The 57,369-nt window shown below is 35.3% G+C and overlaps 2 protein-coding genes and 4 pseudogenes across 2 annotated transcripts; all 6 read right to left on the bottom strand.

Moving 5' to 3' along the window:
• Positions 1–3,400: 3,400 nt before the first annotated feature.
• LOC116136445 (pentatricopeptide repeat-containing protein At1g08610-like) lies at positions 3,401–5,771 on the bottom strand. Its single transcript, XM_031422150.1, has one exon. It carries the CDS (start codon positions 5,568–5,570, stop codon positions 3,795–3,797), a length of 1,776 nt encoding a protein of 591 aa, XP_031278010.1. The 5' UTR covers positions 5,571–5,771; the 3' UTR covers positions 3,401–3,794.
• A 7,757-nt stretch (positions 5,772–13,528) lies between these two features.
• LOC116136431 lies at positions 13,529–15,418 on the bottom strand (annotated as a pseudogene).
• A 5,146-nt stretch (positions 15,419–20,564) lies between these two features.
• Positions 20,565–23,050, bottom strand: LOC116136430 (annotated as a pseudogene).
• Positions 23,051–24,720: 1,670 nt separating this feature from the next.
• On the bottom strand, positions 24,721–27,658 carry LOC116136429 (pentatricopeptide repeat-containing protein At1g08610-like; the record flags this gene model as incomplete). The annotated part of the gene is made up of 3 exons (XM_031422138.1): positions 24,721–24,896; positions 25,386–25,533; positions 25,646–27,658. A coding segment is annotated over one exon (1,008 nt), but the record flags the coding sequence as incomplete, so codon positions are not given.
• A 6,254-nt stretch (positions 27,659–33,912) lies between these two features.
• Positions 33,913–35,473, bottom strand: LOC116136428 (annotated as a pseudogene).
• A 4,414-nt stretch (positions 35,474–39,887) lies between these two features.
• On the bottom strand, positions 39,888–42,384 carry LOC116136427 (annotated as a pseudogene).
• Positions 42,385–57,369: the final 14,985 nt, after the last annotated feature.

Below are 57,369 nucleotides of genomic sequence, written 5' to 3'. Positions count from 1 at the left end.
AAAATAATAGTACAGCCGTTATGGCGTGTGCAGCCAGCACGATTTCTGTCATTACGTGCGACCTGCATATAAAGGGCCACGTCATTCTTTCTTCTCATTTGTAGCCTTTCTCAAAACACTCATTTGTTTCAACAATGGCTATGGCTTCTCTCACGAACCTTCACAGGAAGAAGATTACAGTCATGGCTTCTCCATACCGTCATCGTCACACTCCCACTTCTCTTTCTTTAGGCATTCGATCGCTAACCCAGAGCCGCTCTTTGAAACTTTCAACTCTTTGCTCAAGCTCAACCGCAGCTCCCTCTCAAATAACCCATGGACTCAAAAGTCTGTAAGAAAATTATAGATGAATTGAATCAACTTTTAATCAAACAATATGAATAGAGTTTAGTAATAATCAACAATATCCCAAAATCATAACACATAGATTATAGAATACATAATAAATAATAAAGGGTTATAGACAAACTTGTGTGTGCTATGATTTTTTATTATTGAATTCTTTACAGAAGAATCTGCGGGAAGCGACAGAAAGCATATAGATATTCCTTTCCAATAACGCATACACAAAATAACGACTATTGAATGGGTTTCAGTGAACAATCACTGGATATCGGAATAGTTTGATAGAGATTATTAAGTGTATTACTCAAAATATTTTAAGTTTAAATCACTCCTTGATTGCTAATATAGATAACTATTAGAGTTTTTATCTGACCGATAGTTTCAGGGTCTCGAAGGATTAGTTGAAATGCGTCTAAACTAACTCAAACACCTTTGATAATATAAAAAAAAAAAAAAATGGGTTTAGTGGTTTAAGGACCAATAAACTCTAAAACCCATTATAGGCCCAAGCTCACACTAATCATCACCCAGATTATTATGATAAGTAATGCTACAGTCATCGAAGTAGTGCATCGAATTCATGTACTGAATGACGTGATAAAATACTAACCGTTGATTAATTTTAACTTAATATTAATCGACGGTCAAGATTTTATCACATCATTCGGTGCATGAAATCAGTGACTGTATCTTTTCTGCATTATGATAAGGCGAATTGGGCAATTATGATCACATAAAAGCCCAATTATGATCACATAAAACCTATTAGTTTATCTCATTTGAACTATAGGTTTACCCGACTTTGAGTAAAACAAAATTATAATTAATGTTAGCTCACACCATGAAATTTTTTAACGAAGTCACCTCAAAACCATCTCTGAAAACCTGTGTTTCCCCACTGATATACTTACATAAATCAGGCGACCGTGGATTTTCAGAATTGAAATCAACAATTCTATTCCTTTTTGGCCAAGTAGATGTTTGTATTACGTGATGCACAAGTGCCAGCAAAATTTTTTTTTTTTTTTTTTTTTCTCGTTTTGATAATTGTATGGAAAATTTGAAATATAGTTCAAAATTAAATTTGATTGTTTCAATAAATACACTCAATACAAAAATCCCCAACACACGTTCTGCGGCAGGATCCACCTCAATATCATCAGCTTCCTCATCTGAACTAGACTTGGATGAGCTTCGTCCTCCGCTCGATGATCTGGATGATCTTGAAGAAAACGAACTTCCTCCCATCCGACCACCGGAGCGAGCCAGTGCCAAATCACCACCGTGCATCAACATCATGGACAACAAAGACACGATCATCACTTTTACAGCAATTTTCAACCACTTGAACGCTTTCACGACAGTGCTCTTAAAGGGTTCTTTTGTGGGGGATTTGAGTTTGTCAATTGCGGAGGGAAAACGGCTTTGTTTTTGCTACAAAAACTCCCAGTCGAGTTGGAGTTTGAGTCCAAAAAGCCATTAAAACAATTTCATTCTATAGCATTACTATTCATGCTTTAATGCAAATACAGTGTAATGCCGAGAAATAACGCACTCAAAGCATTTAAAAAGTGACAATTACACCCCCAGAACACTAATTTTTGTTTTTTTAAAACAGGTGTCCGGGTTAGCTTACACGTATCTCGATTAATCTTTAGGAGAGACTAACATAGCAACCTACTGCCACGGCCTCTTATTTAAATTACAGATGCTCATATAGGAAAATCAAACATGAAACTGTGTGCTTATCTACATTATTCTCAATTAGTCCTAATTATCTAGACAATGGTTTTCCAAATGTGTTAGTTTTTGTAGCAGTTAGTTTTGGACAATGTTTTGAAACTCGACCCAAGCAATGACTCAGTCAGGCAATTGGGTCCCGAGTCAAGTGATTGAAACGATCCGATCAACGGCTCAGACCGGTGACATCATATTGATGTTAGTATGACATCATAAATCCTAATAAAATTCCGTTTCATAATTCTTACTGTGCCGCCGTTTCTCAATTTTAGTTGAACAAAATGGCTATTGAAGAAAGTAAATAAGCAATGTGTAAAACCCTATGCTGCCGTTTCTAATTTTCTTCTCCTTTCCTACTCCACTCTCAAACCCATTTCTTAAAACCCTCGTTTTATCTCCGCTCCTCCTCTTCTTTCGCCATGGCGACCCCAAATCACCCCAAAGACGAAGATTATCTGAAGAACTTCATACCCAGACGAATTAGTCTTTTCCAATCCATTTAGTCACAACAATAAGCCCACATTCAGTCGCTACCTCACGACCCTATCGAGTTTGTTCTTCTTTCTTTATCTTTCCTTTTTCTTTTTAAAACAATAAAAGAGTATGAAGGTTATTGATGATTAGAGATTGAAGGATGCATGGAGAATCAGAGATTGAAGATGTATATGGTGTTTAGAGATTGAAGGATTGTTTTGATTTTTGGGTTTAAGTTTTTAATTGACCCAGTTTAGTCATCGAGCCAGCTGGACCGATGGTTTGGCACTATTCTATTAGTCTAAGTGGCTTAATCCGAGTTAAATGCAAATAACGATTTTTAGGGGTGCCTGAAGCGAAGTTGGGGTCGGTTTTTGGTTGAACCGACCAATCCAGTCCGGGTTTCAAAACAACGTTTTTTAGAAAGTTGGCTCTTGCGTTGAACCTTGTATTGCACTCTTGTATATATATTTGATTATTGAATGAAAAGTCTGTGCGGCCACACTTTTTCTCCTAAGTTCGTCCCTGTTTTCCTTCCACTTTATAATGCTTGTTCCTTCCTTAATCTTCTCTTCTAAAATTATAAAACTAATAAACACACCTAAGAATAATGAGAGTACCAACAAATCTGCCCAAACGTTTTTGAGCTGGATTAACTCAATACTATCTACTTCCTCATCTGAACTAGACTTCGATAATCTACTCGACGATCTTGAAGAAAACGAATGTCCACCCATCCTACTACCGGAGCGAGCCAGTGCCATATCACAACCATGCATGATCATCATGGACAACAGAGACAAAATCATCACTGTTGCAGGAATTTTTAACCACTTTAACGTTTTCACGATAGTGTTTTCAAACGGGCTCTGTTTTTTCTGCGTAATAATATGTCAAGTGAGTCCGAAAATATTCCCTTGCCATTAGAAAATTTAGCTCACAATGAGTCCGAAAATGTTCAAGCCATTTAAATGGAATGCATATCTCGACGTCGTGGAAAAGCAGCTAACATCATATTCCTCATCAAAACAAATGATTTAATTATGGATTTTGTGAAAGTGGCTGCTTCTGCAGATGGAACAATTGCAATTGCAAATGGGTGAATGGGCAAAAATTGAATAAAGATAGGGGAAAACACATTTTGAGAACGTATATTTTGTTAACCTTTCAGCAAAACACTGATATCAAGATTCCAGAAAGCATCTACTCAGATTGAAGTTTGCTTAAATACTTCTTCAATCTAATGTGGTACCTTCTTTAAGAACCTTCCATTCTATCAACTTTCGACACAACTTGCTAGCCTCTTCTGCCATTCCAGCTTCGGCTACACTTTTGAGTATAGTGGAATAGGTTGCTTCATCTGGCTTGGATCGACGTGAGATCATTAATTCTAGAACTTGTATTGCCATATCCAGCTTCTTACTTCTACATAATCCATGGATGATCATCTTGTAAGCACTATCTGTGATCCTATGGCCTCTTTTACCCATCTCCCTCAGTATCTCTACTGCTTCCTCAACTAGATCTGCCCGGCAAAAACCCCAAATCAAAGAACGATGAGTAATATCGTCGGGAATGATCCCATTCTGCATCATTTGACCATATAATCCGATTGCTTTCTCCATAGAACCCTTTTTAGCCAATCCATTAATCACAGTATTATAGGTGATCAAACTAGGAGAACAATAACTGCCGTTCAACAAGTGAAGTAATTGAAGAGCTTCATCTACCATTCCCTCTTTACAAAGAGCACCTAGGAGAGTATTATAAGTTACAATATCAGGCAAACAATTCTTGGAAACCATTTGATTATAAAGGTTGATGGCACGATCCAAAAGCCCATATTTACACAAACCATTGATCAAAATGTTAGAAGTGATCACTGTCGGATGATGAGAGGTTTCATTCATGATTGCAAGAATCTTATCTACTTCATCCCAACACCCACGGCTACTGAGAGAATGGAGGAGTGTGTTGTAAGTTACATCATTGGGCTCCAATCCACGAGAAAATACATTGTAAATGACCATAGCTATATCCTCATATTTCCCTTGTCTACAAGTGAAATTAACAAGCAAATTGTAGATAACAATATCAGGGTAACAGCCCTCAGTAGTCATATCTTCCAATACTTCCATAGCACGTACTGTTCCACAGTGCTTGCAGACTAACTCGATGAGAACAGTGTAGGTAATCAAATACGGAGGACATCCCTTTCTCAGCTGCTCTTTCCAAAACCCAATAGCCTGCTCAAATTTGCCATTATCAAACATGCTGCGAAGTATCGTGTTATAACTAATCACATCCGGTGCACAACCACTCAGGCTCATCTCGTCTAAGAGACTAATGGCAGATTTTATATGTCCTCTCCTACAGAGGCCACGAATCATCATATTGTATGTAATAATATCTGGAATCCCACCAGACATGACCATGATTTCAAGGACCTTGGAAGCTTCATCTATCCGATCAGATTTAACAAGGCCACGGATTAAATTTATGCAAGAACGAAAGTCAGGAATTTGATTACGACGTGCCATTAAACCAATCAACCTTGTTGCCTCAGTTAACTTCCCACTGATGCGTAGATTGTGAAGGATTTTATTGTTGGTTTCTTCATCATTTGTAACAAAGGGCCCATCTGAAGATGACAATGAAGAATTTTGAGGCTTTCTTGTAATCATCTTCCCTTTGATATTTTTATTAGCACCCAATACATCACTTTCTGAGCTCCATTCTTCTCGGTCAACTTCATTAACTCTGTCAATGTAAACACTTCCAGGCAGTCCTTGGCACTTTAAATAGAACATGTTTCTTTCTGCCACAAGATCTCCTCCCCGTAGAAAACAAGATCGATTTTTGTAATCACACTTAATAGAACAATTTAAGTGAATAGAAGATCCATTCATAGTTGAAAAGTGACCAATTCCACATTTCAGGTCAACTTGTTTCAAGCTATGCAAACAATGAACCTCAACTCTAGAATTTGGTGGAACAATTGCATAGTCCATCTCCACTGCCCACTTGACAAATGAATTCTAACAAATTACTAAGCAGTACTTAACATGTTTAGTAACCCAAAATTTATCACAGCTAAAACCCGTTTCTCATCAAAAATAAAAATGATGAGTGTTTATGTTCTTATTACCTACTTTCCACCTATCCTTAAGAGTATCCAGTGATCATTGTTCAGCTTCCTCCCCTTCTAAACGAGATGACCAGTCTACCTGTCAGAGTTCAGGCCAACAACATTAACCAAGAAAATTCCCTAAGAGTTATTCTAAAAAAAATTAATTAAAAAAAAACTGACAACATGGACCAGAAACATCTAGCCAAACTACATATGTAACAAACTGCAGATGGTTAATTCACGGAAATCTGATTAAAGTAGAAATCACAATCGGATGCCCACTTCAAACTGCAGATTGTTAGTCACTAAGTTCTTGACACCAAACAATTTCAAATTTCCATTTCGGAAAATTACGATCGGATGCCCACTTCAAATTTAAATAAAAGTAATACAACAATTGAGCAACAGACAGCAACCAAGAGAGTCTCTAGAGCTCGAAGTTCAATTCTCAGAAATCCCAACAAATATGTGTCACTAATTTCCTACAAATATGTACCCTTTAATCCTACAGATATAACACGTCTGAAACTAGCAAACATCAAAACCAAGTTTAAATAATACAAATACACTACAAATGAATCATAAGAAGCCGACTAAAAGACAGCAACCCTTCATCTCCAAGTTTTTAAAATATGCAATCTATTCAAAAAATTAAAATTCTAAAACATTTAATCTTCAGTATGCAGGAAAATAACATTATAATCAATATTTTTTTATAATTACTCTACTCTCATAATATAACAAATTTCTAGCAATTGCAACTGAACCGTATCTATTTCATATTCAACCAGAATAAAATCCAGCATACGTACATAGACAAAGCAATTTTCTATAACATCAAATCCTAGAACCCTATTTCCAAAGAAAACTGATTCAGTAAATAGCATACAAGTGTTTAAATCACAGCTGGGAGTAATTAAGGAACAGAGAATTGTATAGACAAAAGAACACGCTAAAACCCTGAACCCTAATGATTATAATTAAGGTGAAACATTGAGAAAAGGTCTTGAACTGAATTGAATTACCAGGTCAAAGGATAGAAGAAAGTCCTATTTAGCGGTTTTGAATGGAACTTTGTGTTCTTGTTCAGTTGCTTCTGTTGTAGTGTTGTCAAATGAATGACGTTGAAACCTAGGGTTCCCGGTTACTTGAAATTTCAACTCGGTGCTATTTTCAAATGAAATTTCCTTTTCATATTCAAACGAACGACTTAGTCCTTACGCATACCCAAGGTTTGCCGAAACAATAAGTTGATACCCAAAAGATTTTAAAACGACAAATAGGTACCTTCTGTCATGTACTGTTAGTGATTTCTATTTGTTTATAGTGAAAAGACTAAAATGCCCTTAAAAGTTTGATATTTTAGTTTTTTATAAATTTAAAAATTTATAAAAAACCCCCTAGGTTTGCTAATTTAACTAAACACCCCTATATATAAAAAGTTTGTTAAATAACAAAAACACCCCCACCACCCGTAGTGCCAGATTCTGGCCACCACCGTCGGAAACTGACCGAAAAATTGCGTTACGACACAAACCTGTCGGATCTGTGTCGTAACGTATCGATCTGGCCTTTTCCGATCAGATATATGGCTAGATATGGCCGTCGTGGCCGCAAAACTCCATTTGCGGCCTCAACGGCTAGATCTGGCCGAAAAAGGCCAGATCGATGCGTTACGACACAGATCCGACGGGGTCTGTGTCGTAACGTAATTTTCGGCCAGATTCCGACGGTGGTGGCCGGAATTTGGCACTGCGGGTGGTGGGGATGTTTTTGTCATTTAACAAACTTTTTATATATGGGGGTGTTTAGTTAAATTAGCAAACCTATGGGGTTTTTAAGAAATTTATAAAAAACTAAAATATCAAACTTTAAGGGCATTTTAGTCTTTTTACTGTTAACAAACAGAAATCACTAACAGCATATGACGGAAGGTACCTGTTTGTCATTTCAAAACTTTTTGGGTACCAACTTGTCTTTACGGCAAACCTTGGGTATGCACAAGTCGTTTGACCTTACTTGAAATTTCAACTCGGTGCTATTTTCAAATGAAATTTCCTTTTGATACCCAAAAATGAAAATTATATGTTAGTCCTTCATTTTGTGCCGTCTTGATTCTTGCATTAGGTTAATGGCTTGGTCTCACTCTCATCTCTAATTGGGTCCTTGAGAGAAGGTAACATTTGACTTTAATGATGGATAATGTTTTAATGACATTTTCCCTAAAAGACTTTTAAAATATCATTTTACCACAAAACACAATTTTAATAGTAAATTTTGTTGTGAATAAAGGTAGAATGGTCAAGAGTCTGTTATAGAAAAAGGTAGGATGTTTAATTAACACGTCAAATTTCTGTTACCCACGCCCACCACAACATTCTCCACCATCCTAGCAACAAAACCTCACTCTTTTCCCTCGCCAACAGCTGCCGTTCGCTAGCCATAGTAGTTGCATTACGCAACTGTTCTTCGTCAGCTTGGCGAAATTCGGCATCATTGAGCCTTCCCACCACCACCACAACATTCTCCACCTTCGCCCGTTTTCCCTTGATAGTAGCCGCCGTTCGCTAGCCACAACAGCCGCATTGCGCGACTGTCCTTCACGGGATTTCGGCAAAATCTAGCTACAACAACCCCTCCCACCTCCACCCCTTGACTCACTGGCTTTTGCCCTTTAAAAGCTCTATACTCCCCACACCAATTGAACCATGATCGCTACCGCCTCCTGCCTAGTTGTTGTTGTTTTTTTTTTTTTTTTGTGATTTTCTTCAATTCGATCGAAATTATTAGTCGAAAATCCTTCCCGTCACCACCTATCGAACCATCGACGTCCCCCCTACTAAATCCCTATCACTCCCGACCTCGGTTACTTGCCCATTGCCGTCCACCACACACATGCAATAAACCAATAATTAACAAGTGGGGGTATTTTCGTCTTCACAATTAATATTATTGTATTTAACGGAAACTAGTAACAGAATATAACATTTGGGTAGTAAAGTGGTATTTTAAAAGGTTATGGGTGGAAAAGTGTCGTTAGATCATTATTTGAGTGGGAAAAAGTAGTTTACTCTAACAAATTTTATTGAGAATTAACTTATCAAATGATTTTATTAATTAAATTCTTGTTTTAGAAATATTAAAAAGTTAACCAGCTGCTAATAGGGGTGGCCATTAGACCTCTTACTCAGTCGGTAGTTCCAAGGTTTACGAGATTAGATGAGATACGTTTAAGTTAGCCTGAACACCCCGGTCAGAAATAAAAAATAAAAAATAAATAAAATTAAAAAGTTTCTTAATTAATATAAAATTATATATGTAATAAAAAAAAATATTAAAAAGTTTCTAATTAATATAAATTTATATATACAGTAGAACCTTTATATAATGATATTCTATATAAGAATAACCTCCATATAGTCATAAAAAATTGTATGAATTGGTTGATGATTGTATGAGTTGTGTTATAGTACAATGTATTTATAGAAGTTATATTGAAAGAGAAACATTATAGAGAATGCAAATTTTTAGACTTTTAAGATGACTTTGCATATTCGTGATAATACAAAGATTCATATACTAGTTTTTTGAAACTATGTCTATCTCTTTCATCAATGTCTATACCTTAGATTTGACATACACTCTTAGGCTCCGTTTGGTTAACTTTTTTACACTTTTTAGAAAAGTTTTTTAAAAAAAGTTAAAAAAAATTGAATTGGGCGGGTATTACGATGTATGATTTAGAAATTAATAAAAATACCCCCATGTTTGTCTATTTACTAAACACCCCTATAATAAAACATTAAAAGTAAACAAAAACACCCCCAATTCACCCATTAAATATGGACAATTGGACACCACCGCCGGAGGGTGGCCGGAGTCACTGTATCAGCCAGATTCACGGTGGATTTGGCCGTATTTGCTCATCAACGACGGCTAAAGATACGGCCGTCGTTGATGGTCAATGACGACATGTTTTGGCCATCGTTGTTGACTGATTACGGCCAAAGATCTGGCCGTCAATGGTCAGATCTTTGGCCTTATATCTGGCATTTTCCGATGAATCTGGCCAGAAAAGACTAGATCGGCGCACTATCGGCCAGATTCAATAGGTAGTGCGCCATTATACCAGATTCCGGCCATTTTCCAGCGGTGGTGGCCAGAATTTGGTAAATATGGGTTGTTGTGGTTTTTTTGTAATTTCGAAAAAAATATTTATAAGTATTTAATTAAATTAACAAATTTAGGGGGTTTAAAAAAAATTGAATAATATTGTGAGTTTTTGCAATTTTACTATTTAACTTTATTGAGAATACTAATAGTAGTATTCCCAAATGTGAGCCAAACGAAGCCTTAGTTAATGGGAGAACGATTTTTTCCCACCCAAGGTTTGACAAAAGTGTTAGAAAAATCCGTTACTATTTGGTTGTAAAGACAAAAATGTCCTTTATCATTTGATTTAATATTTTTCTTATTATTTTGTGTCATGTTAACAGATTCAATTACCTATATACACACTCTTCCAATATAAAATTACTTATATGCCCTTTACAATATACAAATATAGATTACCAATTTATCCCTCCAATTTTTTTTTTTTTTTTTTTTTTTTTCACAAACTCAAAAAACACAAGATCTACCAACTTTCAAGTTTCAACAAACCCATTAAAATTTTCAAATACGCGGAATTACTATCAGAACATCCATAACACTATCAATTACAAGAACAAAACTCTCACCAACTGCTTCATCACTCTATTTTAGTATCCATGCACAAACGGACATGTAGGAAAATACAAACACAAATAACCTCGCACTTTTATTCTTATCAAAGGTTAAAATACTTCAACCAAGCTTAGTAGATTGAATATTTACACCACAGAACAAAAATTTGAGAATAGTAACTGCAACTTAACAATACAGTGGGCGCTGGGTGGGTTTTTTTGTCGAACGGTAGTGGGCGACTTGGCAAGGTAACTATGTGAAGGGGTTGGAAATCGCCCAAATGCTACACAAAGTAAAAATAAAAACAACACTTCAAAACCAAATTAAACTCCACCAAATCAACAAAACAATCCACTTTCAATCGTCAAACACGAACTTCTCCAAATAGCGGCGACAAAGGCAGGGGTGGGGGTGTGAGATGACGGGGAGCAATCGGTGGGGGACGATGAGGCAGATGGAGGTGGCGGCGGATGGCGGGGGGTTGGATGCAACTATGAAGGAGGTTGGAGGTCTTTGAGGCGGTGGCTCGGTGGAGAGGTAAGCCGAATGGGTTTGGGGCAATGAAGAGCTGGTGAGGGAGGCATGCAAAGTCGTCGGAGGCGGCGAGAGAGGCCGACTGTGGCGCCAGTAGGAGGCTAGCTCGTGATTGAAGGTTGCAACGCTGCCAGCCCAGCTAGCGGTTGCAGGTTACGCCGGCGTTGCAACCTCCAGCTTAGAAGGAAGAGATGATGGTGAAGAAAAGATAAGAAAAAAAATAAGGAAAGGAAAAGAAAGAGAAAGAAAGGAAAGTAAAAGAAAGGGCGAACGACATGTACATACCCAAAGTTTACTGTAATGACAAGTTTATACCCAAAAGGTTTTGAAACGACAAATAGGTACCTTCTGTCATATTCTGTTAGTTATTTTTGTTTATTAATAGTGAAAAGACTAAAATGCCCTTCAAAGTTTCAATTTTTGTTTTTTATAAATTTAAAAATTTCTAAAAAACCCCCTAGGTTTGCTAATTTAATTAAACACCCCCATATATAAAATGTTTGTTAAATGACAAAAACACCCCCACCACCCCCAATGCCAGATTCCGGCCACCATCGCCGGAATCTGGCCGGAAAACTGTATTACGACACAGATCCGTCGGATCTGTGTCGTAACGTGCCGATCTTTCCTTTTCCGGTCAGATCCGCCACGGATCTTGCCGGAAAAGGCAAGATCTGGCCGTCGAAGCAGCAGCCAGATCTGGCCTTTTCCAGCCAGATCCGTGGCTGATCTGGCCGGAAAAGGCCAGATCTACTGCCAGATCTGGCCTTCGACGCCGCAGATGGAGTTTTGCGGCGTCGACGGCCAGATCTAGCCGTAGATCTGGCCTTTTCCGGCCAGATCAGCCACGGATCTGGCCGGAAAAGGCCAGATCGACGCGTTACGACACAGATCCGACGGGTCTGTGTCGTAACGCAACTTTCCGGCCAGATTCCGGCGGTGGTGGCCGGAATCTGGCACTTGCCGGTGGGGGGTGTTTTTGTTATTTTATAAAACTTTTATATATTGGGGTATTTAGTGAAATTTGTAAACTTAGGGGGTTTTTTGAAATTTTTAAATTTATAAAAAACTAAAATTCAAACTTTTAAGGGTATTTTAGTCTTTTCACTATTAATAAACAGTAATAAACAGAAATCACTAACAAAACATGACGGAAAGTATCTATTTGTCATTTCAAAACCTTTTGGGTACTAACTTGTCTTTACGATAAATCTTAGGTATGTATAAGTCGTTCTCCCTAAAAGAAAAGAGAAAGGGAAAAACTACGCAGACCCAGATTTCATTTTAAAATTTGGATTTACGAGCCTTCAATTTAAATTGACCATTCTACCCTTCTTTAGAACAGATTTTTCCATCAGAATATAACAGCGGATGGGAAAGTGCGTTTTGAAACTTGATGGATGGAAAGCGTCGTTTCGTCAAACCTTGGGCAGAAAAATGTCATTCTCTCTTAATTAGTTATTAATGTAATGGATACTTTATCTTCATACCACTTCTATCGAAGATAATTAAGTCAAAATAATAATTTTTATAATTATATTTCTATTAAGTTATAATATTTCTATAATAATAAAATTGGTTTAACCCCATTATAATTATAGATTTCGAAAATATTTGTAAAAAATATTTTTCAAATAAATGCTGAAGTGTTAAAAACTTGAAGTTATCCTAACACTAAAATTGTGTTCTAATCTAGAAATATAAATTTTTTAAATAATTTAACGTACCATAATAACACAACCCTCTTAACCGCTAGCGTCCCCTCTCTACAACCCCCACCACAACCGCTTTGGATGTGAAATTTAATACTGTGTATAAACATGTCCCATATATTACAATCTAGACGAGAATTGGGTGATTTATATGATTTACAATTGGCTTTAATTAACTTAAGTCAATTAGCACACAGTTTTCAGGGTGCATTCGTTGCACATATAACCAGCCAAGCCAATGAGAACAAGCAATACAAAAACTTTCACATATTATTTTGAAACCGGTTTGAAAAATCCCTTGAACTGATAAACAAATCAGAAAACCAGTTCAAACATTTTCCTAAACCAAAACAAAACCGGTTTTGAAAAAACTGAATTTCCCATTCGATTTTGGTCTAGTTTTCCGATTCGGTTTGATTTCTGGGTTTTTTTACACACCTTTATAACCACCCAAGCCAATGAGAATGTGCAATACAAAAACTTTCACTTATTATTCTTACTGGTTTGGCTTCTTTCTAATATTGATCCCATTGTCCATGCATCTGTTTATCTATCTGTTTCTTTTATTCCCAACAACACTTCTCTACCACCAACTTCGTTATCCCCCTCTCCTGAGGGAAATAATTTGTCAAAAATTATTTCTTTGTAAATTTTTTTCTTCGTAATAATATGTCAATGAGTCCGAAAATATTCCCTTGCCATTAGAAAATTTAGCTCACAATGAATCCGAAATGTTCGAGTCATTTAAATGGAATGCACATCTCGACGTGGTGGAAAAGCAGCTAACATCATATTCCTCATCAAAAGAATGATTTAATTATGGATTTTGTGGGAGTGGCTCTGCAGATGGAACAATTGCAATTGCAAATGGGTGAATGGGCAAAAATTGAATAAAGATGGGGGAAAACACATTTTCAGAACGTATATTTTGTGAACCTTTCAGCAAAACACTGATATCAAGATTCCAGAAAGCATCTACTCAGATTGAAGTTTGCTTAAACACTTCTTCAATCTAATGTGGTACCTTCTTTAAGAACCTTCCATTCTATCAACTGTCGACACAACTTGCTAGCCTCTTCTGCCATTCCAGCTTCAGCTACACTTTTGAGTATAGTGGAATAGGTTGCTTCATCTGGCTTGGATCGACCTGAGATCATTAATTCTAGAACCTGTATTGCCATATCCAGCTTCTTACTTCTACATAATCCATGGATAATCATCTTGTAAGCACTATTTCTGATCATATGGCCTCTTTTACCCATCTCCGTTAGTATCTCTACTGCTTCCTCAACTAGATCTGCCCGGCAAAACCCCCAAATCAAACAACGATGAGTAATATCGTCAGGAATGATCCCATTCTTCATCATTTGACCATATAATCCCATTGCTTTCTCCATAGAACCCTTTTTAGCCAATCCATCAATCAAGGTATTAAAGGAGATCAAACAAGGAGAATAATAACTGCCGTTCAACAAGTGAAGTAATTGAAGAGCTTCATCTACCATTCCCTCTTTACAAAGAGCACCTAGGAGAGTATTATAAGTTACAATATCAGGCAAACAATTCTTGGAAACCATTTGATTGTAAAAGTTGATGGCACGATCCAGAAGCCCATATTTACACAAACCATTGATCAAAATGTTATAAGTGATCACTGTTGGATGATGGGAAGTTTCATTCATGATTGAAAGAATCTTATCTACTTCATCCCAACACCCACGGCTACTGAGAGAATGGAGGAGTGTGCTGTAAGTTACAGCATTGGGCTCCAATCCATGAGAAAATACATTGCAAACGACCACAGCTATATCCTCATATTTCCCCTGTCTACACGTAAAATTAATAAGCGAATTGAAGGTAACAATATCAGGGTAACAGCCCTCGGTAGTCATATCTTCCAACACTTCCATAGCACGTACTGTTCCACAGTGCTTGCATCAACGTGATGAGAACAGTGTAGGTAATCACTACGGAGACATCCCTTTCTCAGCTGCTCTTTCCAAACCCAATAGCCTGCTCAATTTGCCATTATCAAACATGCTGTGAAGTACCGTGTTATAACTAATCACATCCGGTGGACAACCACTCAGTTCATTTCATCCAGAGACTAATGGCAGATTTTATATGTCCTCTACTACAGATCCACCAATCATCATGTTGATGTAATAATATCTGGAATCCCACCACATGACCATGATTTCAAGGACCTTGGAAGCTTCATCTATCCGATCAACTTTAACAAGGCCACGGATTAACCTATGCAAGAAGGAAAGTCAGGAATTTGATTACGACTGCCATATAAATCAACCTTGTTGCCTCGGTTAACTTCCCACTGATGCATGATTGTGAAGGATTTTATTGTTGGTTTCTTCATCATTTTCAACAAGGGCCCATCTGAAGATGACAAAAAGAATTTTGAGGCTTTCTTGTAATCATCTTCCCTTTGAATTTTTACTAGAACCCTACATCACTTTCGTGAGCTCCATTCATCTCGGTTAACTCGTTAACTCTGTCATATAAACACTTCCAGGCAGTCCTCGGCACTCTAAAGAGAACATGTTTCTTCCTGCGACAAGATCTCCTCTCCATAGAAAACAGAACGACTTTTGTGATCACACTTAATTGAACAATTTAAGTGATAAGAATGGCTCATAGTTGAAACGCACTAATTCCCCATTTCAGGTCACTTGTTTCAAACTACGCAAACAATGAACCTTAGCTCTAGAATTCGGTGGAACATTGCATAGTCCATCTCCATGCCCACTTGCCAAATGAATTCTAACAAATTACTAAGCTTACTTAACATGTTTAGTAACCCAAATTTATCACAGCTAAAACCCGTTTCTCATAAAAATAAAATTATGAGTGTTTATGTTCTATTTCCTAGTTTCCGCCTTCTGAAGAGTATCCAGTGATCGTTGTTCAGCTTCCTCTTCCCTTCAAATGAGATGAGCACTCTACCTGTCAAGTTCAGATCAACACATTAACCAAAAAATTCCGTAAGAGTTATTCAAACAATAAAAAAAAAAAAGACGACAACATTGACCAGAAACTTTTAGCCAAACTACTATGTAACAAACTGGAGTGGTTAATCAAGAAATCTGATTAAAGTAGAAATCACAATCAATGCCCCTTAAACAATTTAAAATTTCCATTTCAGAAAATTACAATCGGATGCCCACTTCAAATTTGAATAAAAGTAATACAACATTAGAGCAACAGACAGCAACCAAGAGAATCTCTAGGCTTGAAGCTCAATTTAAGAAATCCAAACAAATCGGTCACTAATTTCCTACAAATTGTACCATTAATCCTACAGATATAACGGCCTGAAACTAGCAAACATGAAACCAAGTTTAAATAACACAATACAGTACAAATGAATCATAAGAAGACCAACTAAAACACGGCAACCCTTCACCTCCAAGGTTTTCAAAATATGCAAACACTCAAACATTAAATTCTGAACATTCAATCTTCGTATGCAGAAATACCGTCATTATTATTATTTTATAATTACTCTACTCTCATATCAACAATTTTATAGCAATTGCAACAGACCTTATCATTTCTATTCAACCCGACAAAATCCAGCATACGTACACAGACAAAGCAATTTTCTGCAACTCAAATCCTAGAACCCTATTTCCAAGAAAAACTGATTCAGTAGATACATACAATGTTTAATCACACAGCTGAGTAATTAAGGAACACAGAATTGTATAGACAAAGACACGCTAAAACCCTGAACCCTAATGATTATAATTTAGGTGAAACATTGAGAAAAAGTCTTGAACTGAATTGAATTACCAGGTCAACCGTCAAGTATAGAGAACTAGAAAGTCCTGTTTAGCGGTTTTGAATGGAACTTTGTGCTCTTGTTCAATTTCTTGTGTTGTTAATAAGTGACGTTAAAACCTAGGGTTCCCGGTAACTTAAACTTTGAAGTTTGAACTAGGCACTATTTCAATGAAATTCCTTTTGATACCTAACAATAAAAATATTCATTTAGTCCTTCATTTAATCATTTTTGCATTAAGTTATTCGAAAAAAATAAAAATTTAACCAACCAAAACATTTTTACTTTCAGCTGTAAAATGTAAATAAACGACTTACCCGGCCGCAAAATTTCTCCATGGTCTCAAACAATCTGTTTATGTAGAGATTTCTGCGATCATTGCCCTCTCACTGAAACTCTTTGATATCTAATAGAATTAAATCCTAATTTATTACCTATTATTAATTAACTCTATTTGTTTTATGCTAAGTAGAAGTAAGAGAAAGTAGTTAAATAAATAAGATGCAGGATATCAAATGCGGGGAGGAGAAGGTGGCCCCGCCGACGTGCGAAGCTACATCCATCATGCAATCTACCGAGATCGCCTGCTCTAGCATTCAGGTGTCCTTGTTTTCCGACTTTCCGTACACTTCCTTTTTTTTTTCCTTGGCTCTGTTTGTTTCCTGAAAAAATGCAAGAATTGAGATTACTGTTTGTTGTCCCTAGAAAATGAACTGGGAGTATTAGAATCAACTACAGTATAACAACTCTATGATGTAACTATAAAACCTATAGTAGATTATGTTGTGTATGATTTATGGAAGTCAATGAAGTTAGATTGATGTTGATGTTTTTCTCAAGTTTTATAGGTCTTATAGTGGTTTTGAGATTGCCGTTTGATTGAGAGTTTGTGTTTTATAAAGTACGTATTGCTGTTGTGATAGGTTTGAGGATATTATGCTTACAATTGAGTAAATGTGGGTAAGGCTTAGGTCAGTTTATTCCAAACCTGAGTCCTCAAGGATCGAAACCAAATTTTAAAGAACCATCCTAGGCCCATAGTTTTCCAAGGACGGACCGGTCGTATATGGTTGGGAATTTTTTTTTTTAATTTTTTGTAAAATTACTTTTAAACCCCTAATTTATTATGTATTTTTTATTTTTTAGGGGTTATGAATTTGGAGGGTTTTAAAAATTAACGGCCTGGGCCAAGCCGTCCCTCCTCCCTTGGCCTGGTTTGGTCCTAGGGATTAGTCCTAGTACCGAGTTTGGGCTCGAGTCAAATTCTCATCTCTATAACTGAGTCATACAACTAGGCAAAAACACATAGAGTAGTCATTTTACATAAATTTTGTGTAATTTTTATCTGGTTGTATGACTCAATTATATCGAAACATTATTAAAAAATTTGATACTTCGTATTAGAAGGTTTTTGAAAAGTGACATTTACCACCCAGAACAATAAACCCTAAACAAAATGTCAAATTTTTTTGGGTGTATCAATTGATTGAATTAGGTTTCTTTTGTAAAAATGCTTCGTCAATGTGATAATTTGAAGTTTCTAATGACTAGAAAATTTCCTTTAAGTTTTGTGATCATAATGAGAATATAAAATTTGTAACAATATTTTTGTGTTGTCATTTGATTTTATTTTTGTCTATACTTGATGAAAACAAAATAAAAATATTGGAAGTCAGACAATCACAAATGACTGGATGTTAATATTTAGTAATGTGTACAAAACATTCCAATGTATAACAAGAATAATGCTATCCTTAATCACGAACTTACTAATCGTTTTACTATCCTTTGTCAAAATTACATATGGTACCCGTACTGTGTTTTATATTTACAGGATAGTAAGATGGTTGTAAGATCGTGAGTAAGTATAGTATTATTGGTATAACAATGTAACGAGAATTGGTGTTTTGTAGATTTACAATTGGCTTTAATTAACTTAAGTCAATTAGCATTAGTTTTCAGGGTGCATTAGTTGCAATATAACCATCTAGATGTGTGGAAAATCGATTAACCGGTTCGTTAACCAGTATTTTGAACCAAAATTGAACCAATTCAGCTTAAACTGGTTTTGAAAACAACCGATTAATCGATTCGAAAAACCGGTTAACCGGTTTGAACCGGCTTTTTCAAAAAAAAAAAAAAAAAAATTTACTTTCCACTGTTTCCCTTCTTCAATTACAATTTTTTAGCATAGAGTCTTATTTGTATAAATTTATAGCAAATTCAGATGAAAAATAATTTCTGTACATAGTTCATATATGTTTATAGAATAATTCATATTATTAATTATCTGCACAAGATCAATATTCCTTTGCAGAGAGATCAATATTTGATCATGAGTAATCTAGCCTTACAAAGAGGCATACAAGACCCATACAAAAATCAAATCCAACCCTTAAATCATGATTGCCTTTTTCGCTCTCTCTCTTTTTTTCCTTCTTTCAAGAGCTGATTTACTCTTTGTATGATGTCTTGTATGCAAGCTAGTATTACTCTTTTGCCATTAAGTTTCCAAATGATGCAGAATGCCAAGCCTTCATTTTGCTCCAGTAGATCTGACTTCTGAGAGTAACATTTACGCTCTTTCCAATACAACTGAAAGATAACACAAGTTGACTTTGAATTTCAGAAGATCTAGACAATCAGACTCATAGAGGAAACAAAGCACACAGATTCAGCCAGTCATGGAATAGCCAATTAAACACATACAGTGGAAAAATTAAATCAGCATAAAGTTTGCAATTAAGCCTAATGTCAGCATACAAAACCAATGAAAATCAGAGCATACAGTTTGCAAATCAGCATACTATTTGATATGTTAACAAATTGCATACAAACAAAACCAATTAAGCCAGTAGACCAAACAAAAACATCTCAAATTAAACCAGCATATAGTGCAACTTTAATCAACTTCAAGTTCCTTGAAAATTTTCTTTCAAACTACAAAACAAACCAATTCAAAGAAAATACACCTCATATTTGAATTAAAATGTAAGCCAACACAGCTGAGACATGGAGTTCCGACTGAACCATCAACCAACCCAGATTAACTATGAATCTCTATGCAGCAGATTTAGAAGACAAAATAACCATCATAGAAAGTCTTGAATTTATTACGCATAAAGAGCTTGTTCCTCTCGAGATTACAATGAAACGAAATCTATGCAACAGATTGAAGACAAATAAAATAAGCGAAGGATCTTTCTTCCTTGCTGAATCGGTGGACTAGTGGTCGTGGAGTAGTCGAGGACTGAAGAACTGAAGCGCCGTTCGCTGAACGCGTTCACTGTAAGCATTGCAGCGTTTTTCGCCGTTTGTGGACTCGTGGTTGTCGGGGGCGTGGTTATCGCCATTCGCCGATGAGAAAGACAGGTTAGGGTGTAAACAAATGGAGTCGATTCGACAAGTCTAAGTTAGTAAGTTAGAAGTAAGAATTATTTATACTTAGGGTTTTTTGAAACCGTTTTGGTTAAGTGGTTTGGAAAATCCCCTGAACCGATACCTGAATCGGAAAATCGGTTCAATTTTCCCAACCAAAATTGACCAGTTTTTTTTTCTGATTCAGCATTTTCCCAACCAAAACTGAACCAGTTTTGATCAACCAAATTTCCATTCGGTTCGGTCAAGTTTCCGAGCTTTTTTTCACACTCCTGTAACCAGCCAAGCCAATGAGAATGTGCAATACAAAAACTTTCACATATTATTCTACTGGTTTTTATGGCTTCTTTTCAATATTGATCCCATTGTCCATGCATCTGTTTATCTATCTGTTTCTTTTCTCCCATAACACTTCTCTACCATCACCTTCGTTATCCCCCTGTCCTGAGGAAATAATTTGTCAAAAATTATTTCTTTGTAAAAAATTTCTGCTTAATAATAGCAATGAGTCCGAAAATATCCCTTGCCATTAGAAAATTTAGCTCAGAATACATATACAACATTGAGTTAAAATACCCTGAAAATGTAAAAGTCATTTAAATGGATGTGTATCTCGACTGTGGAAAAGCAGTTAACATCATACTCCTGATCAAAAGAATGACTTAATTATGGATTTGGTGGAGTGGCTGCTTCTGCAGATGGAACAATTGCAATTGCAAACGGTGAATAGGCAACAATTGAATAAAGATGGGGGAAAACACATTTTCAGAACCTATATTTTCTAAACCTTTCAGCAAAACACTGATGTCAAGATTCCAGAAAGCATCTATTAAGATTGAAGTTTGCTTAAACACTTCTTCAATCCAATGTGGTACCTTCTTTAAGAACCTTCCGTTCTATCAACTTTCGACACAACTTCTTAGCCTCCTCTGCCATTCCACCTTCGGCTACACTTTTGAGTATAGTGGAATAAGTTGCTTCGTCTGGCTTGATTGACGTGAGATCATTAATTCTAGAACTTGTATTGCCATATCCAGCTTCTTACTTCTACATAATCCATGGATGATCATCTTGTAAACACAATTGTGATCATATGGCCTCTTTTACCCATCTCCCTCAGTATCTCTACTGCTTCCTCAACTAGATCTGCCCGGCAAAACCCCCAATCAAAGAACTGAGTAATATCGTCAGGAATGATCCCATTCTTCATCATTTGACCATATAATCCCTGCTTTCTCCATAGAACCCTTCTAGCCAATCCATCATCACAGTATTATGTGATCAAACAAGGAGACAAAGCTGCCGTTCAACAAGTGAAGTAATGAGAGCTTCATCTACCATTCCCTCTTTACAAAGAGCACCTAGGAGATTATTATAAGTTACATATCAGGCAAACAATTCTTGGAAACCATTTAGATAAAAGTGATGGCACGATCCAGAAGCCCATATTTACACAAACCTTGATCAAATGTTATAAGTGATCACTGTCGGATGATGAGAAGTTTCATTCATGATTGCAAGAATCTTATCTACTTCATCCCAACACCCACGACTACCGAGAGAATGGAGAGTGTGTTGTAAGTTACAGCATTGGGCTCCAATCCATGAGAAAATACATTGCAAATGACCACAGCTATATCCTCAATTTCCCTGTCTACAAGTGAAATTAACAAGCAAATTGTAGGTAACAATATTAGGGTAACAGCCCACAGTAGTCATATCTTCCAATACTTCCATAGCACGTACTGTTCCACTGCTTGCAGACTAACTCGATGAGAACAGTGTAGGTAATCCATACGGAGGACATCCCTTTCTCAGCTGCTCTTTCCAAACCCAATAGCCTGCTCAAATTGCCATTATCAAACATGCTGCGAAGTATTGTGTTATAACTAATCACATCCGGTGCACAACCACTCAACTCATTTCGTCCAAGAGACTAATGGCAGATTTTATATGTCCTCTCCTACAGAGGCACCATCATCTTTTGTATGTATAGTATCTGGAATCCCGCCAGACATGACCTGAGTTTCAAGGACATTGGAAGCTTTATCTATCCATCAACTTTAACAAGGCCACGTTTAAATTTATGCAGAAGGAAAGTCAGGAATTTGATTACGACGTGCCATTATAAACAACACCTTGTTGCCTCAGTTAACTTCCCGCTGATGCATAGATGTGAAGGATTTTATTGTTGTTCTTCATCAATTTCAACAAAGGGCCCATCTAAAGATGCAATGAAGAATTTTGAGGCTTTCTTGTAATCATCTCCCTTTGGATTTTTTTATTAGCACCCAATACATCACTTTCTGAGCTCCATTCATCTCGGTCAACTTCATTAACTTGTCAATGTAACACTTCCGGCAGTCCTCGCACTTAAAAGAGCACATGTTTCTTCCTGCGACAAGATCTCCTCTCCATAGAAACACAGAACGACTTTTGTGGTCACACTTAATTGAACAATTTAAGTGAATAGAAGATGCATTCATGGTTGAAAAGCGACCAATTCCACATTCAGGTCAACTTGTTTCAAACTATGCAAACAATGAACCTCAGCTCTAGAATTCAGGGAACAACTGCATAGTCCATCTCCAATGCCCACTTGACAATGAATTCTAACAAATTACTAAGGTACTTAACATGTTAGTAACCAAAATATACCAAATTTTCTCATAAAAATAAAGGGATGTTTACGTTCTTATTTCCTAGTTCCGCCTATCTTGAAAGACCAACATTGTTCAGCTGCTCTTCCCTCCAAATGAGTTGAGCACTCTACCTGTCAAAGTTCAGGTCAACAACATTAACCAAAAAATTCCCTAAGAGTTATTCTGAACAATAATTAAAAAATAAAAAAATAATAAAAAAGACAACATGGACCAGAAACATTTAGCCAAACTAACTATATAACAACTGCAGTGGATGGTAATCAAGCAAAATCTTATTAAGTAGAAATTCAATTGGATGCCCAGTTCCCACTTCAAGCTGCAGATGTTATCATTAAGTTCTTGACATCAAACAATTTCAAATTTCCATTTCAGAAAATTACAATCGGATGCCCACTTCAAAGTTCAAATTTGAATAAAAGTAATACAACAATTAGAGCAACAGACAGCAAACAAAAGATCTCTGGAGTCGAAGTTCAATTCCAGAAATCCCAAAAATCCCAAAACCCACTCCCAGAACATGTGTCACCAATTTCCTACAAATATGTTCCATTTAATCCTACAGATATAACAGGTCCTAAACTAGCAAACATGAAACCAGTTTAAATAACACAAATACAATACAAATGAATCATAAGAAGCCGTCTAAAAGACAGCAACCCTTCATCTCCAAGTTTTTCAAAATATGCAACTACTCAAAAAAATTAAAATTCTGAACATTCAACTCTCAGTATGCAGGAAAATAACATTATTATATTTTATAATTACTCTACTCTCATAATTTACAAATTTATAGCAATTGCAACAGAACCTTATCTATTTTTTTGGTAACCGACAGAACCTCATCTATTTCATATTCAACCCGGATAAGATCCAGCATACGTACATAGATAAGCATTTTTTCTGCAACATCAAATCCTAGAACCCTTCCAAAGAAAACTGATTCGCCGATAACATACAAGTGTTTAAATCACAGCTAGGAGTAATTAAGGAACAGAGAATTGTATAGACAAAAGAAACCCTAATGATTATAATTAAGGTGAAACATTGAGAAAAGGTCTTGAACTGAATTGAATTACCTGGTCGAAGTATAGAAGAAAGTCCTGTTTAGCGGTATTGAATGGAACTGCTTGTGTTCTACTTGTTCAGTTGCTTGTGTTTTTAAATGAGTGACGTTAAAACCTAGGGTTCCCGGCAACTTAGAATTTTGACTAGATACTATTTTCAAACAAGACTTTCCATTTTATACCTAAAACTGAAAAATGTTGATTTTAGTCCTTCATTTAATCATTTTGTGTCGTCTTACATTCTTGCGTTAGGTTAATGGTTCGGTCTCATCTCTAATTGGGTCCACATAGAAAAACTTCTTTGAGAGAAGGTAACATTTCACTTGAAGATTTGATTGACAAATTTTGTTGAGAATTAACTTATCAAATGATTTCATTAATTAAATTCTTGTTTTATAAATATTAAATTTTTCAAAAAGTTAAACTTGATTTTGCAAATGTTGCTTATTCAGGATTATATTGCGAAAGGTTTTGTCATTAATTATTAGGTGACTTATCTTTTTTAATTTTGTTATTTAAATTGTAATTAGATGAAAACGACATGATATTGGGATTGTTATTGAACGGTGTTGTTGAAGTTTTAAAATTTTTAGGTTTATCAATTAAGTTGTACTATTGATGTCAATATACTAATGTCACCGGTTTAACAGGCCAGTCCAATCGATTGGACCAGTTGACTCAAGACTCGATCAGTTCACTGGGTTGCTCTCCAGTCCGTGTTTTAAAACAGTGATTGGAAGTCAGTCAATCACAAATGACTGGATGTTAATATTTAGAATTGTGTCTAAAACATGTCCTACATATTACAATCTAGACGAGAATTGGGTTTTTTGTATGATTTACAATTGGCTTTAATTAACTTGAGTCAATTAGCATACAGTTTTCAGGGTGCATTCGTTGCACATATAACCAGCTAGGGGTGTGGACAACTGGTTAACTGGTTTCAGTTAATTAGTTTTTCGAGCTAAACCGAAAAACCAGCTCAAGCAGAATTCCGAACTGAAACCAAACCAAAGTCATGCTTAAACTGGTTTTGAACCACAAACTAAACCGGAAAACCAGTTAACCGGTTTTGCCTGAGAGCCTAAAGGAAAATTTGGTAAAAAGCAAACAAAAAAGTTTCTCTAGCGGCAAAACATAACAACAGCAAAGCAAGTTTAGAAGAAAAAAAAAAAAAGCAACTGTAGATTTAAAAATGTTTCCATTTTTTCCTTTGCAGAGTTCCAACATTTTGCCATTAAGTTTCCAAATGATGCAGACATGCCAAGCCTTCATTTTGCTCCAGTAGGATCTGACTTCTGAGAGTAATATTTACACTCTTTTCGGATACAACTGAAAGATAACACACAAGTTAACTTTGAATTTCAGAAAGATCCAGACAGATTCAGCTCATAGAGGAAACAAAGCATCACAGATTCAGCTCAGTCATGGAATAGCCAATTAAATCATCATACAGTGGAAAAATTAAATCAGCATAAAGTTTGCAATTAAGCCTAATGATGAGCATACAAAACCAATGAAAATCAGAGCATACAGTTTGCAAATCAGCATACTATTTGATATAGTTAACAAATTGCATACAAAACAAACCAATTAAGCCAGCAGACAGTTTCCAAATAAATCAGAGTATACAGTTTCCAAACAACATAGAAAAGTAATTGAAATTTGAAATTTGCATACAAAACAAACCAATTAGGCCAGCAGGCCAAACAAAAACTCTCAATTAAGCCACCATACCGGACAACTTTTAAATCAACTTCCAATTCCTTGAAAATTTTCTTTCAAACTACAAAAACAAACCAATTCAAAGAAAATATATACCTCATATATTGCAATTAAAATGTAAGCCAACAAAAGCACAAGAAGCTGAAGGCATTGGAGTGCCGACTGAACCATCAACCAACCCAGATTAACATATGAATCTCTACGCAGCAGATTTAGAAGACAAAATAACCATCATAAGAAAGTCCTGAAATTTATTAAACAATAAAGAGCTTGTTCCTCTTCAGCCTTACAATGAAACGAAATCAATGCAACAGATTGTAAAGACAAAATAAAATAAATAGAAGGATCTGTCTTACATTGTTGAATCGGCAGTGGACTAGTGGTCATGGAGCAGCTGAGGACTGAAGAACTGAAGTGCCGTTCACTGAAGCATCGTTCGCCATAAGCACTGAAGTGTTGTTCGCCGTCCCCATTCATGGACTCATGGTTGTTGCGGATCGTGGTTATCACCATTCGCCGATGACAAAGAAAGGTTAAAGGTGTAAACTAAATGGAATCAATTCAGACAAGTCTAAGTTAGTAAGTTAGCAGTAAGAATTAGGTATATACTTAGGGTTTTATTTTGAAACCACTTTTGGTTAACCGGTTTGGAAAATCCCTTGAACCGATAACCGAATCGAAAAACCAGTTCAAGCATTTTCCCAAACCGAATTTCCTGTTCCGTTTTGGTCCGGTTTCCGGGATTTTTTAAACATCCCTGTAACCAGCCAAGCAAATGAGAACGTGCAACACAAAAACTTTCACATACTATTCTTACTGGTTTGTATGGCTTCTTTCTAATATTGATCTCATTGTCCATGCATCTGTTTATCTATCTATTTCTTTTATTTCCAACAACACTTCTCTACCACCACCTTCGTTATCCCCCTGTCCTGAGGGAAATAATTTGTCAAAAATTATTTCTTTGTAAATTTTTTTCTGCGTAATAACATGTCAATGAGCCCAAAAATATTCCCTTGCCATTATAAAATTTAGCTCAAAATGAAAGTATACAACATTCAGTTAAAACACCCGATCGAAAATGTTCGAGTCATTTAAATGGAATGTCTATCTCGACGTGGTAGAAAAGCAGCTAACATCATATTCCTGATCAAAAGAATGACTTAATTATGGATTTTGTGGGAGTGGCTGCTTCTGCAGATGGAACAATTGCAATTGCAAATGGGTGAATAGGCAAAAATTGAATAAAGATGGGGGAAAACACATTTTCAGAACGTATATTTTGTAAACCTTTCAGCAAAACACTAATGTCAACATTACAGAAAGCATCTAACAAGATTGAAGTTTGCTTAAACACTTCTTCAATCCAATGTGGTACCTTCTTTAAGAACCTTCCATTCTATCAACTTTCGACACAACTTGTTAGCCTCTTCTGCCATTCCACCTTCGGCTACACTTTTCAGTATAGAGGAATAAGTTGCTACATCTGGCTTGGATCGACCTGAGATCATTAATTCTAGAACTTGTATTGCCATATCCAGCTTCTTACTTCTACATAATCCATGGATGATCATCTTGTAAGCACTATTTCTGACCCTATGGCCTCTTTTACCCATCTCCCTCAGTATCTCTACTGCTTCCTCAACTAGATCTGCCTGGCAAAACCCCCAAATCAAAGAATAATGAGTAATATCGTCAGGAATGATCCCATTCTCCATCATTTGACCATATAATCCCATTGCTTTCTCCATAGAACCCTTTTTAGCCAACCCATTAATCACGGTATAATAGGTGATCAAACCAGGAGAACAATAACTGCCGTTCAACAAGTGAAGTAATTGAAGAGCTTCATCTACCATTCCCTCTTTACAAAGAGCACCTAGGAGAGTATTATAAGTTATAATATCAGGCAAACAATTCTTGGAAACCATTTGATTATAAAAGTTGATGGCACGATCCAGAAGCCCATATTTACACAAACCATTGATCAAAATGTTATAAGTGATCACTGTCTGATGATGAGAGGTTTCATTCATGATTGCAAGAATCTTATCTACTTCATCCCAACACCCACGTCTACCGAGAGAATGGAGGAGTGTGTTGTAAGTTACAGCATTGGGCTCCAATCCATGAGAAAATACATTGTAAATGACCACAGCTATATCCTCATATTTCCCTTGTCTACAAGTGAAATTAACAAGCGAATTGTAGGTAACAATATCAGGGTAACAGCCCTCAGTAGTCATATCTTCCAATACTTCCATAGCACGTACTGCTCCACAGTGCCTGCAGACTAACTCGATGAGAACAGTGTAGGTAATCAAATACGGAGGACATCCCTTTCTCAGCTGCTCTTTCCAAAACCCGGAAATTTTTTTTTTTTTTTAATTTTGTAAAATTACTTTTAAACCCTAAATTATTATGTATTTTATATTTTCAGGGGGTTTGTGAATTTGGAGGGTTTTAAAAATTAACAGTAGGCCAAGCCAGTCCCTCCTCCCTTGGGCCTGGTTTCGATCCTAGGGATTAGTTAGTACCGAGTTTGGGCTCGAGTCAAATTCTCATCTCTATAATTGAGTCATACAATAGGCAAAACAAACAAAGTAGTCATTTTACTAAATTTTGGTAATTTTATTTGGTGTATGACTCAATTTATGTGAAACATTAAAAAAATATGATACTTGTATTAGAAGGTTTTTGAAAAGTGACATTTACACCCTAGAACAATAAACCCTAAACGAAATGTCAATTTTTGGGTGTATCAATTGATTGAATTAGGTTTCTTTTGTGAAAAATGCTTCGTCATGTGATGAATTTGAAGTTTTAATGACTAAGAAAATTTCTTTAAGTTTTGTGATCATAAGGAGAATACAAAATTTGTAACAATATTTTTGTGTTTATCGTCATTTGATTTATCTTTTGTCTATACTTGATGAAAACAAATAAAATGTATTGGAAGTCGACAATCACAAATGACTGGATGTTAATATTAGTAGTGTGTATAAAACATGTCCCATGTATAACATGTGACGAGAATTGGGTGTTTTGTATGATTTACAATTGGCTTTAATTACTTAGTCAATTAGCATACAGTTTTCAGGGTGCATGTTGCACATATAACCAGCTAGATGTGTGGAAAATCAACCAGTAGGGTATGACAGGTTAACTGTTTCGGTTTCGGTTAACTAGTATTTTGAACCGAACATGTTTTAACCGGTTTTGAAACGAAACCGATTAATCGATTCAGAAAACTGGTAACCAGTTTTGGACTAGTTTTTTCAAAAAAAAAAAAAATTTGCTTTCCACTGTTTCCCTTCTTCAAATTACAATTTTTAGCATAGAGCTTATTTTGTATAAGTTATAGCATAATTCAGATGGAAAATAATTTATCTGTACATAGTTCATATATGTTATAGAATAATTCATATATAATTAAATTTATCTGCACATGATCAATATTTTCCTTTGCAGAGAGTTCAATATTTTGCCAGTAAGTTTCCAAATGATGCAGACATGCCAAGCTTCCTTTTGCTCCAGTAGGATCTGACTTCTGAGAGTAACATTTACGCTCTTTCAGAAACAACTGAAAGATAGCACCCTTCAAAATATGCAAACTACTCAAACAATTAAAATTCTGAAACATTCAATCTTCAGTATGCAGGAAAATAACGTCATTATTATTATTTTATAATTACTCTACTCTCATAATACAACAAATTTATAGCAATTGCAACAGAACCTTATCTATTTCATATTCAACCCGAATAAAATCCAGCATACGTACATAGACAAAGCAATTTTCTGCAACATCAAATCCTAGAACCCTATTTCCAAAGAAAACTGATTCAGTAGATAACATACAATGTTTAAATCACTGCTGGGAGTAATTAAGGAACAGAGAATTGTATAGACAAAAGGACACGCTAAAACCCTGAACCCTAATGATTATAATTTAGGTGAAACATTGAGAAAAAGTCTTGAACTGAATTGAATTACCAGGTCAAACCGTCAAAGTATAGAAGAAACTAGAAAGTCCTGTTTAGCGGTTTTGAATGGAACTTTGTGCTCTTGTTCAATTTCTTGTGTTGTTAAATAAGTGACGTTAAAACCTAGGGTTCCCGGTAATTTAAACTTTGAACTAGGTACTATTTTCAAATGAAATTTCCTTTTGATACCTAACAGTAAAAAATATTCAATTAGTCCTTCATTTTTGCATTAAGTTATTTGAAAAAAAATAAAAATTTAACCAACCAAAACATTTTTACTTTCAGCTGTAAAATGTAAATAAACGACTTACCCGGCCAGCAAAGTCTCAATCAATCTGTTTATGTAGTGATTTCTGCGATTCATTGCCCTCTCACTGAAACTCTTTGATGAATCTAATACAATTAAATCCTAATTTATTACCTATTAATTAATTAATCTCTATTTGTTTTATGCTAAGTAGAAGTGAAAGAGACAGGGCTATCTCTAGAATATTTGTGACCCTAGGCAGGGGTTACTTTGGGACCCTCTAATAATATAAGCATATATTAAAAATAATAATAATAATAATAATAATAATTTATTTATTTATTTTTTGCCTTTTGAGATGAAAAATCACTAGGAGAAGTGAACAGCAATCGACAAGCTAACAAGGTTAGGTTGGTGGGAGGTTTTGGAGAGTAGATATTGGAGAAGTGATGGGTGGTGAAATGGGAGATTTCCAATGCCAAGATTGATAAGAAAAGGCTTGAGAAGTCACGGCCCAAAAGGTATCGATGGCCGACGATTGGCAGAGTAAACGGATAAGGTATGATAGGGGTTTTGGTGAGAGGGCTGAGGGCTGAGGGGAGGAAGATGGTGGTGTCGGGGAAGGCTAACAATGTCAGGTACATGCCAAAAATGCTGGAAATGGCTGTTGTGTGGTGGAGTTAGGTTGCAAGATTCATCAAAAATTAGTCAAATCGAGGGCTATCAAGGTTGGGAAATGATAAAATGATGATTTCGGTCGATTTTAGTGAGAAAATCGATCGGAACCAAAATTGACCGAAATCAACTCCAAACCACTAGTGGCAGAAGAGTGCTGGAGATGATTTATGTGAATGTCAAATTTTGGGATTGAATTGGGGATGAGTAATTTGAGATATGTAAATGACTATTTTAGTCTTCCATTGTTAAAAGAGATTCAATGTGTTAGTTTATGGGTATAAACTAGAATATATAAAACTAGAGGTACAAACTTACTATTTTGTTAAACTTTAGGTGAGAATATATGTAAAAAGTTTATAATAAATTTGAGCTTTTATGGCTTTTTTGGGGGGCCCCTTGGCTTAGATAAGAAATTATAAACCATTTTCATTTTTGTAAGATATTCAAAAAAAAAAAAAAAAATTGATAAAAATTTGGGCCCCCATTTTTTGGGGGCCCTAGGCAGGTGCCTCACCTGCCTACCCCTTAAGCCGACCCTGGAAAGAGAAAGTAGTTTAATAATAAAGATGCAAGGATATTCAAATGGCGGAGGAGGAGGAGAAGGTGGCCCCGCCGACTTGGCGAAGCGACAGTCCATCATGCAATTTATCGAGATCGCCTGCTCTAGCATTCAGGTGTCCTTTTGTTTCCGTACACTTCCATTTTTTTTCCTTGGCTTTGTTTGGTTCCCGAGAAAATGCAAGAATTTGAGATTACTGTTTGTTGTTCCCTAGAAAATGAAGTGGAGTATTAGAATCAACTACAAGTCTACAACTAACTTCATATGATGTAACTATAAACCCTATGAGTAGATTATGTTGTGTATGATTTATGGAAGTAAATGAAGTTAGATTGTTTGTTGATGGATTTTCTCAAGTTTATAAGGTCTTATAGTGGTTTTGAGATTGCCCGTTGATTGAGAGTTTGTGTTTTATAAAATACGTATTGCTGTTGTGATAGGTTTAATAACTGTGGAGGAATATTATGCTTACAATTGAGTAAAGGTGGGTCAGGCTTAGGTTAGTTTATTCCAAACCTGAGTCCTCAAGGATCGAACCCAAATTTTAAAGAACCAGACCTAGGCCCATGAGTTTTCCTAGGGCGGACCAGTTGTATATGGGCTTGGAAATTTTTTTTTTTTAATTTTTTTGTAAAATTACTTTTAAACCCCTAAATTTATTATGTATTTTTTATATTTTCTAGGGGGTTTGTGGAATTTGGAGGGTTTTAAAAATTAACTAGCCTAGGCCAAGCCAGTCCCTCCTCCCTTGGGCCTGGTTCGATCCTAGGGATTAGTCCTAGTACCGAGTTTTGGGCTCGAGTCAAATTCTCATCTCTATAATTGAGTCATACAATTAGGCAAAAAACAACAAAGTAGTCATTTTACATAAATTTTGTGTAATTTTTATTTGGCTGTATGACTCAATTGTATGTGAAACATTATTAAAAAATATGATACTTTGTATTAGAAGGTTTTTGAAAAGTGACATTTACACCCCTAGAACAATAAACCCTAAACGAAATGTCAATTTTTTTTTGGGTGTATCAATTGATTGAATTAGGTTTCTTTTGTGAAAAATGCTTCGTCGATGTGATGAATTTGAAGTTTCTAATGACTAAGAAAATTTCCTTTAAGTTTTGTGATCATAAGGAGAATACAAAATTTGTAACAATATTTTTTGTGTTTTATCCGGTCATTTGATTTTATCTTTTGTCTATACTTGATGAAAACAAAATAAAATGTATTGGAAGTCGGACAATCACAAATGACTGGATGTTAATATTTAGTAGTGTGTATAAAACATGTCCCATGTATAACAATGTGGACGAGAATTGGGTGTTTTGTATGATTTACAATTGGCTTTAATTAACTTAAGTCAATTAGCATACAGTTTTCAGGGTGCATTAGTTGCACATATAACCAGCTAGATGTGTGGAAAATCAACCAGCTAGGGGTATGGAACATCGGTTAACTGGTTTCGGTTTCGGTTAACTAGTATTTTGAACCGAATTCATGTTTAAACCGGTTTTGAAACGAACCGATTAATCGATTCAGAAAACTGGTTAACCAGTTTTGAACTAGTTTTTTCAAAAAAAAAAAAAATTTGCTTTCCACTGTTTCCCTTCTTCAAATTACAATTTTTTAGCATAGAGTCTTATTTGTATAAATTTATAGCATAATTCAGATGGAAAATAATTTATCTGTACATAGTTCATATATGTTTATAGAATAATTCATATATAATTAAATTTATCTGCACATGATCAATATTTTCCTTTGCAGAGAGTTCAATATTTTGCCAGTAAGTTTCCAAATGATGCAGACATGCCAAGCTTTCATTTTGCTCCAGTAGGATCTGACTTCTGAGAGTAACATTTACGCTCTTTTCAGAAACAACTGAAAGATAGCACCTAAAATGTAAACCAACAAAAGCACAAGAAGCTTAAGGCATTGGAGTGCCGACTGAACCATCAACCAACCCAGATTAACATATGAATCTCTATGCAGCAGATTTAGAAGAAAAAATAACCATCATAAGAAAGTCTTGAAATTTATTACGCAATAAAGAGTTTGTTCCTCTTCGAGATTACAATGAAACGAAATCTATGCAACAGATTTTGAAGACAAAATAAAATAAACAGAAGGATCTTTCTTCCTTTGCTGAATCGGCGGTGGACTAGTGGTCGTGGAATAGTCGAGGACTGAAGAACTGAAGCGCCGTTCGCTGAAGCGTCGTTCACTGTAAGCATTGCAGCGTTGTTCGCCGTTTGTGGACTCGTGGTTGTCATGGATCGTGGTTATCGCCATTCGCCGATGAGAAAGACAGGTTAAGGGTGTAAACTAAATGGAGTCAATTCAGACAAGTCTAAGTTAGTAAGTTAGAAGTAAGAATTAGGTATATACTTAGGGTTTTATTTTGAAACCGGTTTTGGTTAAGTGGTTTGGAAAATCCCCTGAACCGATACCTGAATCGGAAAATCGGTTCAGGCATTTTCCCAAACCAAAATTGAACCAGTTTTTTTTCTGATTCAGGCATTTTCCCAAACCAAAACTGAACCAGTTTTGATCAAACCAAATTTCCAGTTCGGTTCCGGTCAAGTTTCCGAGCTTTTTTTCACACTCCTGTAACCAGCCAAGCCAATGAGAATGTGCAATACAAAAACTTTCACATATTATTCTTACTGGTTTGTATGGCTTCTTTCTAATATTGACCCCATTGTCCATGCATCTGTTTATCTATCTGTTTCTTTTACTCCCAATAACACTTCTCTACCATCACCTTCGTTATCCCCTGTCCTGAGGGAAATAATTTGTTTGTAAAAAATTTTCTGCTTAATAATATGCAATTGAGTCCGAAAATATTCCCTTGCCATTAGAAAATTTAGCTCAGAATGACAGCATACAACATTGAGTCAAAATACCCCATTGAAAATGTTAACGTCCTGTAAATGGAATGTATATCTCGACGTGGTGAGAAAAGCAGTTAACATCATACTCTGATCAAAAGAATGATTAATTATGGATTTGTGGGAGTGGCTGCTTCTGCAGATGGAACAATGGCAATTGCAAACGGGTGAATAGGCAAATTGAATAAGATGGGGGAAAACACATTTTCAGAACCCAATTTTCTAAACCTTCAGCAAAACACTGATGTCAAGATTCAGAAAGCATCTATAAGATTGAAGTTGTTAAAAATTCTTCAATCCATGTGGTACCTTTAAGAACCTTCCGTTCTTCAACTTTCGACACAAACTTCTTAGCCTCCTCTGCATATCCAGCTTCGGCTACACTTTTGAGTATAGTGGAATAAGTTGCTTCGTCTGGCTTGGATTGACGTGAGATCATTAATTCTAGAACCTGTATTGCCATATCCAGCTCTTACTTCTACATAATCCATGGTGAGACACTTGTAAACACAATTTGTGATCATATGGCCTCTTTTACCATCTCCCCAGTATCTCTACTGCTTCCTCAACTAGATCTGCCGGCAAAACCCCCAAATCAAAGAACGATGAGTAATATCGTAGGATGAACCCATTCTTCATCATTTGACCATTTAATCCCATGCTTTCTCCATAGAACCCTTTCTAGCCAATCCACAATCACAGATTATAGGTGATCAAACAAGGAGGCATAGCTGCCGTTTCAACAAGTGAAGTAATTGAAGAGCTTCATCTACCATTCCCTCTTTACAAAGAGCACCTAGGAGAGTATTATAAGTTACAATATCAGGCAAACAATTCTTGGAAACCATTGATTATAAAAGTTGATGGCACGATCCAGAAGCCCATATTACACAAACCATTGATCAAAAGTTATAAGTGATCACTGTCGGATGATGAGAGTTTCATTCATGATTGCAAGAATCTTATCTACTTCATCCACAACCCACGACTACCGAGAGAAGGAGGAGTGTGTTGTAAGTTACCGCATTGGGCTCCAATCCATGAGAAAATACATTGCAAATGACCACAGCTATATCCATATTTCCTTGTCTACAAGTGAAATTAACAAGCGAATTGTAGGTAACAATATTAGGGTAACAGCCCCACAGTCAATCTTCAACTATCCATAGCACGTACGTTCCACAGTGCTTGCAGACTAATCGATAAGAACAGTGTAGGTAATCACATACGGAGGACATCCCTTTCTTAGCTGCTCTTTCCAAAACCCAATAGCCTGCCAAATTTGCCATTATCAAACATGCTGCGAAGTATTGGGTTATAACTAATCACATCCGGTGCACAACCACATCAAGCTCATTTCGTCCAAGAGACTAATGGCAGATTTTATATGTCTCTCCTACAGAGGCCAACAATCATCATGTGTATGTAATGGTATCTGGAATCCGCCAGACATGACCATGATTTCAAGGACATTGGAAGCTATATCCAATCAACTTTAACAAGGCCACGTATTAAATTTATGGAAGAAGGAAAGTCAGGAATTTGATTACGACGTGCCATTATATAAATCAACCTTGTTGCCTCAGTTAACTTCCCGCTGATGCATAGATTGTGAAGGATTTTATTGTTGGTTCTTCATCAATTTCAACAAAGGGCCCATCTAAAGATGACAATGAAGAATTTTGAGGCTTCTTGTAATCATCTTCCCTTGGATTTTTTATTAGCACCCAATACATCACTCTTTTGAGCTCCATCATCTCGGTCAACTCATTAACTTTGTCAATGTAAAACTTCCCGGCAGTCCTCGGCACTTTAAAAGAGCACATGTTTCTTCCTGCGACAAGATCTCCTCCCCATAGAAAACAAGAACGACTTTTGTGGTCACACTTAATTGAACAATTTAAGTGAATAGAAGATGCATTCATAGTTGAAAAGCGACCAATTCCACATTTCAGGTCAAACTTGTTTCAAACTATGCGAAACAATGAACCTCAGCTCTAGAATTCAGGGGAACAACTGCATAGTCCATCTCCAATGCCCACTTGACAAATGAATTCTAAACAAATTACTAAGCAGTACAACATGTTTAGTAACCCAAAATATACCAAAGCTAAAACCGTTTCTTATCAAAAATAAAAATGATGAGTGTTTACGTTCTATTTCTAGTTGCCGCCAATCTGAAAAGGATCAAACAATTGTTCAGCTGCTTTCCCTCCTAAATGAGTTGAGCACTCTACCTGTCAAAGTTCAGGTCAACAACATTAACCAAGAAAATCCTAAGAGTTATTCTGAACAATAATTATAAAAAAAAAAAAAAAAAAAAAAAAAAAAAAAAAAAAAAAAAAAAACATGGACCAGAAACATTTAGCCAAACTAACTATGTAACAAACTGCAGATGGTTAATCAAGCAAATCTTATTAAAGTAGAAATTACAATTGGATGCCCAGTTGCCCACTTCAAGCTGCAGATGGTTAATCATTAAGTTCTTGACATCAAACAATTTCAAATTTCCATTTCAGAAAATTACAATCGGATGCCCACTTCAAAGTTAAATGAATAAAAGTAATACAACAATTGAGCAACAGACAGCAAACAAAAGAATCTCTGGAGCTCGAAGTTCAATTCTCAGAAATCCCAAAACCCACTTCACACAGAATCATGTGTCACAAATTTCCTACAAATATGTACCATTTAATCTACAGATTAACAGGTCCTAAACTAGCAACATGAAAACAAGTTAATAACAAAAAATACAATCAAATGAATCATAAGAAGCCGTCTAAAAGACAGCAACCCTTATCTCCAAGTTTTTCAAAATATGCAAACTACTCAAAAAAATTAAAATTCTGAAACATTCAATCTTCAGTAGCAGGAAAATAACATTATTATAATTTTATAATTACTCTACTCTCATAATGTAACAAATTTATAGAACTGCAACAGAACCTTATCTATTTTTTGGTAACCGACAGAACCTTATCATTTCATATCAACCCGGATAAGATCCAGCATACGTACATAGATAAAGCAATTTTTCTGCAACATCAAATCCTAGAACCCATTTCCAAAGAAAACTGATTCAGCAGATAACATACAAGTGTTTTAATCACAGCTAGGAGTAATTAAGGAACAGAGAATTGTATAGAACAAAAGAAACCCTAATGATTATAATTAAGGTGAAACATTGAGAAAGGTCTTGAACTGAATTGAATTACCTGGTCGAAGTATAGAAGAAAGTCCTGTTTAGCGGTATTGAATGGAAAGCTTGGTTCTACTTGTTCAGTTGCTTGGTTTTTTAATGAGTGACGTTAAAACCTAGGGTTCCCGGCAACTTAGAATTTTGACTAATACTATTTCAAACAAGACTTTCATTTTAACCAAACTGAAAAATGTTGATTTTAGTCCTTCATTAATCATTTTGTGTCGTCTAAATTCTTGCGTAGGTTAATGGTTCGGTCTCATTCTTATTGGGTCCACATAGAAAAGCTTCTTTGAGAGAAGGTAACATTTCACTTGAAGATTTGATTGACAAATTTTGTTGAGATTAACTTATCAAATGATTTCATTAATTAAATTCTTGGTTATAAATATTAAATTTTTCAAAAAGTTAAACTTGATTTTGCAAATGTTGCTTATTCAGGATTATATTGCGAAAGGTTTTGTCATTATATTGGTGACTTATCTTTTTAATTTTGTTATTTAAATTGTAATTAGATGAAAACGACATTATTGGGATTGTTATTGAACGGTGTTGTTGAAGTTTTAAAATTTTGGTTTACTCATTAAGTTGTATATTGATGTCAAATACTAATGTGCAACGGTTTAACAGGCCAGTCCAATCGATTGGACCAGTTGACTAAGACTCGATCAGTTCACTGGGTTGCTCTCCAGTCGTGTTTTAAAACAGTGATTGGAAGTCAGTCAATCAAATGATGGATGTTATATTAGAATTGTGTTAAAACATGTCTACATATCATCTAGACGAGAATTGGGTGTTTTGTATGATTTACAATTGGCTTTAATTAACTGAGTCAATAGCATACAGTTTTCAGGGTGCATTCGTTGCACTATAACCAGCTAGGGGTGTGGACAACTGGTTAACTGGTTTCAGTTAATTAGTTTTAACTAAACCGAAAAACCAGCTCAAGCAGAATTCCGAACTGAAACCAAACCAAAGTCATGCTTAAACTGGTTTTGAACCACAAACTAACCGGGAAAACCAGTTAACCGGTTTTGCCTGAGAGCCTAAAGGAAAATTTGGTAAAAAGCAAACAAAAAAGTTCTCTAGCGGCAAAACATAACAACAGCAAAGCAAGTTTAGAAGAAAAAAAAAAAAAGCAACTGTAGATTTAAAAATGTTCCATTTTTTCCTTTGCAGAGTTCCAACATTTTGCCATTAAGTTTCCAAATGATGCAGACATGCCAAGCCTTCATTTTGCTCCAGTAGGATCTGACTTCTGAGAGTAATATTACACTCTTTTCGGATACAACTGAAAGATAACACAAAATGTAACTTTGAATTTCAGAAAGATCCAGACAGATTCAGCTCATAGAGGAAACAAGCATCACAGATTCAGCTCAGTCATGGAATAGCCAATTAACATCATACAGTGGAAAAATTAAATCAGCATAAAGTTTGCAATTAAGCCTAATGATGAGCATACAAAACCAATGAAAATCAGAGCATACAGTTTGCAATCAGCATACATTTGATTAGTTAACAAATTGCATACAAAACAAACCAAATTAGCCAGCAGACAGTTTCCAAATAAATCAGGATACAGTTTCCAAACAACATAGAAAAGTAATTGAAAATTGAAATTTGCATACAAAACAAAACCAATTAGGCCAGCAGGCCAAACAAAAACTCTCAATTAAGCCACCATACCGGACACTTTTAAATCAACTTCCAATTCCTTGAAAATTTTCTTTCAAACTACAAAAACAAACCAATTCAAAGAAAATAAATACCTCATATATTGCAATTAAAATGTAAGCAACAAAAAGCACAAGAAGCTGAAGCATTGGAGTGCCGACGGAACCATCAACCAACCCAGATTAACATATGAATCTCTAAGCAGCAGATTTAGAAGACAAAATAACCATATAAGAAAGTCCTGAAATTTATTAAACAATAAGAGCTTTGTCTCTTCAGCCTTACAATGAAACGAATCAATGCACAGATTGTAAAGACAAAATAAATAAAATAGAAGGATCTGTCTTACATTGTTGAATCGGCAGTGGACTAGTGGTCAAGGAGCAGCTGAGGACTGAAGAACTGAAGTGCCGTTCCTGAAGCATTTCGCCGATAGCAGCACTGAAGTGTTGTTCGCCGTCCCCATTCATGGACTCATGGTTGTTGCGGATCGTGGTTATCACCATTCGCCGATGACAAGAAAGTTAAAGGTGGAACTAAAGGAATCAATTCAGACAAGTCTAAGTTAGTAAGTTAGCAGTAAGAATTAGATGTACTTAGGGTTTTATTTTGAAACCACTTTTGGTTAACCGGTGGAAAATCCCTTGAACCGATAACCGAATCGAAAAACCAGTTCAAGCATTTTCCCAAACCGAAATTCCGTTCGTTTTGGTCCGGTTTCCGATTTTTAAACATCCTGTAACAGCCAGCAAATGAGAACGTGCAACACAAAAAACTTTCACATACTATTCTTACTGGTTTGTATGGCTTCTTTCTAATATTGATCCCATTGTCCATGCATCTGTTTATCTATCTATTTCTTTATTTCCAACAACACTTCTCACCACCACCTTCGTTATCCCCCTGTCTGAGGGAAATAATTTGCAAAAATTATTTCTTGTAAATTTTTTTCTGCGTAATAACATGTCAATGAGCCCAAAAATATTCCTTGCCATTATAAAATTTAGCTCAAAATGAAAGTATACAACATTCAGTTAAAACACCCGATCGAAAATGTTCGAGTCATTTAAAGGAATGTCTATCTCGACGTGGTAGAAAAGCAGCTAACATCATATTCCTGATCAAAAGAATGACTTATTATGGATTGTGGGAGTGGCTGCTTCTGCAGATGGAACAATTGCAATTGCAAATGGGTGATAGGCAAAAATTGAATAAGATGGGGGAAAAACACATTTTCAGAACGTATATTTGTAAACCTTTCAGCAAAACACTAATGTTCACATTACAGAAAGCATCTAACAAGATTGAAGTTTGCTTAAACACTTCTTCAATCCATGTGGTACCTTCTTTAAGAACCTTCCATTCTATAACTTTCGACACAACTTGTTAGCCTCTTCTGCCATTCCACCTTCGGCTACACTTTTCAGTATAGAGGAATAAGTTGCTACATCTGGCCTTGGATCGACCTGAGATCATAATTCTAGAACTGTATTGCCATATCCAGCTTCTTACTTCTACATAATCCAGGATGATCATCTTGTAAGCACTATTTCTGACCCTATGGCCTCTTACCCATCTCCCTCAGTATCTCGACTGCTTCCTCAACTAGATCTGCCCGGCAAAACCCCCAAATCAAAGAATAATGAGTATATCGTCAGGAATGATCCCATTCTCCATCCTTTGACCATATAATCCCATTGCTTTCTCCATAGAACCCTTTTTAGCCAACCCATTAATCACGGTATAATAGGTGATCAAACCAGGAGAACATAACGCCGTTCAACAAGTGAAGTAATTGAAGAGCTTCACTACCATTCCCTCTTTACAAGGCACCGGAGAGTATTGTAAGTTATAATATCAGGCAAACAATTCTTGGAAACATTTGATTATAAAAGTTGATGCCACGATCCAGAAGCCCATATTTACACAAAACCATTGATCAAAATGGTATAAGTGATCACTGTCGATGATGAGAGGTTTCATTCATGATTGCAAGAATCTATCTACTTCATCCCAACACCCACGGCTACGCGAGAAATGGAGGAGTGTGTTGTAAGTTACAGCATTGGGCTCCAATCCATGAGAAAATACATTGTAAATGACCACAGCTATATCCTCATATTTCCCAGTTACAAGTGAAATAACAAGCGAATTGTAGGTAACAATATCAGGGTAACAGCCCTCAGTAGTCCTATCTTCCAATATTCCATAGACAGTACTGCTCCACAGTGCCGCAGACTAACTCGATGAGAACAGTGTAGGTAATCAAATCGGAGGACATCCCTTTCTCAGCTGCTCTTTCCAAAACCCAATAGCTGCTCAAATTTGCCATTATCAAACATGCTGCGAAGTATCGTGTTATAAATAATACATTCGGTGCACAACCACTCAGGCTCATTTCATCTAAGAGACTAAGGCAGATTTTATATGTCCTCTCCTACAGAGGCCACCAATCAACATGTTGTATGTAATCGTATCTGGAATCCCACCAGACATGACCATGATTTCAGGACCTTGGAAGCTTTATCTATCCGATCAACTTTAACAAGGCCACGGATTAAACTTATGCAAGAAGGAAAGTCAGGAATTTGATTACGACGCCATTACAGAAATCAACATTGTTGCCTCGGTTAACTTCCCACTGATGCATAAATTGTGAAGGATTTTATTGTGTGGTTCTTCATCATTTTCAACAAAGGGCCCATCTGAAGATGACAATGAAGAATTTTGAGGCTTTCTTGTAATCATCTTCCCTTTAAATTTTTTATTAGCACCCAACACATCACTTTCTGAGCTCCATTATCTCGGTCAACTTCATTAACTCTGTCAACGTAAACACTTCCAGGCAGTCCTCGGCACTTAAAGAGAACACCGTTTCTTCCCACACACACGAATCTCCTCTCCAGAGAAACAAGAACGACTTTTGATCACACTTAATTGACAATTTAAGTGAATAGAAGGCATTCTAGTTAAAAAGCGACCAATTCCACATTTCAGGTAACTTGTTTCAAGCTATGCAAACAATGAACCTCAACTCTAGATTTGGTGGAACAATTGCATAGTCCATCTCCACTCCCACTTGACAAATGAATTCTAACAAATACTAAGCAGTACTAACATGTTTAGTAACCCAAATTTTATCACAGCTAAAATCCGTTTCTATAAAAATAAAAATTATGAGTGTTTAGTTTTATTCCTAGTTTCTGCCTACTTGAAGAGTATCCAGTGATCAACGTTCAGCTTCCTCCCCTCAAATGAGATGAGCAGTACTACCTGTCAGATTCAGGTCACAACATTACCACAAAAATCCCTACGAGTAAATAAAATAATAACAACATGGACCAGAAACATTTAGCCAAACTACGTAGTAACAAACGCAGATGGTAATCACTAGGTTCTTGACACCATACAATTTGAAATTTCCATCTCAGAAAATTTCACCTTCAAATATGAATAAAAGTAATTCAACAATTAGAGCAACAGACAGCAACCAAGAGAATCTCTGAGCTCGAAGTCCAATTCTCAGAAATCCCAACAAATCTGTGTCACTAATTTCCTACAAATATGTACCATTTAATCTTACAGATATAACACATCTGAAATTAGCAAACATGAAACCAAGTTTAAATAACACAAATACACTACAAATGAATTATAAGAAGCCGACTAAAAGACAGCAACCCTTCATCTACAAGTTTTTCAAAATATGCAAACTAGTCAAAAAATTAAAATTCTGAAACATTCAATCTTCAGTATGCAGGAAAATAACATTATTATTTTATAATTACTCTACTCTCCTAATGTAACAAATTGCAACAGAACCTTATCTATTTCATATTCAACCCGAATAAGATCCAGCATGCGTACACAGATAAAGCATTTTTCTGCAACATCAGGTCCTAGAACCCATTTCCAAAGAAAACTGATTCAGCAGATAACATACAAGTGTTTAAATCACAGCTAGGAGTAATTAAGGAACAGAGAATTGTATAGACAAAAGAACATGCTAAAACCCTGAACCCTACTGATTATAATTAAGGTGAAACATTGAGAAAAGGTCTTGAACTGAATTGAATTACCAGGTCGAAGTACAGAAGAAAGTCCTGTTTAGCGGTTTTGGATGGAACCTTGTGTTCTACTTGTTCAGTCGCTTGTGTTTTTAAATGAGTGACGTTAATAACTAGGGTTCCCGGCAACTTAAAATTTTTGACTAGGTACTATTTTCAAACAAAATTTTCCATTTGATACAGCAAAATGAAAAATGTTGACTTTAGTCCTTCATTTTGTGTCGTCTTACATTCTTGCATTAGGTTAATGGCTCAGTCTCATTTACGAGTGAAATCAAGCTAAGTCAAGTTGAGTATCTGGGTACTCGAACTCGACTCGATTGCTACAGTGTCAAGTTCAAGTTCGAATTTGAGCCCGATCGAGCTTGATCAATTAGGATCAAAATCTAACTCGGTACCCGAAATTCGAATTCGAGCTTGAATTCGAACTCGGTTAATCGAGCTCGAGCTCGACTGATGCTCGATCATAACAAGAGAAAAACGAAAAAAACCACAAGTATATGTACAAATGTTACATTCTATATCCATAACACGACAACACTTTGCCAGCCACAAATTTCCCTCTAGTCGGGTACCCTCTAAGTAGAGTAATGATACACTTATATCACTATTTTACATAATTTTCATTACATCATGATATGACATATGTTACAACCACACAAATTTTTAATTATTTTGAATTTTTAATATTATAATAGAATTTGTGTGGTTGTAGCATATGCCACATCATGATGTTTACAAAATGGTGTAAGTGTAGCATCACTCCTCTAAGTATTCCATTAGGATGGAAACTTAGAGAATTCACACCTGGAAGGTTGTGTAATTTAAAACGTAAATCCTGGTTACAAATATATACTATATGAAAATAAATAAATAAAAACTTCTCCTCTCATTTACATTACTTTCTTAATCAACCTATTGAAATATGACTATATATGAAAAATATAGTTTAAAGAAAACAACTACATCAATTGTTTAATAGCGGAAGCAAATATAATATGTCTCCCATCATTTATAAGCAAAACATATTCATTATTTCATAAAACTTAGATTATAGAAATTAAACTATATACATTAAATTCAAAAACAACATCCTTGATATAACATCATAAGTTTAATTATAACAAAAGCTAACATGCATGCCCCCAAGTTTCCTTGACTGTTGCTTGCCATTACTGCTTTAACCATTACCTGCAAAACATGGAAACTATGGAAATGAGTGCTAATCACTCAGCAAGAGTATTGATCATTTAACCCTATGTAACATTCTTAAACTTGGAAAGCATCTTATTATTTACTTGTACATGAACCAAACATTAATAACATAAATGTAATATAACATAGCATGCTCAGTTCATATCATAATGCATAATATAATTCATGTAATGTTTTCCTTTAATGTTCATGAATAATGCACTTCAATGTCATGCATGCATAAATACATTTTTTTTTGAAAACTTTTTTACTGTTTGTCGATCAGATTAAGCTGAGGCATGGATTACGAAACCTTTGGCCAATGAACTAACCTTAACTTATAACACAATCCCCATGGTCATGCACGCTATGGACTGTTCATTTCTTTTGGTTTAAACATGTGCATGAGTGAGCTCAGGTTCCCCATAACATGCCAACAGCTTCCATAAAACTTAAAAATCATTTTCTTCAACAAAAATGCATGTCTATGTACCTTGAAAGCATTTTGCTCAAACTTGGGATCAAGTCCCCCTTTTTTCATCATTAATATGCTTGACATGTTTCATTCTTTAAAAATATACACTTTCCATATATGAACATATCATTTCATCATGACGATTTCGTGCATGCATAACAAATTCATATAAATATATCATACTGAGGCTTGTTTATACATAAAGAAGCTTATAATTAGGCAATACATAACATATTACACATAACCTCCATAGCCATTCATTAATCAAATATATGTTCATACAATCATTAAATAATCACAAAGATCACTCATTCAAACATACTTCAAAAGCCTTTAAGCATTATTTCCATAATTGGAATCAATCATTGATTATTAGGCTAAAAAATAAATTAAGAAATTGGAAGTACTTTTAAGGTAGTCATGCTGCGCAGGTCATATTCAAGAAGGCATATCTCGAGTTATACACATCAGATTGATATGATCTTGGTCTCATTTTAAAGCTTAGAGAAACGGCTACAACTTTTATGTTTAGGCTTCAAATCAGTTAGATAGGTAAGATGCCCAAAAATCACTCAGAAAGCCACAGAATTGACAATGGCAACCATGGTAACATGCCTTTTTTAAGGCTTTTCCATACCTATTTACCTTCACTTACTCCCTAACCTTTCCTAACCATTCTCCCTTGTGAAAACATGTTAAATGATCAATAATAATCTCCTTTGTAGTATGTTAAAAGCTCATGACAAAACCATTTCCATTAATTGTCATCAAACTTCAATTTTCTACAATTCACATATAAATCCATCAATTGCAAATTATAGCATCAAACCAAGCTCAAATTCTTTTGTGTGACAAGAATTAAGGTTCCCTAATACCAAACCTAGAAAACCTAATTCTTATTTCTTATCAAAGGAAGGTTTCCCTTACCTTGTGTGAAGAAACCACACTCCTTTGCAAATTTCCTCCTCCTTATCTCCAAATGACTCTTTATTCTCCTAATATCCTTAATAAAGGAAGAAATGGAAGAAATATAAGACACTTGAAAGATTACAACTAAGAAGCTTGAAATTTTAATGGAGGAAATAGAATTAATGGAGAAGTATTGAAGAAGATGATGGAATATTGTAAAAATATTGAAGAAGATGATGGAAAGTGGAAGAATACATGTGTTGGCCGACTTATACAATCTAAAATCAAGATTTTTTTGCAAAGTTCTTTCATTTGTCTTTTGCATTTAATAACTTATAACATTATTTCCCTTAAAAATTTTCTTTTAATTACTCCTTAATCCTTCATCATCTTTATCTTGTCAAGCCAACAAAATATCATCATTCTTTTACCACTTTACCCCTAAGGCATGTGCATGGTAGTTAACTTAGCACATAAAAATGAGAAGACTATTTTAACCTTGGACATACCAGTGGGGTTTACAGAAGGAGAATGAAGAAAATGGTGAATGACAAGGAAGAAAACGACGAACAGCAAGACGATGAACGACAAAGTATAAAGGCGAAGGAGAGAGCTTTTAGATTTAGGGTTTCTAATTTCTTAATCCCGAGATTAATTCCCAAATCGATTTTTACATTATTTGAATATGGGTGGATTTGCAATTTTTAAAACTTATAAATATCATATGACTGCTATAACTTTAAAAACTGTCAAATTCATCCTCGAGCTTGGAAAAACTTGCAAGCTTTTCGAGCCAAGTTGTATTGTGATCGAACTCAACTAGTGACAATAGTCGAGCCATTCGAGCTCGAGCTCGACTCGACTATTGCCGAGTCAAATCCAAGCTATAACCAAGCTGAGCTCGAGTTGCTCACGAGATAAAGGGGTGTATAGGAATGCCTACCCTGAACTTAATAAGTGCCTTAGAGATCGCCGTGTAACTAGGTGGAGGAGTATGAGTCGGGTACGTCTTCGAACTGTTAATAGGGATAGAGATCCCATATTACACCCTTATGCGATCTAACTCTGCTTTTGAGATTGTTGTTAGGGTGAACGAACCCCGAACAGGAGGATCGCGAGGAACATGCCTTTGTGCACCACCGGCAACAGTAAAAGTGCTTGCACCCTCTCTGTGCAGGCTACTTTCACCCTCTATAGAGGCAATCTTAGCAAGGGCTATTTCACCTCTTTAACTACCCACATTAATGCTGGGGGCATCCTGATCCATTCTTTCCCTATCAATTCCTTCTCTCTCCTGACTCACAAGATAGTTACTTGTCGACTCTCTAGGCAAATAAGGGGCCACTCGCAAAGGGGGAACATTTGCCCCCCGATAGAAGAAGTCCTTCTTCTGGTAGATGGAGCTGATGAGGATGAAGAAAAAGTTGCGTGTACAGAAGGAGACGAAGGTAAATCGCCATCCTTTTCTTTGTAGTGGCAAACCCCATGAAAACTCTTATCACTCTTAGACATCTAGAAATAGATAAGGAGAAAACCTAATTCCTTATCTAAGGTTAAAACTCTATTCCACTCGAGTTAGAAAGTCCTAAAACAACCCACACTCGGCTCCAATCTCCCTTTAAACCTCTGGAAAAATTAATATACATCCATATTCACCCAAAAATCTCAAACACCAAAAACCAGTCACCAAACTTCATACCTAAGCACGAAATTACCCATATTCATAAAACACAACTCAAAAATATCCACAAACAACCACTCATCAAGTACATGTGGTCGCAATCGAAGAAATAGAGGTAGGTAACTGTCAAAGAACGTGGGAGAATGTACAACAACCTATCAAACATTAAATGCACAAAAAATGGAATGTCATTTTAGTGTGCAAGTACTTATTACATACAACATAAGCCACGCCTGCATTTAATGTGCATCTCCTATAACACCCCAGCCCACTGCCGACCCAACATAGTCAAGATATTGTCCGCTTTGGCAGCCTGAGAGGTCCGACTCCGAAGCCCAGCCCCTCACAGTTTTGTTTCCAGGCCCAAGAACTCTTGTTGAAGCCCAAAACGTATCTTGACTATTAGGGGGTTCCTCTATATATAACCAACTCAAACCCCTCCTTCCCAAGCGATGTGGGATGTCTCAATCAATGAGTTATTTTGGTTTACTATTTGCACTAATTTCATGATTTTCCCTTATATAAATGTGATTCATTGCTAATGCCATTGATTTACATGAGAAATTGAGGTTCTGGGAAAATTGTTGTTGTTGAAACAAAAATGGGTTAAACTGTTATTTTTGAAACATGTTTGGAAACTTAATTTTTCACCCTTGTGTGGAATGTGATGTTGAAAGGAATTTTATGTATTCTCTATGATGAAAGAAAGGCAAGGAGTTTTAATAATTGATGTTTGAGAACAAGGACATCCCATATAACTTAGGAATGAGGGGCCTGAGCTGGTTATATACCAAGGGAACCTCCCAATAGTCCAGACGTGTTTTAGGCTTAAGCAAGGGTTCTTGGGCCTGAAAACAAAACCGTGAGGGGCTGGGCTTTGAATTCCAACCACCTAGGCTGCCAAAACGAACAATATCTTGATGTGTTGGGCGGTAGTGGGCCAGGGTGATACACCTCCAGTTGGCGGTCAAACCTCTTCCAACAAATAAGACAAATACTTTAGAGGCCAACCTTCAGAACTTCAACGGTCTTATCCACCATGCTCCATGCACCCTGCGAAGTGCCGACAATAACTCAGACAAGCAATTCATGATAAGTCAGAGGTTGCATTGATTAGTTCGTTGATGAACCACAACTTTTTCAATTCGCTTTGAAGAACCAACTTTGAGGTAGATGCTACAACGTATGATGCAACCAACTTCAAACATACACAAAAAAGAAGTGGACGACGCATACTTACAACTCGTGAAAACCTCCAACATTAGCTCGCAAAGACAGCTCGCAATCTCGAAATGCCTTGAGTTTTTGAAGCTCGAGTTCGAGCTCCAAAATCTGGGGGACAATTGTTGGGAGGCAAATCCATGCAAGATGAATCAACACCACGTGTCCTCAGAATGCCTTATCAATAGGACGCATATCAACCCCCTAGAAGACAAGTTCTTTTAGAAGTCAGCCGCCTCTCAAAAGCCACATGTTAGTTCGCATGTGAAGATCTTCACCCTTAAGGCTGCAAGTTGTCCACCAAGCTATGTAAGCCAATGAATGCAATGCCACGTGTCAAGTTGCATTCAGATTACTTCACGCCAAGGGTCATCTTCAAAACACTATAAATAGGGGTTTTCCACCCCACACCAAGGATGAATCTTCAGATTCTCTGAATAGATATAGAGCATTTATCTTTCTAGAGCAAATATCTTTTGTAAATACATCAATAAGATAACAGTGGACATAGGAATTGCTCTTTGCATCCGAACCACTTTAAAAATTGTTTTTGTCTGTTCTTTCAGTAATTTTTACGCATTATATTTGTCATCACTCACGGATTCAACATCATATTTCATTTCTCGGTCTCTCTCATTTGCGCAACCTTCTTTAAATGCTTACGTACATCTCGTTGGTGTGAAAATACACATCAAGAGTAACTATAAACTATATGAGTAGATTATTTTGTGTATGATTTATGGAAGTAAATGAAGTTAGATTGTTTGTTGATGGAGTTTCTTAAGTTTATAAGGTGTTATAGTTGTTTCGAGATTTCTGGTTGATTGAGAGTTTGTGTTTTATAAAGTACACATGTGAATATGCAATTCTTACTAGTACGTATTGCTGTTGTGGCAGATGCATTTGAATCCACACTACAACAGAAATGGTCTATGGTAACACAGGATAGTAACACTTTTCCTTAAAGTGTTACTGTAGGCTATCTATGGTAACACTTGATGTTAAAATGTTACGATAACAATTTTTATATGTAACACTTTAACTTTTTGTAACACATTTTATATCAATGGTAACTCTTTTTGTAAAATGTTACTAATATAGGAACTACAGTGGCATTTTTGAAATGTTACAATAAACCTAATAATATAGTAGCTTTTTCATAATGTTACCATATCATCAAAATACAGTAACATTTTATAAGTGTTACCATAAATCCAATTATTTACTGGGAAATAAAAAATCATTCCCGCCAACATGAAATGAGGTTGATTTTCTCTTATTTTTATTGTTTAGGGGCCAAATGATATTATTTTGGGCTTATTTTGTCACTTTTCATTCATGTAGGGTCCAAACAAAATTTTTTACTTAACAAGGAAAATAACACCTAATACCTGCCAAAATTTAACAAAATTTCCCAAAATTTCCTAATACCTTCGTTCACTCGTTTTCAACTCTTCTAGCCTACTCTCTCAAACAAAAAACCCTAATGGCTTCACTTAATCATCTTCATTCCTAAAAATCACTACTAGAAAAGCCTCATTCCTTGACAGAATGAGTTGATAGGTTTTCTTGACCATTTCTAAAAATATCAAGAATTTGAAATAATCCTTGACTGTTTTAGATGATTCTTGATAGTTATCAAATGTTAAGGATTTGGTCAAAAATAAATTGCATAAATTTTTTTCTTGATAGTTGTAGTCTTAATCCTTATAGTTAAAATTTTTGACAGATAAAAACTGTAAAGATTAAGTTTAAAAAACAAAAATTAAAAATTTTACTAAGACAAAAGTTTCCCACGCATCAAAATTTTCGCTTAGACAAAATTTCCCACCCATTTTTCATTCTCTCTGCCCTTAACTCTTTCTTTCTCACTTAAATGTTTGTTTCTGTTCACTTTCAACTAAACAACAAGAAGGAATCAACGCCACAAAAGAAAGAGAAAGCCAAGATACCCGTCTGGGTTTGCAGTAAGTTTTTATATCTGTTTCTTTTTATGAAGGTGAAAAAACAGAGTTCAAGAAATTGGGATATTGTATGAAGATGTTGTAGTGATAAGTCAAGCCGAGAAGCCGGGTGACTCCATTGTTATCACAGTTAACTGTCCCGACAAGACTGGTTTGGGGTGTAATTTGTGCAGGATTATCTTGTGTTTTGGGTTGAGCACCAGCAGAGGAGGTATACTTTTTTCTTCATTTTTTTAGGGTGGCTGGTTGGTAACGCTACTGGAACAATACCGTAGTGTTTTTTGGTTCGAATTTTCTTCATATTTGCTGATTTTTCCTCTTATTTGTTTCTTTCATTTGGATTGTTTGATGTGCCTTCCTGCATCATGTTGTTTCTTTATTATTTAACTGTTGATGTCTTGATGATATGATTTTTTAACGTGTATTTGTTATACTTTAGTTTGATGAATTCCTTTCTTTAATAGCCTTTTGCCATTTTTGTGATTTGTGGTCCTTTATATAATATACTAAAAGCAATAATCTTTTTGCCATGCTTCTCCTTTTTAGCCTATCATGTGTTTGCAGAAATTCTTCTGTGAATTTTTGCCATATTTTTTATCTTTTACTTCTTCCTTTATTAATTCTACAACTTCTTTCTTTTTCAGGACGATATAAATAGGAACGAATGCTGGCTTGTGAAGCTTTTCTTCGTTCATTGGCCAAGGATGCCAAGAAATATTCTTGCACTGTTACTCGCGCATATGATTTAATCCTCATTGGGTGTTATATTGCATATGATTTAATCGTGGGTTAAAATGTTTTTCAATTTAGCTATTACATTACTGCGAACAATGAAATTTCTTGCAATTTTAAAACCATAGTGGCACCTGACTACTTCATTCTGAGTATATATCTAATTAGCTGATGCTTTTTTCATCATGTGATACTTACTTGTAAATAATGTTAAGGAGTTTCTGTGTTATAAAATTATTTCAGGCACAACAGCGGATTGGTGGTCTGTGGGTGTCATTATATTTCCTGTCAATTATTTTTGTATTCACTGATGCTAAATTGTTATAACTGTTTTAGGGAATGTTTGTTAGTTGATCCCAAAGATCATCCAATGTTACTTGCCGAGCCATCTTCAAACACTCAACAACAAAGGGAAAGGTGATCTGCCACTCTGAAGTTTTCTGTTACTGGTTTATGGTAAAAGCGTAAATTTCTACTATTTCAACATCCTTGCATGTTTGCCAGAAATTGTTACCTATATGGCTCACAAGTTGTCTATGATGGCACAATATAGGATTCATGTGTTAAAGATGTAGCCAAATTTATAGATAGAGATGCTATCTTCTTGGCAGCTTATGGTACTCTATTAATGGTAGTTTTCAATTTTTCTTTATATGTTGTATTTTATAGTTTTTAACGGCAAATAATTTGAAGTGACTCAAATAATGGTAGTGTTCGTTTCTTCGAGAATTGTTGTTTGGGGGCTGCTTTTGGAATTAGATTTCGAGCCTTCAGTTAGACCTTTTTTGTACCTACATTCTTAGGTGGATTACAAGTATTCTCGTTTATCCTTTACCTGGATTTGTGGGAAAAAAAAAGGATTGAAAAGTTGATTTAGCCAGGTTTTAGTTATAGGGTATATATCTTATTTAAAAAGAATGTCCTACTTATCTATTTCACTATTTTGATGTCCACCCCACTCAATAGTTGCAAACTGATAGAAAAACATTTTTCTTTTGTTGTTTACCTGTTTCAGTGGCTGTTTAAAATGTTGTTGCTTCTTTTAGGAAGTTTAAAATTATTTTACTGTTTATAGGGATAAAGATTCAATTTCTTTATAGGGCTGCTTCTGCTAATCAGTATCTAATATTTGGTTTGTGAAATTCCATGAATTCATTGTACTTTGAATGTTGCTTTTAAAATAGTTTCATTTACATGATACAGCTGCAAGGTATGCTATATTATGTTTTGCAGTATTTCATCTACTTGCCATCTTTTATTTTTCCTCTTAGAACTACATTTATTTTAACACGATGAATGTTATTTTTCATAATCACAAACTTTTTCAGTAGTGGAGGATCAACTATAGTGGCCCCAGTACATGATGGTTATGTTCTTCAAAAGGTAATTTTTCTTATAGCTACAATTTAAACTATATGCTAAAACTTTTATCCTTATATAGAACAGACTCCCTCGTGATCTAAGTGAATCCCTAAAGTACAGTTACAACTTATGTGTTGAATATGTTGTCAAGAATCCTTTGTATACACCGGGAACTCCAATCAGGTAACTTGTTAAATTGTTTTTAATGGAGACTGAAATATATCAATACTGGATTTTGATGTCTTTTTACCAATACCGATCAACTCTCTTGATAATGATGCATTTATAATTGTTAATTTGTTGAGCATGTCCAGTACATTGGCAGCTTGAATATTGATATCTTTTAAACTTGTATGGTGCCATTTTTTAGAATTGTATGATTGTGAAGTTAGAGATTTAATCATGTTCTTTTTCTCTTTGTTTTGCATTTAATATTTGAGGTGCTTTTGTCTTCATCTTTTCTTGAATTTACAATATATGTATTGTCATCTTTGAGAATATACATGGGAATTGAAGATGTCTTTTTTATTAATGGTTTTGTAGGTTGTGAAAATGCAAGAGTAATTTTTTGGTAAAGCACAATTGGGAATGGAAGATGGTATACATGGTGGTTTTCGTTGGAATTTCTTGAATCATCTAGGTATTAGATTTTATAGATGTAAAGAATGTTGGATGCCTATTTATTTGGCACATATGCAAACTTTTTGTATATGGAGGTTTACCATTAATGAAATGTTCTTTGAAAAATTATTGTATTATTGTTTATAATTTGTATTATTAAAATAACAATTGTAACAATTTTTATATATGTTATAAGAGATACATTGATAGCATTTTCAAAATGTTATGAAAAATAAGTTTGTAATATTTATGAAAAATAATTTTGTAATATTTATAAACTGCAATGAATGATACTTTAGTAGCACTTTTAACATGTTATTAAAAACTCTTCTGTAGCATTTTAACAATGTTAAGAAAAACCAATTTATAACATTATAAAAATGTTACAGATTTGTTATTTATAACATTTTGAAAATGTTACAAAATCTAAACTGTAACAGGTTAAGAATGTTACAAAAGACTTATATATAACATTTTGAAAATGTTACAGAAAATTAAACTATAACAGGTTAAGAATGTTACATAAAACTTATTTGTAGCATTTATACAGTGTTACTAAAAATCATTCATAACTACGAATAAGTGTTACAATATACTTAACAACAACATTTTACTGCAGTTACTGAAATGATTGGTAACATGCAAAAAATGTTACCAATGTCAACTTTTTAGTAACATGGGATGTCATAGCATCCTTATAAATGCTACCAATTACCTACAGTAACACTTTTTGCATGTTACCGTAGGCCATTTTTCTTGTAGTGCCAGTTGCAGCTGAGGCAACTATTTTGGCCCTATGCCAGTCACCTCAGCCATAGAAGGCGTGTCAGTTCATTCTTGGTAAGTTGATTAAATGTCAGATGGTGAAAAATAAACCTCATACATTTAGTTTGTGGTGTAATCGTAAAAGTATTGGATTGCTTAGCACAAGTGATTGGTTTTATATTTTGTGAACAGCCACTTTAAGCTAAAGGTGGAAAATAACCCGCCTGGCCCGGCCCGCGGCGGGTTACATTCTTTGGCGGGCCGGGCCTAACCCGCCCGCCAACAAAGGCGGGCAGGGTTAGGCCCGCCATTTTGGGGGATGGCTAGCCCAACCCCCCGCCAACCCCTACCTGCCGCATTAGCCTGCGGTCGGGCCGGTTAACCCCCTTTTTGATTTTTGATTTTTTTGATTTTTTTTTTTGTGTTTAAGTTTAAATGTTTAATTAGCTTTTTAAATGAATAATTAACAATTTATATGAAAAATGTAATTGTTTTTAGTTAACTTCCTTTCAAATATCAATAATTAAATTAAATTAAATTTTTTTTGTTAACATTTCAAATATTATTCAATTTTAATACTATAATTGTAATATAAGAAAAAATAATTTATTCTTTTAACAAAAAATAAAATAAGAATTACAATAATTTGCTTCGTTAAAAACCTCACCAAGAAAAACCCAATGGGACAAAACTTGGTAAGGAAAAAAGTGGCAATAATTGATAATTAATTTACAAGTTACAATTTACAAAACAACTAATTTTGAGGTTGACTAGGCCTCCCTCATCCGTATCCATCTATATTACAAAATTGAATATTCTATTAAAGTATTGTCGAGAATCTCGTATTGTCTTTGATGGCGCGACCATTTTAATCTCGAGACATGTGAGGACTTCAATCATTTTTGGTGAAAGTTTGGACTTCAATATTTTTGGTGAAGTTTTGGACTTCAATCATTTTTGCTGAAGTTTGGACTTCAGTCATTTTTGTGAAAGCTTAGTCCTCCTTTCATTTAAAATTCTTCCACTGGCACTAAATGTTTGTTCGGATGAGACTGGAACAGCAAAAACATCCAAGGCAAGTCTTGATAATACCGGAAAAAATACATTTTCTGGTTTTCCAATATTCCAAGACATAAAGTTGGCTCTTTGTTGTGGATCTATTGGTAATATTTCAGGAGTTCCCAAATATTGTTGAAGCTCGTTACTCTGTGACTACATGGCGGACAGTAGATTCATTGTTGTTGTTGGTGCTTCTAAAGAGAGGCTAGCATGTGCTTCGGGTTCGGTTCCTCTTCGCCTATTAAATGCCACTCCAAGTGTAGAAGTTTTCATTTGTTTCTTCTCGATGCAACTTCCCTGTGTATTTCGTGTCTTTTGGGTTCCCATACCTGTTTTTATATTGGAAATATACCTTTAAGAGGCCTATTAAATGCACTCTAGGTGTAGAAGTCTTCATTTGTTTCTTCTGATGCAACTTCCCTGTGTATTTCAAGTCTTTGCGGTTCCCATACCTGTTTTCATATTGGAAATATACCTCTACAAGACAATTTTTTACCTCTCCTATTGATTGACAAATGCTAGTTTTGTAAATTTTCGGTTAATGTCAAACCATTTTTTAAATTTCTTGTTTAATTCTAGATAAAATGGCACCTAAACAATAAGAAAGGAATGGGTTAAAAATATTTTAAAAAAAAAATTCCATTGCCTTTATTGTGTCTTTTAAAATTTCATTGTTTTTGTTTTTTTGTAAATAACTGAAATTTTATTAATTGTATGTATTACCAATGGACTAGTAGGATAATACACACCAGAAGTTGTAAGTGGATTGGTAAAATTTTTTAAGAAAAGAATGAAATACTTTAGCTATTTGCCAATCATTTTCTACCAATAATGAGGACTTCTATTATTTGCTACAAAATAACTAATTAATTAACATAAGGTAACATGAATCAAACTTAAATAATTACTATTCCATCTAACATCATGTATTCTAATGCAAAAGTTCTAGGAGACATATTTGATTTTATACAACATCTTGAAATTCAGCATTTCTTTTATTACTATCAGTAATCCAAGCTTACATTCTCTAATTCTATCAATATTTTCTTTAATTGTTTTCATAAACTTTTCACAATTAAATTAATAACATGACATGCACAACGTTGTGAAAAAACTTAAATTGTTATAAAAGGATAATTACTTTGAAAATAATCTTAGCTCACTATTAGAACTTGCATTATCTAAGTTAAACTTATCACTTTAATAACAATATCATAATCTTCTAAAACTTCAACAATTTTATTATAATTTGTTGACCACTATGATCAACATCCTTTAATCTAAATCCTAATAAAGATTTATTTAATTTATATTCTTATCAATTAATGACTAGTCATACAAATATATCTTGTTAGCTCTATCACTCCAAATATTGGAGTTAGAGCCACACTAATGACAAGTATATTTTATTTTTTAATTCTAACTTTATTTTTTAAACAATTTTATTAATCATTTCTAGTTGCAGTTTTAGAATAACTTTTAATCCTAGAAAAAATGAATTTTTAGTAAATCTTTCAAATATTTATCTTCACCAATAGGTTGATCATTGCAAATATATAAAATAATTGTTCCCTATATACATCAGAATTATAACGCCAAGTAGTACCCATATTAATTTTGAGTTTGATTGGTTTCTCTTTTCCATGTTGATCAATATGTTTATTAGCATGCCTTTTTAAAGTACTAGTAACATTACCTGAATCAGCTTTATAAACATTTCCACAATACTTGCATCTTGCTTTCTTCACTTGAACTCCATTTTCTAATTCGTAAAACTTATCGAAATGAGTTCAAAACGTCTGATGTGTGTCTGTCGTCGCTTTCGACAGCATTGATGAACCCACTTCATCTTGAGATAAGTTGACGAGGACGACGATTACGAGGACGACTTCTAGAACCACCGGGAGCTGTATGAGCAGCATGGAGAATCGGGGGCATATTTTGAGGTATATCGATTCTGAACTGGGAAAGCGAGACTATTTGAATCTTCTCTTGCATTCATGTTAGTAAATTCAGGCGGGACTAGGACTAGGATAGTAGTTTCCTTCCTCTTGAAATTGATAGAAGAGAAATATCTATCCATTGTAGTTGAAAAAAAAATTGATGTGAAAAATAAAAATTAAAGAAGAGAATTGGATATTGGAATATGGAATTGGAAATACGAATTGAAAATTGCAAAACATATAAATAAAATAAATCAAATTGATAAATATAGCAAGAGATTAGAGAGAATAATTAGAATTTCTAAAAGATTAGATATTGAAGATGAGAGAATATGAGTTGTAGAAAATATGAGAGTTTAGGGCCACTTTATAAAAAAATTAGGGAATAATGATGAAAAATGCCCCTCCAATTGCTATAAATGGCTATATTTCAATGGTAAAGGGAATTAAAAAAAAACAAAAAAAAATTAGTTTTTTTTTCACTTTTTTTGGTCACCCGTCGTCAACCCGACGTTGGCGGTCCTTTCTTAGAAAGGACAAAAGTGCAACCCGCGGTCGTCGAGTTGCCATATAGCAACCCGCCCACCCGGGGTTGCACACGGGTCGGGTTCAACCCGGGTTAGGTTTACCCCCTAACCCGGCCCTTTGTTCCACCTCTAATTTAGACCAAGTTTGACATCAATGTCAATGACCCCATGTCTTAAATGGCTGAAGCACACAATGTGTAGAGATTCAACAGCTTCAGGAGTTCTCTACACAAGAAATTCATATGCTACTAAGGAACTAAGAGGAAGCATTACGGCACAGGCCCGAAGAAATTAAAGATCAACGATTGGATATATCTCTATGACCT

Source organism: Pistacia vera, unplaced genomic scaffold (genome assembly GCF_008641045.1).
Source record: "Pistacia vera cultivar Batoury unplaced genomic scaffold, PisVer_v2 Contig313, whole genome shotgun sequence".
NCBI lineage: Eukaryota > Viridiplantae > Streptophyta > Magnoliopsida > Sapindales > Anacardiaceae > Pistacia > Pistacia vera.
Note: the sequence above shows the minus strand (reverse complement) of the source record. Positions and strands in the feature narration are given on the sequence as shown.

Bases quoted from the DNA above. Each gene is read 5' to 3' on its own strand.
- LOC116136445 (XM_031422150.1), bottom strand. From the start codon at position 5,570: ATGGACTATGCAATTGTTCCACCAAATTCTAGAGTTGAGGTTCATTGT.